Below are 72,089 nucleotides of genomic sequence, written 5' to 3'. Positions count from 1 at the left end.
GGTTTTTTTTTAAAGAATATTTCTTAAAAGCGTGGATTTTTTAATAAATATTTTTTCATAGCGTGGATTTTTTAATAAATATTTTTTCATAGCGTGGATTTTTTAATAAATATTTTTTCATAGCGTGGATTTTTTAAAAACTATTTCTTCATATTTGTCATAGCGTGAATTTTTTAAAAAAATATTTTTTTACAAGCGTGGATTGTTAAAAAATGTTTCTGCAAAGCGTGGATCTTTTAACAAATATTTTTTCACTGCGTGAATTTTTTTATTAAAATTTTTCATAGTGTTGATTTTTTAAAAAATATTTTTTGATAGCTTGGATTTGTTAATACAATTTTTTCATAGCGTGGGTTTTTTTTAAAGAATATTTCTTAAAAGCGTGGATTTTTTAATAAATATTTTTTCATAGCGTGGATTTTTTAATAAATATTTTTTCATAGCGTGGATTTTTTAATAAATATTTTTTCATAGCGTGGATTTTTTAATAAATATTTTTTCATAGCGTGGATTTTTTAATAAATATTTTTTCATAGCGTGGATTTTTTAATAAATATTTTTTCATAGCGTGGATTTTTTAATAAATATTTTTTCATAGCGTGGATTTTTTAATAAATATTTTTTCATAGCGTGGATTTTTTAATAAATATTTTTTCATAGCGTGAATTTTTTAATAAATATTTTTTCATAGCGTGGATTTTTTAATAAATATTTTTTCATAGCGTGGATTGTTTAAAAACTATTTCTTCATATTTGTCATAGCGTGAATTTTTTAAAAATTTTTTTTTTACAAGCGTGGTTTGTTAAAAAATGTTTCTGCAAAGCGTGGATCTTTTAACAAATATTTTTGCACTGCGTGAATTTTTTTATTAAAATTTTTCATAGTGTTGATTTTTTAAAAAATATTTTTTGGTAGCTTGGATTTGTTAATAAATTTTTTTTCATAGCGTGGGTTTTTTTTTTAAATATTTCTTAAAAGCGTGGATTTTTTAATAAATATTTTTTCATATTTTGCCATAGCGTGATTTTTTTAAAAAATATTTGTTCATTGCGTGGATTTTTTAAAAACTAATTATTCATAGCCTGGATTGTTTAAAACATATTTTTTCATAGCTTGAATTTGTTAAACAATATTTTTTCATGGCGTGGATTTTTTAAAAATATTTTTTCATATCGTGGATGTTTTTTAATTATATTTGTTCATAACGTAGGTTTTTAAAAAAATATTTCTTCATGGCGTGGATTTTGTAAAAATATTTTTTCATAGCGTGGATGTTTTTAAATATATTTTTTCATAGCGTGGATGTTTTTTAAATATATTTGTTTATAACGTAGGTTTTTAAAAAAAATATTTCTTCATAGCATAGCTTTTTTAACAAACATTTTTTTCATCACGTGGTCACTGTGTGTAATTTTTTGAGTCATGTTTTATTAACCATATTCTGACTCCACAATGTGATAGAACACCGAAAATGAGAAGACACGTGTCTCGCCGTTTTTCCCTATCTCATCAACTTTCGCGGTTATAGGCCTCCAAGGGTTTGAGGCTTTGATGTAAAAAGGGTCATGTAGTCAGGACTATATCTTGTAAACCGTTAGGAAATTTGAATTTATCGCGGAGGCAAAGTTGTAGCTCTTGTCTTAAAGAACAAAAATGGTGAACACATATAATCCATCAAGCTTCCTCTGCAAGGTCAAAATCGCCATGTTCAAATTTCTTTTAAAATTTTTCTCAAGTTTTGTTTTACAGCTTTCAAACCGATCAAATTTGAAGCAAACACCCAACTACAAAAATTTACCTCAGATCACAATAAACATCTAGAATATACGAACTCTGTAGAAACGGATCTTAGTGGTCAAAATAGCAAAACAATTGCGATTTTTATCCTCTTTTCTAGGATTCTGCTCCATAGATATTAAACTGTTGAATATTCAAGAAAACAATCAACCACAAGAGTGTGGCAAACGCTTCAATAAACAACTTTCTGGAATATGCGAAATGTCTATGAACGGTTCTTAACGGTAAAAATAGCAAAAATCTTTTGAAAATATTCAATTTTTATACTTTTTTCTCCGACTCTGGTCCAAAGATACGCAACCGCCCAAAAATTAAGGATACAGTCAACTACAAAAATGTACCTTAGATTTCAACGTGTATTCGCATTTTTGGTGTTCTATCACACTGCGGTGTCAGAATATGATTAATAATTTTCGTGTTGCACAGTGTAATTTTTCATAGCGTATATTTTTTAAAAAAGGTATTTTTTCATAGCGTGCTTTTTTTTAAAAAATATTTTTCATAGGCCAACAGACCTGGAGGTTGTAAAAAATATTTTTTGTTGGACCAACCTGGTCAAATGACCCTGTGCATTTGTGCAAGACGGACGACCCGCAACAACATCAACAACATGATGAGTATTTAAGTTTATGTGAACAACAATTATGTGACAGTTGATATTGTCAAAGTTAATGATAACGACGATGATGACGACAACGGCAATGACAACGATATCAGTGGTGATGTTGATGACGACAACAACAAAAATTATGTTGTTGTTGACACTGATGCTAGAAACAATGGCGTCAATGATATGTTGCTGATAATAAACAATGTTAAAGTGAAATTGTGGTGCCACTACTACTGCTCGTTGGTGGTCACATCAGTGGTAATAGTGATGATGTTGATGACCATAATGACACAAAGTAGAATAGTGACACACATGTTCAGATATGTGATCTCTTGGATGCAAGGGAATAGGTGTAGCATCTAGGGTAAATGTTCAACAAAAGGATGAGAGAAAAACAACAAAGGGGGAATAGAGCAATACAAATTTTCACTAACAAGTGTTTCTTTTTATTGGCGGTCCTTATTCAGAAGAGCACTATAAACAATTTAAAGTTGACCATAAATGTGTTGCAGTTTTCTTAAAAAAACACGTTTATTGCTATTGAAAAATAATTACTCAAAAAATCCACGTTTATTGCTATTGAAAAATAATTACTCAAAAAATCCACGTTTATTGCTATTGAAAAATAATTACTCAAAAAATCCACGTTTATTGCTATTGAAAAATAATTACTCAAAAAATCCACGTTTATTGCTATTGAAAAATAATTACTCAAAAAATCCACGTTTATTGCTATTGAAAAATAATTACTCAAAAAATCCACGTTTATTGCTATTGAAAAATAATTACTCAAAAAATCCACGTTTATTGCTATTGAAAAATAATTACTCAAAAAATCCACGTTTATTGCTATTGAAAAATAATTACTCAAAAAATCCACGTTTATTGCTATTGAAAAATAATTACTCAAAAAATCCACGTCTGTTGGTCTATGAAAAAATATTTTTTAAAAAATCCACGTCTGTTGGTCTATGAAAAAATATTTTTTAAAAAATCCACGTCTGTTGGTCTATGAAAAAATATTTTTTAAAAAATCCACGTCTGTTGGTCTATGAAAAAATATTTTTTAAAAAATCCACGTCTGTTGGTCTATGAAAAAATATTTTTTAAAAAATCCACGTCTGTTGGTCTATGAAAAAATATTTTTTAAAAAATCCACGTCTGTTGGTCTATGAAAAAATATTTTTTAAAAAATCCACGTCTGTTGGTCTATGAAAAAATATTTTTTAAAAAATCCACGTCTGTTGGTCTATGAAAAAATATTTTTTAAAAAATCCACGTCTGTTGGTCTATGAAAAAATATTTTTTAAAAAATCCACGTCTGTTGGTCTATGAAAAAATATTTTTTAAAAAATCCACGTCTGTTGGTCTATGAAAAAATATTTTTTAAAAAATCCACGTCTGTTGGTCTATGAAAAAATATTTTTTAAAAAATCCACGTCTGTTGGTCTATGAAAAAATATTTTTTAAAAAATCCACGTCTGTTGGTCTATGAAAAAATATTTTTTAAAAAATCCACGTCTGTTGGTCTATGAAAAAATATTTTTTAAAAAATCCACGTCTGTTGGTCTATGAAAAAATATTTTTTAAAAAATCCACGTCTGTTGGTCTATGAAAAAATATTTTTTAAAAAATCCACGTCTGTTGGTCTATGAAAAAATATTTTTTAAAAAATCCACGTCTGTTGGTCTATGAAAAAATATTTTTTAAAAAATCCACGTCTGTTGGTCTATGAAAAAATATTTTTTAAAAAATCCACGTCTGTTGGTCTATGAAAAAATATTTTTTAAAAAATCCACGTCTGTTGGTCTATGAAAAAATATTTTTTAAAAAATCCACGTCTGTTGGTCTATGAAAAAATATTTTTTAAAAAATCCACGTCTGTTGGTCTATGAAAAAATCCACGTCTGTTGGTCTATGAAAAAATATTTTTTAAAAAATCCACGTCTGTTGGTCTATGAAAAAATATTTTTTAAAAATCCACGTCTGTTGGTCTATGAAAAAATATTTTTTAAAAAATCCACGTCTGTTGGTCTATGAAAAAATATTTTTTAAAAAATCCACGTCTGTTGTTCTATGAAAAAATATTTTTTAAAAAATCCACGTCTGTTGGTCTATGAAAAAATATTTTTTAAAAAATCCACGTCTGTTGTTCTATGAAAAAATATTTTTTAAAAAATCCACGTCTGTTGTTCTATGAAAAAATATTTTTTAAAAAATCCACGTCTGTTGGTCTATGAAAAAATATTTTTTAAAAAATCCACGTCTGTGAAAAAATATTTTTTTTAAAAAATCCACGTTTGTGAAAAAATATTTTTTTAAAAAATCCACGTCTGTTGGTCTATGAAAAAATATTTTTTAAAAAATCCACGTCTGTGAAAAGATATTTTTTTTTAAAAATCCAAGATTGTGAAAAAATATTTTTTTAAATCCACGTCTTTTTAGAGCTTTTACGCCATTATCAAAAAATAATCAACTTGCCCCAGAAAAAGAAATTGTACCGTCGTAATAAGGGTCTTATGGACAATCGATCAAAACGATTGATCCTTTCGAGAGATATAGTGCGCACCAGATGGACGGACAATGCTTTCATGCTTCATGCTTAATATTCCTTAAAATCCAACATTCTACTCTTTTTGTCCCTAACATTTTATTTTAGTCTCTAATTTTCTCTATTCCACTAATCCTTTTCTCCTTTCTTCCTTTATTAATGTTGGTGGCACATTAATGTTTAACCGTATGAAAACTGTCACTGATATTTGCCCCAACAGCTCCGGTTTCTGTTTCTATTTGCTTTCCTTGACGACCACGTTGTCAACGTCTTTAAAATGAAAGTGCATTTAATTAAAAGTAGGTCGGGGTTTATGTTCTTCCAACAACAACAACAACAAGTGCCAAGCTAAACGAATGACAAACAAACAACCAACCACTACGAACGACACCAACATTAACTTGCCAAAGTGTAGAGAGTGGTGTTTGTAACCATTACAATGACAATTGTAATTGCAATTTTCAGTTGTAATTGTGTGGAGACAAACAAAAAGCTGCAACAAGCTCAACAAGAAAAAAACTGCAAGGCAATTCATTTATATTGCAACATAAAAAAACATGCAATATTGCCACCACGTATGTATGTATTATTGACATTTTTCCAACATTGACATTTTCATTTTAGTGGCAAATTGAGCAATTCCAGCCACTTGATACCTGTCCTCCAAATGATGTTTGAATTAAGGATGTAAAGGAAAGAGTTTGGTATAGGAATATCTCTTGGATAGTTTTATGGGAAATGAATAGATTTATGGCCAATAAGAAAAGGACATTGTTAGGGAACATTTTTGACAGCAATTCTGTGCAATGAAAATTCAGATAATAGTTTTTACAATAAACTATTGGGAGCTATTAAAAGAAAATATTGCACCTGACAGGATGTGAAATCAATTTTTTCCACAGTTTTATGAGAAATGGATAAATTAAAAACATGTGGCTATGACAATGAACATTTTTGTAAGGAACTTTTTTGTCTCCTTAGGGCTCAAAACGCCAAATTCCCATCTGCGAACTGGAACTAAGTTTGGACAGAATATGACGAAGGCCAAATTTTGTACCAAATCGGTTGATCAGTTCGAGAGTTATCGTGCTCTCCAGCCACTACATATGGTACTATATGGGGTTTTTACATCTTTCGGGCTGTTGTCTCAAGAAGTATGGACTTGCCCCTAAAAAAACTTTTACCGTCGTAATGTAGGCAACGAAACCAAATCAAAGTGATTCGAGAGCAGATCTAAAAGTGAATTTATCCAAAATTTTGTGTGGGAAGTAATTGAAGGAGTGAACAAATGTAGTCGATATTCGAACCTGATCTATATCTGGTAGATATATTAGGATGTGTAAAGCATCGACCAAATCGGTCTCTCCCTTCAAGAGTTATCGTGCGCACAATTCCGAATGTTTTTGAACTTTTGTGGGAGAGGTACCTGAAGGAGTAGGCCAATATGTCTTATGTTCTTCTAACCGAATCGGCAAATTCGTTCTAGAGTTATCTTGCGCTTCAACCACCACCACCGTGTGTTATGCTATTTTCTCAGGAAGTATGGACTTGCAATAATGAAGGTTTTACCGTCGTATGGGGGGCAGTGAATACAAGTTGTAACAACAAAAATCAAAGCCATTCGAGAGCAGGTCCTAAACTGAACTTTTCCAAAATTTAGCCATGTCCGTCCGTCTGTCGGTAAACTGTTTTCATCGATTAGACAATAAATGTGGTCTGTAGAGTGATTTTGTGAAAATTCACCTTTGGTCCCATACAAATTCGCCTTTGGCATACAAATTTTAAAGAAATCGCTCTACAGACCACATTTATTATCCAATCGATGAAAACAGTTTACCAGTTCTTTGTAGTGGCTAAACAAGTAATCATACAAACAATTTTGAAAATCGGGTCAGATTTTAATATTAGCTATATGAAGGGCCCATGGAAACTTAAGGCCCCAGTGTCACGTGTTAACATATTCCGATTGATCTCAAACTTTGGCAATCTTAATTTTTAACAAAACTAAACATTTTAGGATGGTGCCGCATAAAAAAATCCGACATCGATTTTTTAAAACCACTCTAGTGTATATACTCCCGTTAGCATAAATGCTGAGGGTATAATAAAAATCAAAAAATTAAAAATTAGGTTGTATTAGTGACTATTGCAATATCTCCGTTGTTTGGCCACCTACGCCAACCTTCGTTACGTCGTTGTAAAGGTGATATTTTCTTCTTTCCTTATCAGGTTTCGCTTTTGCTATCCCCCTTATAGAGATGAAGATATTCGTTTTGGAATAAAACGTTGACGTTTTTTTTCCAAAAAAGTTTTTTGTCCATTCTTTCACCTGAATATTATTCGAGCATCAGCTAAATCTATAGGCTTCTTCCCTTCGGGGATCCCCACAAACACCCAAAATTTGGTGGCGATTCCATCAAAATTGCGACCTGTAGCGTGATTACAAAGTTTAGATGGACGGACGGACGGGCACACATATTCAGATAAACTCAGCTCGTCGAGACATTCATTTTAGTATACGACCAATATTTCGATGTGCTACAAACCTTTGGGCCAAAACCAACTTAAAATACCCTCCCCACATACTGCACGCCTGAACTAACTTTAAATGAAGGTTGCTTACGCCTGGGAAGTTTATGCGGATTCTGAAACTACAATGTTCATAGATGAGAAAAAAAAATAAAAAAAAATGTGGAAGGAAAAAACCTTAATGGGCCCTTCGCGTTTCTGATTCCTGAGATTGAACTGAGCAAAAAAGTCCACTGGACCATATGTCTACCGCGAAAATCGAGCCTCCCGATTTTGACTTGAAGTTTTTTATTGACGTTTTTTGGATATTTTGGCATATAACAGCCAAGACATTGAGATTTGCGATCCAACACAAAAGCCAAAATTGTAGCCAACACAATAATTAAGAACTCTCTGGAACATCGCGAAATTATTGGAATGCTCCTTCAGGCAGTTTTGGCCTTGAAAAAGTGCACATTTGTCGGCAAATATCGATAAATGACATTGTGCTACAAAAGTTGACCAGAAAAATATTCAAGGGTTCTGTTACAAAATTTTATCGTGTTGGGGTCCATGGACAACGAAAATACTTTTGGTTCGGTTGGGTCACATCGTTTTATTATTTTATAACGGTAAAAGTAGTGAAAATCTGGGTTTCTAACATTTTCAAGTTTAAACGGGCATATCTTCTTTTTTCACTATTGATTTCTATTGATCCCTTTTCCTATTAAAGGGATGAATAATATCTTTCGAATACGCTATTATTTGTTTAATTCGGTTAATAAATGACTAAATTATAGTGGTTGATTCATTCAAAATTTCCTAACGAAGACTAAATACCAAATTTCAGCCATTTCGGTTTGTTATTGAGGCTAAATCCTTCAAAATGCCGAAAATCGGGAGGTATTGCCAAATGAGGTCTACATGAAGGCATGAACTTATACCTAGGAATTTCAGGTGGAAAGTTTAAAACCATTTCGGTGGGATATTGTGGCCACAACCTTCAAAATGTCGAAAATCGGGAGGTATCGTTCTACGGGCGCTATATTAAGGCGTAGACCTATAACGACAAATTTTTGGTTGAAACTTTAAGACCACCGACGAAGACTAAATACCAAATTTCAGCCCTTTCGGAAGCCAGGCAAGGATGCCAGTAAAAGTCAATCGTACAGGCCGATTTCGCTTGTAAGGCCTTACTCCTCCCCAGTATCAGAAATAGCTATCAAGTTGCCGATCATCAGCATGGATTCCGTAAGCAGCATAGCACGACAACAGCGCTGCACGCCATAACCAGTGATGGTGACGCTTGACTTATCAAAAGCCTTTGATACAGTCAGGCACTCCACGCTGTTTGAGGACATTGAGCAGAAAACCCTCCGGCCAAGCTTGAAACGTTTGGATAGTCAACTTTATGTGTAGACGCCAGTCGTACGCGGAATGCAGGAATAAGAAGTTCAAACCCCGTAGAGTGAAACAGGGAGTCCCCCAAGGTGGGGTGATATCTCCGGAACTCTTTAACCTCTATCTCTCCTGTATTCCGCCCCCTCCAGACGGCATCGATATCGTAATGTAACCGATCTTACCACCTTTTTCCATTCGAGGAATATTCAGATTTGCGCCACAAAACCTACGTGGTCGACGGTAGCACAATTCCGACCACAAACTGCCCTAAAATTTTAGGGGTCACATTCGCCACTACATTCACGTCTTGCGCACACGCCACAGCTATCTGCGACAAGCTGAAAAGTAGGAATAAGGTCCTCATTCCCTTGCCGGCAGCACTTGGGGTGCAGATAAAGAAACCTTGTTGACCACATATAACGCGGTAGGTCGGTCTGTGGTAAGCTATGCGGCTCCAGTCTGGTCCCCGAGATTATGTGATACGAATTGGAAAAAGATTCAAACTTGCCAGAATGCCGCCCTGAGAACAGCAACAGGGTGCCTCCTTAAATCTTAAGTGGACCATCTACATGAGGAGGCAAAGATTCTTCCAGTAAAGCAACACAATGAGATGCTTTCGTTGCAGTATCTGCTTAGTGTTACAAGTACCTTGGTTGTTACAAGAATGTACCGTTCTATAGGGGCTATATGCAGGCGTGGACCGATATAGCTCATTTTCAATAGCAATTATCATAGGAGTAATAGAAACTTCTATACCAAATTATATATCTTAAAAATTGCGACCTGTATCTTGATCTTGATTTCAATTATATTTTATGGGGTCTCCGAAGAATATTTCCATGTGTTACAAAGGGAATGACAAATTTATTCATCCTCGTTATGTTGCCGATCCGTAAGAGAGGGCTACCTACATAGGGTAAATACCCTTAGTCTTGATCAGAAATAGTCTTATATCAACATATGTTGAGACCAAATCCGTTTCATACAGTTTGGTGTCGATCTAATAAGTCCATTAGAATGACAACTTTCGAAGGGTGTAATCAATTTAGACCAAACATTGTTCATCGTAATTTTTTATCCAAGGTTATATGAAGTACTTCGGGTACCTCTCCCACAAAAGTACAAAAACTAATTGCAGTTTAAGGGCTGTACGAGTATAGTTTGGAAAGTTTTACCGAAGGTAGTTATTGTGGTCCTGATTATTTTTTTTTCGTAGGCAATTCCATACTTTCTGATAGACTAGCTTAAAGTAACTTAAAAAATCTGCGGTATTATTAAATAATTCTTCTTCGTCAACATTTTTATTTTTGGAGCTGCATGGCCAGGAATATCTGCCTTGGATTCTTTTGGACCTTGCAGGGATAGAAACTAATCCAGACCATGACTTTGCTCCCTTTGACACCGTGTCATCCACCCCAACATCATGAGCTATGGCATTCCATCCTAGACAATGAACTGGGTAGCATAGCGCTGGCTGAGCAGATATAAAGCTTCACATTTGACACAGTGATGAGACTATCATAGGTCACCTGACATCTCGTCATTTGATATCAGTAATAACATGACTTGGCAAACCGTTATTTATTTTGGTTTGTAATTACTCCTTATACTCACCATAAATAGACCACCCTGTTGGGAAAGCCAATTGTCAAGGATTCATCCCCCAATATCTTTGATGTTCGGAAAGTAGAGAGAAATTTCAGAGGTATGATTAGGTCCAATTCCTACTGAATTGAATTCCTTAGACAAGACCTAATTTCCCACTAGAGGCAAAAACATTGTCGAGTGAGCTTCGCCGTACGAACCCTATTTTCTCCAGAGTCAAAACAACTGACATTGGAAATCACAAGGTTCGTCGGTGAAGACAATCGGAAAAAGTGCATAGATAACACTGTGACACAAAATGGAGGTGAAAATCTGGGGCAGAGATAATTCCTTTTAGGGATGAAAGCCCTTGGTAAGTGTATTAAGAATACCAAGGACAGATGACGGATGAGTCGAAATTACGAGTTATGGCGTGATGAAGTTTCTGCAGAAGACCCTGTAAAGCATCTGAAATTAACGTTATATCTTTGTTAAGTATTGTTTTAGCTGATTTATGAGATGATATGTCTACAGTCAAATCAAATGATGATTTTTTTCGTAGAGCATTTCGACCTTCTAATTCACTTCCTTCAATGTCCTTTTCGTCCCTTATTTAAAGAACCGCTATAAAAGTACCACAAGATGACGTTTTTCAGCTACGAAATGTTCTGCAAAAATGTCGCTCAGAAAATTTTAGGTACGACTCTCATTGACAACTAATCGATTTTTTGTCACAATGACAAATATAATTATAACCTGAGCCAAAAAAGAAATAGGAACGAAATTCTTTAAAATTTTTTCTGCGCACTTTTCTGGACCAGGCTAATTTAAGGATAGACTTAACAAATATGTAAACTTTAGGAAAGCTTACACAGAAAAAAATATTTGAAGAATTTTTACATGATGTAGTTATTTCATACTGTACAGGTACCTCACATAAGATACATGTGCAGTTTCTTATATCCATCGGAAAGTCAAGATTTTTTTTTTCAAAAATATGTACGATTTTCATGAGATGTAAAATCACTTTCCTATTTTTCCCTACATTCCCATTATTTGCTCTCAAATTTCCTCTCTTGCTTGGTAAATGCTTTCAACTTTGTTCTCTTTTTCATTTGAATGGTCTCATCGTCTCACCATCACATTGACACTGTATCAACAACTTAGCAAACCAATCGCACCGACATCTTAACGAAATCGGAACAACATTCGGACGCTACGTCCGATGACGGATACGAAATCGTAACGATATCTTAACAAAAGTTGTATGAAGTTGTTGACATAATTTCGGAACGAAATGTCGGAGCGAAATCGGACCGATGCACTGTGGGCGAAATTCAAATCTAGCGGGGAAAAAGTCCGAAAACTGACCTAGAGCTAGGTAAAAATCATTAATGCAGTATTTTTCCAAACATACTGGTAGACCCAAAAAATAACAATCAGTATTGCCTTAAGTGGTTATTGGCCGTTATAACGGTACATTTACTAGGAGTTTTTTTTTTGCATGTGATAAAATCGACTTTTTTGATGACTTGTATATTGACAAGTATTATGGTCAAATAAAAATAAATATGACCATAATTTAATTTTTTCAGATAAGTTGGAAGTAGTACTTATAAAAACATAATTGTAGCATTATTTGATGTTGTAAATATTCTGAAAAAAATCTTTAAACATTTATAGGAGATTTTTTCTACTTAGAGCATTTTGAGTAAAGTGCAACTTATGGGAAACAAAAGGAAACACTACAAGACTTTTTTAATATTAAATTACTTACTCCGAGGTATCTACTCGCAAAATTTCGTCTGCCGTTTTTTGGCTTTTTTCGTGTTATCAACAATTTTATAAACCCATTTTTACATGAAAATACGTAATAGAAAGTAGGACATTTGTATGGGTGATATACCAAAACCTGAACCTAAGTGAATAATGTTTGGTGTGTAGGTGTTTTGTCTATTAAAAACCCGAAAACAAAATTTGCAGCCATTTCCGTTGGAAAATGTTGCTAAAACCTTCTTAATTCTGGATATCGGGAGATACCTGTATATGGGCACTATATCAAAACGTTGATCTAGGTCGAACATTTTTGGTATGGAGGTTTTGTGTGTACTTAGAACCCAAAATACCAAAGTACAGTCAATTTGATTGGAAAATATGAAGAGTACATTCAAAATAACGAAAATCTCAGGGATAGACCAAGACGTGGACCTAAGACCCCCATCATTGGAACTTATGTTATATACCCCCTGAGGATCCTAAATACCAAAATACAGCAAAATTAACAGTGAAATGGGGTCCACATACCCAAAATACCTTATATGCGGAGGTACCGTTACGAGGGCGATATGCTTTAACGGTGAGCTATATTCGCCATACTTAGTGTAATCATACCTACACAAATAAGTAACATCTGTACCAAATTATAACCGCTTACCTCAATTAGCTTAGGAGTTATTAATTTTTCCCCGCTAGATTTGGATTTCGCCCACAGTGCGATGGTCTGTCTGATCACATTTCCGAAACCAAAAAAGTTCATCCTGTATCTTATATGCTTCCAAATATAATTTATTTAACTCTAAACAAAGAATTTCAATTAATTTTTATGAAAATACACCTTAAATTCAAACTTCCAAATATTAAGGGTACCAGCCAACACCTTGAACATATAATCACCATTTTGCAGAGGTAAAGTTGAAAATAAGGCACTATCCAAAACCAAATTGTCAACGATAATGTCATGCTGGAAAAAGTACAAAAACATGGGCTTAAGTAATGACAAAAAAATCAAAACTGGGACTTTGGTATCTACTACCAAATACCTCTCATAAACTTTAAATACATACATTATATGGACAGGTGTGATTGATATTAGAAGTACGCAAAAAATACTGTGATAAGAACATAAATATTTGATATTTTTTACGATTTTCGAAAAATTTACACAAATCCCCCGTGACATTCAACAAAAATGGCTGATAGCCATTGGAACGCTTGAAAAGGGCAACGTTTACCTGGAAATAAACAAAGAAAAAAAATATCTTTATATTATTTTAAACATCTATTTTAGGGGTAGGGAACAATTTAGCCTTAGACTATTTTCAGCCACTCTTCTAAAATTTAAATCCAACTTACATTGACATTATTAACCGGACCCTTGTGTAGCTTACAAACAATGTTGAGCCCCACTACATTACGTTTTATCATTTTCAGAGCACACTGGTCAATGGTAGTAAATTCTGTATCCAATGAAATACATTTGATATTTGTAAAACGCGCCACTGCAACAACTAATCCAATGGAACTACAACACAATAGCAGTACAACTAATGCCGAATTCATATTAACAAATGACTGACCAAATTATATTCTGTATTATATTAATTCAACGGAGTACATCTATAAACTTTGTTTTAATTCGCAAAATTTTCATGAAAACAATTAATTGATTTTTAAACGTTTGTCGTTAATATTTTATTAAAATGTATTAAATGATCCGATGAGTTTGGGCATGGACCTTTGAATCATTGTCCACCATAAAATTGTAAATTGGACAATTAAAAATAAAGGTTAAAAATTGTTCACGAAAATGTATATACGCAGTAGGAAAATACAAATCTGCATAGATAGATATCCCAACATATTCAATTTATGCCGTAATTTGCATTCCGACTGTATCATTTTCCCAATTTATTATCCTCTCCACGTCGTACAGTAGCAATAGAATAACAAACATGCAAAGCAACATAATGAGAAAATGATGACAGGCAAGGCAACAATGAGCACATATAGCCAACAACTCTCAAACTCCTCGTCGTCTGATTGTGAGACTCCCCCGCAGTCCCCTCGACAACAACCGCACATGCAGCCTTTAACACCAGCCGTTGTTGTCCCAATCCTGGAAAATGCATCCTTTTTGTAATTTAATTGCAATGGACTCCGAGGTAAGATCGAGGAGATAGTAGATTTCATGAGTCGGAGGAATATCAAGGTCGCTGCTGTGCAAGAAACCAAGCTCAACAACAACTGTAGCTTACAACGTTGCGACAACGTGCTAAGGAAGGATCGTACCAGACGTGGAGGTGGGGGATTAGCTTTCCTATTGCACCAGTCTGTCCAATACAGACCTATCTCACTTGAGCCGGTCTCTAATGACCCGTACATGGAATGTATGGGGGTAGCAGTCAGGTGTGGAACTGCCGAGATAGAGTTGATGACCGAATACATCCCGCCGAGAAATAGCGGTATCTCAGATGACGTGCCTAACATTAGGCCGCTTTTGGTAGGTCATAATCGTCTGGTCCTGGGGGACTTTAATGCACATAATGAGATGTGGCATTCGGTCATTGGAAACTACCAGAGAAGTACAGCGCTGGCTGAGCAAATTGATAGATCTACGTTTTGCATCGTCAATGAGAATGCCCCTACCAGAATTAGAGGAAAGTGTCACAGCTCGCCAGACATAACCATCGTGCCACCTGGTCTGACAAATGACGTTACTTGGCAACCCGTCATTTCCCTTGGATCAGACCATCTCCCCACAATTGTCTCTATTAGCAGACCACCCGACTTCATCACCTCTGAACGCCGCACATTCGTCAATCATAAGAAAGCTGATTGGCGGGATTTCAGAGAGTTCACCAATCACCGCTTCAGAGAACTGCCCAATCCTTGTGATGTTCGGGTAGCGGAAAGGACGTTCCGAGACATCATCAGCAGCCATATCCCTGCTGGTCAAATACCCGAAGTAAGACCAAACTTGGCAGCCGAAGCGATGGGATTAGAAAATAAGCGTGATGAGCTTCGTCGAACCAACCCCAATGACCCCAGAGTCAGGGAGGTGACACTGGAAGTTAACAGTTCGTTGGGGAGCATAAGCGGAACAAGTGGTTAAATCATCTGAAGAGTTGCAACATTGGAGCCGGTATACGTGAATTGTGGGCAACGGTTAAGTCACTCTCGAACCCTGGAAGAAGGTAAGATTGGACCTCAGTCACGTTTGGCGACGTTACGTTGATTGACCCGCAGAGGTGCGCAAGTTATTTCAATCGACAGTTTGTCGAGCACCCCGAGAGTGACAGGGCGAAGAGAAGAGTACTACGTCGCATCAGATCTCTTCCCGCCGAGGAGGAACCACCACAGTCCACAATGGATGATGTTGCCAATGCCATCAGGGACGCTAAATCATCCATCACCAAGCGTTGGGACCTGATGGAATCTCCATGGTAATGCTGAAGCAGCTGAATGAGCCGGGAGTGGAGTATCTCACTAAAGTTCTCAACTTGTCGCTATCCACCCTCATTGTTCCCGAAGTCTGGAAAATGGGCAGGGTGGTCCCCCTACGGAAGTCCGGCAAGGATGCCAGCAAAAGTGAATCGTACAGGCCGATTTCGCTTTTGTCGCCCGTAGCAAAGACCATTGAGGCCTTAGTCCTCCCCAGTATCAGAAATGGCTATCAAGTTGCTGATCATCAGCATGGATTCCGTATGCAGCACAGCACTACAACTGCACTGCACGCCATTACCACACATATTTGCAAAGGACTCAACCAGAGACGGCCGTGCGATAGAACAGTGATGGTGACGCTTGGGGACACGCTGTTTGAGGACATTGAGCAGACAACCCTCCGGCCAAGCTTGAAACGTTGGATAGTCATTTATATGTGTGGACGCCAGTCGTACGTGGAATTCAGGAACAAGATGTCCAAACCCCGTAGAGTGAAACAGGGAGTTTCCCAAGGTGGGGTGATATCTCCGGAACTGTTTAACATCTACCTCTCCTGTATTCCGCCCCCTCCAGACGGCATCGAGATCGTAACGTATGCGGATGATTGCACGATGCTGGCGTCGGGTACCTATCCTGATGACATCTGTGAGAGACTGAACAACTATTTAACCGATCTTACCACCTTTTCCATTCGAGGAATATGCATATTTCCGCCACAAAATCTACAGCCACTCTGTTCACCACATGGACAGCGCAGTTTGGAAGAGAATTGAATGTCGTGGTCTACGGTAGCAGAATTCCGACCACAAACTGCCCAAAAATTTTAGAGGTCACATTCGACACTACTTTCACGTCGTGCGCGCACGCCACAGCTATATGCGACAAACTGAAAAGTAGGAACAAGGTCCTCGATTCCCTAGCCGGCAATACTTGGGGTGCAGATAAAGAAACCTTGTTGCCCACATATAACGCGATACATCGGTCTGTGGTAAGCTATGCGGCGCCAGTCTGGTCCCCGAGATTATGTGATACGAATTGGAAAAAAATTCAAACTTGCCAGAATGCCGCCCTGAGAACAGCAACAGGATGCCTCCTCAAATCTTCAGTGGAACATCTACATGAGGAGGCAAAGATTCTTCCAGTGAAGTAACACAATGAGATGCTTTCGTTGCAGTACCTGCTTGGATGTTACCGTGTGAGCCATCCCAATCACCATCCTGTGGGTAGGCCCGACACATTCAGGTAGATCAGGAAGGATATCCATGCTCCATGGCCCAACGATACAGGAGGGAACCCCTAGATCAACAGGTTTAAATAGTATTCACACGGATACAGTTGCCAAAGACTTAAGCAATTATAGTGTGAATAAATTCCTCGAAATACATCCGCCATCTATTGCAGCTGAGGAGCGTCATCTGCCACGACAAACTAGAGTAGTTTTGGCTCAACTACGCTCGGGATATTGCAGTCGCCTAAAGTCTTATTATCTGCATGGGCCCGCACGACACAAAACACCTTTTCAACAGCCCAACCAAACCTAATCATCTAACTCCAGTGGATCTGTGGTTACATCCCATCGAAGCAGCCACTTTCCTGGAACTGGAGATAGACCCAGAGCCAGGTTGAACAGAAGAACGAACATACAAACATATGTAATAACAAACACTGTTACAACAACAACTCTCAAAGGTTGAAGTATCACAGCAGCGCCATTAGAACCAGGGACGTACGCAGGGCCCCCTGATTTTTTGTCAAAGTAATCCCCCCACACACCGTATAACGTAGTAATAAATGACAACGATTATCCCTACCAACAGAGAGCAATCCCGCGACGGCCGAAGTTCGCTTGATATATCTATCGTGTCGCCAGGTCTGTCGAATGGCGTGACTTTTCATTTCCCTTAAGATGGAACTTCTCAATAAATCAGAGAATTCAATTATTCTAAGAGGTCACCAATCAATGTTTCAAAGAACTGACCAATTCCTCCAACGTTCGGCTATCAAACACGCAGAGAAAAATATTTGTCGATTTTGTTGGAACAAAAATATCTTTTTTTGTTCCAACAATTCATTTGTTTTGTTGAAGCATTGCAATTGCATATCCAAAAGTACCATCTTTTGCTTCAAAAATACAAAACAAAAACAAGATTGCGAAATTCCTCAATATTGTAAAAATCATTGACAATACCTATGGTAGGAACTATCATAATCTAGAATTTTTACAAAAACTATTGTCAGTCCAGAAAACATGTTACTGAAATTTTTGATTTGATTGTATATAATTCTCATATACACTTTCCACATAACTTTGGTATAAATGTCACGTATTATATTATGAGCATTGACAGACTGTCATGCATGGTCAGGTTTAACTAAAAAGACAAATTGAATGAAGAAACATAACTACTCCATTGCGCTCATCCTCAAAGCACCTACCCCAACATAAGGAATACCATAATCCACAAAAATATGAAAAGAATTACGACTAAAAATACTTCTCAGATTGTGCTATCAAAACAAAAAGAGAAGATAAAATAAAACAAGTAAAAAAGTATTAGTCGGCTTTGCCGATAGAGATATACCCTCAGCCTATATGTATGAATCGAAACGTTCATCTGCGTACAGAATTTTGGGGCTCTTTTTGGACATTTGAACTTGCCGACTAAAATGTGAATTAGGATTAAAGTTCAAAATGTTGCGGAGGAGGTACTTGAAGGAATGGACCGACAGAGTCCATTATGGAAGTTGATCTTATTTTGGGGGTCATATTTTTCGATTGATATAGCGTCCAATAGTGCCTTTAGTGGGTCATAGTATAAATTCTGAAACAGTATGCAGGAAGCATGGACTTGTCCACGGAAAACATAATCTCGCTGTAAACGGGACCACAACGAACAGCATCGGTATACATTTCCCAAGGATCTTTGAAGAGACTCTAAACTGAACTTTTGTACCCTAAGGAGAGGACCGATATGGACCATTTTAGTCAAAATATTAGGAGATCAAAAGTTTGGTCGAAATTGGTTGCCCCATTCAAGATATATCGTGCATATCATTTTAGTGACATTTTTTAAATATTGGGGAAAATACCGATATTGCCCATCTTCGAAGTGAAACTAAGTATGATCAACACGGTGCCATAGGGGTTTTTTGCACCTTTCAGGCTATTTTCTCAAAAAGTATGGACTTGCCTCTGAAAAACCTCTTGCCGACGTAAAGGAGCCAGTGTATGCAAGTTGCTTCAACAGAATTTATCGGAAATTTTGTGTGGGAGGTACCCGAAGGAGTGGACAAATATAGTTCATATTCAAACCTGATCTACATCTGGTAGACATGTTAGGGTGTGTAAAGTATGGACCAAATCGGTCACTATATTCAAGAGTTATCATACGCACAATTTTTCCGAACATTTTTGAACTTTTGTGGAGAAGTTACCTGAAGGAGTGGACCGATATAGCTTATCATTGAACTTAAGTTAAGTTTGGACAAAATATTAGGAAGGACAAATTTTGGACCGAATCGGCAGATCCGTTCGAGTGTTATCTTGCGCCCCAACCAGTACACAGGGTGTCATGGTTTTTTTTTGCAACTTTCAGGCTATTTTCTCAGCCTGCTACAGAAAAATCAAAGCGATTCGAGAGCAGGTCCTAAACTGCACTTTTCAGAAATTTTGTGGATCGATTGAGTCCATATTGAGCCTCATCTAAGTGTGGTAGAAATTTCACGATGTGCAAAGTATGGACCAAATCGGTTACTCCGTATTTTTTAAAAAATATTTTTGAGGGACATCAGCAAACGTGGATTTTTTAAAAAATATTTTTGAGGAACATCAGCAAACGTGGATTTTTTAAAAAATATTTTTGAGGGACATCAGCAAACGTTGATTTTTTAAAAAATATTTTTGAGGGACATCCGCAAGCCTGAATTTTTAAAAAAAAAAATATTTTTCAAAGACATCAGCAAAGTGTTTTTTTAGGGACATCAGCAAACGTGGATTTAAAAAAAAAATATTTTTCAAAGACATCAGCAAAGTGTTTTTTTTAGGGACATCAGCAAACGTGGATTTAAAAAAAAAAATACTTTCTGGGACATCAGCAAACGTGGATTTTTGAAAAAATATTTGTTAGGCATATCAGCAAACGTGAATTTTTTAAAAATATTTTTGAGGGACATCAGCAAATGTGGATTTAAAAAAAATATTTTTGAGGGACATCAACAAATGTGGATCTGCCACAAAGTCAACAATCCATTGTTCACTATATGGATTGTGAAGATGAAACTCGCATAGAATGTGAATGTCGAGGTGTAAATTGGTGGGGTTAAATTTTATATATTTCGTCCGCGGATGGTCTGACTAATCTTGTAGCGTTCTTCCACGCGAGGACTTGTTTACCGCATGGACTGTAGATATCAAGTTCCCACTGCGTATGCAGGTATGTTAGCTAACGAAAGGAGTGACACCCAAACTTAGATCAAGTTCCTTTCCTTCAGTGACCTTATTCAAAATAATTCAACTCGTTTTACCTCAAATCCATTTAAGGGTCAATTTGAGATAATTAATAATTGATTTCAGAGCGCAGCCAATACTTCTCGTGATATGGGTCCCAAAATGTCCAAACTAGGCAAAAACTTGCAAGCCATTAACTTGGATATTCTGCATCCAGATTCCATATATCATCTGCGGTGCGCCTTCTAAAGATCGCCCTTAAGAAGTTTATCGATGTAGCAGCACTTCGGTGGCCTCACAGATACATCAAATGGTATATCCATTGACTGAGAGCCACCCGAGTTACTTGATCAGGTAATTCGATCATGGATTTTTCTAACCAGCTCAGCTTGAAAGATACTACAGTCATCGTTAAGCTTAATTGAGTGTTTGTTGTTGTTTCCTTTCTTATCACCTAGTGATTCGACTTTTCTGAAACCCTCCAATCCCTAAATCAGAGACGCCTATATAAGTTATGTCAATTACTTCCCCTTTTTGTAACCTCCAAAATAACATGGATGGTATAATTAAATTTACCATTCCGTTTGTAACGCATCGAAATATTCTTCGGAGGCCCTATAAAGTATATATAATCTTGTTCAGGGTAAAATTCGAAGTCGATATAACCATCCCCGTCCGTCCGTCTGTGAAAGATACAGCTTACGATTTTTAAAATAGAGTTTTGCAATTTGATATTGAAGTTTCTATTACTCCTCGAATGTTTCGTATTGCAAATGGCCTACATCTGTCCACGTTCTGATATAGTCCCCCTACAACGGTATTACCGTTACGGTAACTCCCGATTTTCGGTATTTTGAAGGCTTTAGCCTCATTAACACACCAAAATGGCTGAAATTTGGTATTTAGTCTTCTTTGGGGGTATATAACATTCTACCTGAAATTTGTCGGTATAGGTCCACGCCTTCATATAGGCCCCATAGAACGTTACCTCCCGATTTTCGATATATTGAAGGTTGTGGTCTTAATATCCCACCAAAATGGCTGAAATTTGGTATTTTGTCTCTGTGGGAGGTATAAAACTTTCCACCTGAAATTTGTCGGTATCAGTAGACGCCTTCACATAGCCACCATAGAACGATACCTGCCGATTTTCGGCATTTTGAAGTTTGTGGCCTCAATATCGCACCGAAATGACTGATATTTGGCATATAGTCTTAGTTGGTGGTATAAAACTTTCCACTTGAAATTTGTCGGTATAAGTCCAGGCCTTCTTATAGCCCCCTTAGAAAGGTACCTACCGATTTTTGGTATTTTGAAGGTTGTGAACTGAATACCTCACCGAAATTACTGAAATTTGGTATTTAGTATTTGTTGGGGCATATAATTTTCCACCTAAAATTTGTCGGTATAGGTACACGCCTTTATATAGCCCCCATAAAACGTTACAATAATTCGGAAAATTGCAAATATTGGTACATGTTTTGGAAAGATCTACGATGATGCCCCATAAGACCTCTATTGAAGGGAGTATTATCAGTTGGGATATACTACTCCTGCAACAAGAGGAAGAGCTTAGTACTTTCATAAATTCAATACAGTTCGTGGTGGTCGGTATACAAAGTTCGGCCCGGTCGAACTTAACGCCGTTCATACATGTTTATTATAGAAAGTTAGGACTTTAGCCCAATTAATTATTCTTAAATTGCCTCTGCTTCCCCAGTGCCAGTGGTGAACATTCTCATCACATTCTGGAATTACCAGGCCTATGCTCCGCAGATTATCCAAAACTTTCTGGGAATTCTTATACGGCACGATAATCGAGGACAAAATTAATGCCCTGTTGCATTCTCTATCCTTAGCAGCGGATTTTTCTAACCTCACTATGAGTGTTGATGGATTCCACAATCAAGTTTTCCATTGTGTGTTCTTTATCAATAGCACCTGTTGTACTATTATTCCTCAGTGTATACTTAGCGAAAAAAATGTTTAAAAAAATAAATAAAAGTAGTGATATATTTGCGATTAATTGCAATTCCCCCAATTAATTTCATAGTTCGCACTGATTAATGCACAACAAATTCCATCCAAACTACAAAATAATTTCCACCCCCACATATTTTCAATGCTTATCGTATACCTTAACTTATGGGAAAAGAAATCCAGTAACAAATGATTAAGAAAACGAACAAATTTCCCTTCATTATTTTAAAATGCACACAAAATAAATATCACCAAATATTATCACCCTGTCCAGCATCTTTATAGCCACTACCAGCTCCCGAGAATTCCCTTCAATGTGTAAGCGGAAACATTTGGGAGGGGTGTGGGAAATAAAATAAAATAGAACATCAAAATCACTTCATTACTTAAAATCATTGCGATGAGGATGACGACGACCTCCAATGAGCAAAGCCATGATGATGAGCATTTTATCACACTGGCTGTGACTAAACAAATCCGTGTGCAAGCTATACCAACAACCAAGTTGGGGAAAGAAATTGATTTACAAGCAAAACAACAAAAACGTTTAAAATTTTTTCAATTTTTATTTTACTCCCATTGGTATTCTAGCGCATTTTTGTAAAACAAAATTAAGCTGAAAGATTATTTTGTTTTGCTGCTGCAGTTTTTGTACCATTGAATGGAGCTGCATAATGGCTGGCTGCTGCACACCATCGTCGTCGCCGTATCGAAAACAATCCCCTTCGTAAACAAAATCTATTCACACATTTTATCTAAACTCTATGGATTTGAAACGTTTTAAACACTTTTTTTTCTACCAATTTTCTACCCGTTCGATTCTACATCTGGGTATGGGAATGTTCAATAATGGAGTTGTGAAGATACGCAAAAAAACTGCATGCATAGCTTGCCTAGAACAATCAAAGTTTCTCCCTATGGCAATATGCGGATATGATCTCCCTCATCGTATTAATACGGACTGGAAGCAGCCAGCAACAGCGCATCAGTAGTAGTACTTTATACTTTTTACACGCTGTTATGCAAATTCCAATAGATTATTGGTTCCATGAATGTGTCTCTGGTTCTAAATCGATAGCAGCCATGGCGGTGACTTGAAGTTGTGGTATAAATAATAAGGGCCTTGAAGAGAAGTTATTTAAAAATATTTTTAAGGATATGAACAAAAAAAATATTTTTGCAGGACATGAACAAACCTGGATTTATTTTAAAATATTTTTAAGGACATAAACAAACGTGGATTTATTTAAAAATACTAACAAACGTGAATTATTAAAAAAAAATTAAAGGACATGAACAAACGTGAATTAAAAAAAACATTTTCAGGACGTGTACAAACGTGGCTTTTTTTAAATATTTTTCAGCGACATGAACAAACGTGGATTTAAAAAAAATATTTTTCAATGACATTAACAAAAGTGGCTTTTTTAAAAAATATTTTTAATGAACAAACGTGGATTTTTTAAAAAAAATGTTTTTTAAGGGCATGCACAAACGTGGAGTTATTAAAAAATATTTTCTAAGGGCATGAACAAACATGGAGTTATTTAAAAATATTTTTAAGGACATGAATAACGTGGATTTATTTTAAACATTTTTTAAGGAAATCAAAATAAGTGGATTTATTTTAAAAAATTTTTAAGGAAATAAAAAAAGTGGATTTATTTTAAACATTTTTTAAGGAAATCAAAAAAATGTGGATTTATTTTAAACATTTTTTAAGGAAATCAAAAAAAAATTGGATTTATTTTAAACATTTTTTAAGGAAATCAAAAAAAAAACGTGGATTTTTTTAAAAAATATTTTTGAGGGAAAAATGTTTTTGAGGGAAATCAACAAACGTGGATTTTTTAAAAAAAAATTTAAGGACATGAACAAATGTGGATTTAAAAAAAAAACATTTTTTAAGGACATCAACAAATGTGGATTTTTTAAAAAAATATTTTTGAGGGACATCAGCAAAGTGGATTTTTTAACAAAATAATTTTGAGGGACATCAACAAACGTGGATTTATCAAAAAAATATGTTTGAGTGACATAAACACATTTGGATTTTTTAAAAATTATTTTTGAGGAATCAGCGAACGTGGATTTTTTAAAAAATATTTTTGAGGGACATCAACAAATTTGGATTTTTTAAAAAATATTTTTGGGGGACATCAGCGTGGATTTTTTAAAGAAAAAAAATTGAGGGACATCGCCAAGCGTGAATTTAAAAAAAGAAATATTTTTGAGGGACATCAGCAAACGTGGATTTTTTAAAAAATATTTTTGAGGGGTGTCAGCAAACGTGGATTTTTTAAAAAATATTTTTGAGGGGTGTCAGCAAACGTGGATTTTTTAAAAAATATTTTTTAAGGGTTGTCAGCAAACGTGGATTTTTTAAAAAATATTTTTGAGGGGTGTCAGCAAACGTGGATTTTTTAAAAAATATTTTTGAAGGGTGTAAAAAATAAAAAATATTTTTGAGGGGTGTCAGCAAACGTGGATTTTTTAAAAAAATATTTTTGAGGGTTGTCAGCAAACGTGGATTTTTTAAAAAAATATTTTTGAGGGGTGTCAGCAAACGTGGATTTTTTAAAAAAATATTTTTGAGGGACATCAGCAAAGTGGATTTTTTAACAAAATATTTTTGAGGGACATCAACAAACGTGGATTTATCAAAAAAATATGTTTGAGTGACATAAACAAATTTGGATTTTTTAAAAATTATTTTTGAGGGACATCAACAAACGTGGATTTATCAAAAAAATATGTTTGCGTGACATAAACAAATTTGGATTTTTTAAAAATTATTTTTGAGGAATCAGCGAACGTGGATTTTTTAAAAAATATTTTTGAGGGACATCAACAAATTTGGATTTTTTAAAAAATATTTTTGGGGGACATCAGCGTGGATTTTTAAAAGAAAAAAAATTGAGGGACATCGCCAAGCGTGAATTTAAAAAAAGAAATATTTTTGAGGGACATCAGCAAACGTGGATTTTTTAAAAAATATTTTTGAGGGGTGTCAGCAAACGTGGATTTTTTAAAAAATATTTTTGAGGGGTGTCAGCAAACGTGGATTTTTTAAAAAATATTTTTGAAGGGTGTAAAAAATAAAAAATATTTTTGAGGGGTGTCAGCAAACGTGGATTTTTTAAAAAATATTTTTGAGGGTTGTCAGCAAACGTGGATTTTTTAAAAAAATATTTTTGAGGGGTGTCAGCAAACGTGGATTTTTTAAAAAATATTTTTGAGGGTTGTCAGCAAACGTGGATTTTTTAAAAAAATATTTTTGAGGGGTGTCAGCAAACGTGGATTTTAAAAAAAAAAATATTTTTGAGGGGTGTCAGCAAACGTGGATTTTTTAAAAAAATATGTTTGAGGGACATCAGCTAATGTGGATTTGTTTAAAAAATATTTTTGAGGGACATCAGCTAATGTGGATTTTTTAAAAAATATTTTTGAGGGACATCAGCAATCTTGGATTTTTTAAAAAATATTTTTGAGGGACATCAGCAATCTTGGATTTTTTATACCCTACACCACTATTTGGGGAGGGTATTATAAGTTGGTTTTGGCCAACAAGTTTGTAACGCATCGAAATAATGGTCGTAGACCCATACTTATATATACCAAAATGAATGTCTCGACGAGCTGAGTCGATCTGGCTATGTGTGTCCGTCCGTCAGTCCGTCCGTCCGTCTGTCCGTCTGTCCATCTAAACTTTGTAATCACGCTACAGGTCGCAATTTTGATCGGATCGTCGCCAAATTTTGGGTGTTGATTAGGGTCCTGGAGGGGAAGAAGCCTATTGATTTTGGTGATGGTCGGATAATATTTAGGTGTCGGAAAGGGCAAAAAACTTAGGTGGATAAAAAGACAACGTTTTTTTCAAAGCGAATATCTCAGCTTCTGTATGGGGTATACCAAAAGCAAACCTGACAATGAAAGTAGAAAATATCACCTTTCTAATGATGTAAAGTAGGTTCTCGTAGGTGATCAAACAACGAAGATATCACAATAGTGGCAAATAAAACCCAAATCTTCATTTTTGCGATTTTAATTAAAATAACGAATATCACTGCTTTGGTTGAAAATTTTCCAAAAGCAAAGCCTGACTATAAAAGTAGAAGATCCCGTCTTTGCAATGATGCAAACTAGGTCGGCGTATGTAACCAAATAACGGAGATATCGTAATAGTCGGCAGTACATCCCATTTTTCTATTTTTTTGGAAATCACGCTACAGGTCGCAATTTTGATCGGATCGTCACGAAAATTTGAGGGTTAATGGGGGTCTCACAGATGACGAAGCCTCTTGATTTTGGTGATGGTCGGATAATATTTAGGGGTCGGAATGGGCAAATACTTATGTGTAGAAAAGTCAACATTTTATTTCGAAGTGAATATCTCTGTTTCTTTAAGAGGTATTCTAAAGCAAAACCTGGCAAGGAAAGTAGAAAATATCACCTTTGCAACGATGTAAAGTAGGTTGTCGTAGGTGGTCAAATAGCAGATATATGGCAATAGTCGATAATGCATCCCATTTTCCGATTTTTTTGTAATCACGCCACAGGTCGCAATTTTGATCGGATCGTCACGAAATTTTAGGGGTTAATGGGGGTCTTACGGAGGAAGAAGTCTACTGAGTTTAATGATGGTCGGATAATATTCAGGGGTCGGAATGGACAAAAGCTTATTTGGAGAAAACGTCTACGTTTCATTTCAAAGCCAATATCTCCGTTTCTTTAAGAGGTATATCTAAAGCAAAACCTGGCAAGGAAAGTAGAAAATATTACCTTTACAACGATGTAAAGTAGGTTGTCGTAGCTGCTCAAACAACAGAGATATCGCAATAGTCTGTAATGCATCCCATTTTCCGATTTGTTTGTAATCACGCTACAGGTCGCAATTTTGATCGGATCGTCACGAATTTTTTGGGAGTTGATGCGGGTCCCACAGAGGAAGAAGCCTATTTATTTTGGTGATGGTCGGATAATATTCTGGAGTCGGAATAAGCGAAAAGCTTATGTGCAGAAAAGTCAACGTTTTTTTCTTATGCGAATATCTCCGCTTCTGGTTGGAGTATTCCAAAAGGAATACCCGTCAATGGAAGAAGAAAAGATCTCGTTTATATTGATGCAAAGTATGTTGGCGTAAGTGAGCAAACCGAGATATTGCAAAATTCAGTAACATACCCAATTTTTCCATTTTTTGTAATCACGCTACAAGTTGGAATTTTGACCGGATAGTGACAAAATTTTGGGGATATATGGGGGCCCCATAGAGGAAGAAGCCTCTTGATTTTGGTGATAGTCGAATAATATTTAGGGGTCGGAATGGGGAAAAACTCACTTGGCGACAAATTCAAAGTTTTATTCTTTGTGAATATATCGGCTTCTAGTAGGGGTATTCCAACGGCAAAGCCTGTCAATGGAAGAAGAAAATATTACCTTTACATTGGTGTAAAGCAGGTTGGCGAAGGTGGTCAAACAAGGGAGATACCACAAAAGTCGGTATTGCATCCAATTCTTAAATTTTTTTGCAATCAAGCTACAGGTCGTAATTTTGATCGGATGGTCACGAAATTTTGGTTGCTTATGGGGGTCCCAGAGAGAAAGAGGCATATTATTTTTGGTGGTAGTCGGATTATATTCCCTAAAAGAAATGTTTACCAGTGAAAAGCTTATGCACAGGGGTAGCGGTGTAGGGTATCACATGGCAGGCCCCGTCCCGACTATAGCCTTTGCTCACTTGTTAAAACATATTTTTGAGGGGCATCAGCAAACGTGGATTTTTTAAAAAAATATTTTTGCGGGACATCTCAAACGTGGATTTTTAAAAAAAAATATTTTTGCGGGACATCTCAAAAGTGGATTTTTTAAAAAAATATTTTTGCGGGACATCTCAAACGCGGAATTTTTAAAAAATATTTTTGAGGGACATCAACAAACGTGGATTTTTTAAAAAATATATTTTTGAGGACAGTAACAAACGTGGTTTTTCTAAAAAAATATCCAAAGTTGATTTTTTAAAAAATATATTTTTGAGGACAGTAACAAACGTGGTTTTTCTAAAAAAATATCCAAAGTTGATTTTTTAAAAAATATACACCGTGGTTTTTTAAAAAATATCCAACGTGGAATTTTTAATAAATATTTTTTAGGGAAATCAGCAAACCTGAATATATATTTGTGTATTTTGCAAAGAATATTTCTGAAGGCCTCCATCACTACCCCTGTATTGTAATTTTCCACCCCATTAAAAATTCAATGTGTAGTTTGTTAGTGTGTCATGATCCCTGTTGCTGATGCTCTGGCATGTTTTGCATTTATGGAATTGGAGCATTTGCTCCAATTTTCCTTTGTTCAATTTTTTCTTTGATTTGCTTTCCCCATGTAACACGCTTATTTGTAGTATGACATTAATGCTTTTTCTATCACAGTAGATTGCGCTTAGCACAGATATATGTATGTATGTACGTTTTTTTTTTCATTTTCTCCCATTGAGAAAGGTGGACGTGGTTGCGGCCACAAAATGGCGGTTGTCTATGTGATAGCATGTTATTGTGTCATCTAAACCAGTATTTGTGGGTGACGTAGGGGATGGAAGATACCAAGGAACGGTCCTGACCGGTTTTAACATGGCAAAGCCCAGGATTTATCTTGGTCCCTCTTTCATCCCAAGTGGACACTGACCTCCCCGTGGTGTCACCTGGGGAACTGCCTTTAACACCCGTTAAAGGTAGTGAGCTAACATGTGCCGCGCGTTCACCCATAAGAACGTTAAAAACTTGGGTTTGGGCGTCGGGTTAGTAACCCTCCCCTAGAAAAAACAGCCTACTATGAAAAAACGAAAGAAAAGAAATACAAACCCCTCTAAAGTTGACGAACCCCGCAAACGTTTTAAGGACCATGATCTGCGAATCTGCACCTGGAATGTTCGCACTCTTTATAGAGAAGGTGCAGTCTTCGCATTGGCAGACGTACTTGAAAAGTACAAGACCGATATTACTGCCATACAGGAAATACGATGGATTGGGAAAGGCGTCACAACAACACCTAAAGGTGACGCACTGTATTATAGCTGCCATGACGTAAAGCATGAGTTTGGTTGTGGATTCGTAGTTAGTCGGAGACTAAAACATCTTGTATCCAGCTTCACTCCAGTGAATGAAAGACTTGCTGCTATTCGAATAAAAGCTAAATTCTTCAACATCAGCTTTATTTGCGCTCATGCTCCCACTGAAGAAAAGGACGAACAGACCAAAGATATATTTTACGAGCGCTTAGATGAAACATATGACCGTTGCCCTGCCCATGACATTAAAATCATTCTAGGCGATTTTAATGCCAAAATTGGAAAGGAGAATATCTTTGGCCCAACAGTCGGGAAATTCAGTCTCCACAGTGAAACATCTGACAATGGTATGAGACTGATAGACTTTGCAGCTGCAAAAAACATGGTAGTTAGCAGTACCAGATTTAATCATCTCGATATTCATAAGGGCACCTGGCTGTCTCCAGATCAGAAAACAAGAAACCAAATTGATCATGTTGTGATAGATGGAAGACATTCATCGAGCGTGTTGGATGTACGATCGTTCCGAGGCGCAAACATTGATTCGGACCACTACCTTGTTGCAGCAAAGGTACGCACCCGCTTAAACGTAGCAAACAAAGTACGAACAGACACAACACGAAAGTTAGACATCGGTAAGCTGCAATCACAACAGATAGCCACAGCATATTCCACTCAACTAGCCCAATTGCTTAATCAAAGCCCTCCTCATCCCGATAACATATCAGCGCAATGGCAAAGCATTGCCCACTCCATGCAAACAGCCGCAAAATCCATACTTGGATACCAGAGACCTCCACCAAGGAATCCATGGTATGATGAGGAGTGTCGTGCTGCCACCGAAGAGAAAAATGCGGCATATAAGGCTACTTTACAATCCGTAGCAACGCGTAGCGCACGAGAGAGATACAGGGAGAAAAGGAGAGAGGAGAAACGTCTTTTCCGCAGGAAAAAGAGAGAGATGGAAAAGCGGGAGTGTGAAAAAATCGAGATGTACAGGAGCCAGAATGAAGTCCGAAAATTCTACCAAAGAGTCAAGCATCAAACTGATGGCTTTGGTACAGGCACATCCTCCTGTAGAGACCAGCAAGGTAATTTGGTAACTGATACAGATAGTGTACTCAGGATATGGAAAGAACATTTTTCAAATCTGTTGGTATCCAATAGCAGCGAAGACGACGAAGATACCACAGTCCCAATCCCAGAAGATGGTATTGAATGTATACCGCCCAGCCAAGATGAGGTAAACACAGCAATAAATCGGCTGAAGAATAATAAGGCAGCAGGGGCCGATGGCTTACCAGCCGAGCTATTCAAAACCGGAGGCGACACGCTGATAAGGTGTATTCATCAGCTAGTTAGCACCATCTGGCAGGAAGAACGAGTACCCGACGATTGGAACCTGAGTATCCTGTGCCCCGTCCACAAGAAGGGAGATAAGACTGTATGCTCTAACTATAGGGGCATAAGTCTACTCCCTATTGCCTACAAGATCGTGTCAGGGATATTGTGCGAACGACTAAAGCCAATGGTCAACGAGATTATTGGACCATACCAATGCGGCTTTAGACCTGGCAAGTCCACCATTGACCAGATATTTACCCTGCGGCAAATCCTGGAGAAGACCCAAGAGATGCAGATCGACACCTACCACCTTTTTGTCGATTATAAAGCAGCCTTCGACAGTCCGCTGCGCTCAAAGGTATTCCAAGCCATGTCTGAATTTGGTATTCCCGCAAAGCTCATCCGACTTTGCAAAATGACTTTAACTGACACGAGGTCCTCAGTTAAAATAGGAAAGAACCTCTCCGAAGAGTTTGGTACCAAAAGAGGTTTCAGACAAGGAGACAGCCTTTCGTGTGACCTCTTCAACATCCTGCTAGAAAAGGTTATACGAGAGGCAAACGTCAAAAGAAGTGGCACAATCTACACCAATAGTCACATGTTACTTGCTTATGCTGATGATATAGACATCATAGGCCGATCAGTAAAAGAAGTAACTGATACCTTTATGAAGGTCGAAGGAGAATCTGCTAAAGTGGGTCTGGCGGTAAACGGTGAGAAGACCAAGTTAATGGTGTCGACGCGCAATGCGTCCATTGAGCTCGGACCGACTGTGGAAGTTGGTTCCTATAATATTGAGGTAGTAAAAGACTTCGTCTACCTCGGCACCTCCGTCAACACAACAAACGACATCAGTTGTGAAATAAAAAGAAGAATTGTATTGGCCAACAGATGCTACTTTGGATTAAGTAAGCAGTTTAAAAACAAAGCCACATCTCGTCAAACAAAAATAACGCTCTACAAAACACTGATACTACCCGTGCTGATGTATGGCTCCGAAGCCTGGGTACTTGCGCAAGCAGACATGGCAGTGCTTGGTGTGTTTGAGAGAAAAATTCTTCGAAAGATCTACGGACCAATCTGCGTTGACGGTGAATATCGACGTCGCATGAACCACGAGCTGTATCTGCTATACAACGACATGAATATTGTTAAACGTATCGAGAAGCAGCGATTGCGTTGGCTAGGCCATATCAAAAGAATGAGCGATGATGAACCCGCTAAAAAGGCGTATGAATACATGCCACATGGCGGTGCACGCAGAATTGGCAGGCCAAGGAATAGATGGCGCAAACAAGTGGATGATGAGATGAAAAGGCGCGGTATTCCAGAGTGCAAAGCAACAAATAGAGAGGAATGGAGATCTCTTCTTAGTTCGGCCTATAGAACAAATGTTCTGTAATGGGCCAGCTAAGTAAGTAAGTAAGTAAACCAGTATTTGTACTAACTGTGACGTTAAAACAAAGCAATCAGTTGATAACATTTGGACATTAATATGCTCTACGGGGTGTGTTGTAGGGAATATGTATGTTCATGAAGATATCTTATCACGGATTATGGATAGATAATTAGTCCTTCGAAATTTTTCATTAATAATTTTTGGTGTCGTGTTCCTCAGAGAATATTGTTTTAAATCTACGCTAACAAGTCGATGCTTATTGGTCTAATACTTACCTGGGTTAAGAATGAATCCGATTTCTTAGGTGCTAGTTTCTGTTTTGGTATTCACCACTTGGCAGACCTAACTCGGCGAAACCTTAAACAAAATTCTGAATACATAATTCTTCAATCAGAATAAAATCTATCGTTTGTTTTTCTTTATCTTGTCTAAGTTTGATTCAATTCAGTCATTGCATGTCACGAACATGTAAAGATTATGGATTTTGCATAAATTTGCATTAAAAACGGTTTAAATCCTTTTAGCTCTGTTCATGTTTAAGTTGTAGCTATGAAAACGTATCTCTTATTATCCTTATACACGACATATTTAAATCAACTCCCGTGGTATCGTTTGGATAAAAGAACAGACTGGGTAAAGTAAGCAAAATAAACTCTTTAACCCTAACTCAGAACTCAGTGGAAACGGTAGTAACATCCTAAACATCATATGTGGTTTGAGTGTTTCGGCTCACCCATGCCTCAAATTTAACCTTAAGGTTCATTTGATGAATGGCTAGCTCATGCTTACGTCTCTTCACCTGTATACTCAAGTATGGCCGCTCTGTAATAAGTTTATATATGAAGATAAAGGAGTGGACCATTAACTCTGCGAAGCACCCCTTCCTCAGGTTACACATCGATTCAACTGTATTCCATATTCCACTCTGTTGCATAATTGTGTCAATGATTTTGTAATGGAACTTTTGTTTAATTCTATTGAAGAATACATATTAGTATAAAAGTAAGGAACTCTATGGGTATGGGTTACAAACTGGTAAAGTGAGTAAATTAATTTAATTGAATTAACTAACCAATGAGTGAGAAGGGCAGAAGTTTGCTTCATGCAAATAGTTTCACAAATTGTTGTTTTGTGCTCCCCTCAATTAGATTGCCAACACAAATTGACACAAATTGCTATGCAAATTCGTTTACATTCAGAATGTATTGTTCGAATGTAAGGGGGAGAAAGTGGACAACTGGAAGTGTTAACGGATTGTTATTAGCAATGGAATATGATTAAAGGGGAACAGAATATAGCGCAGAGTGATTCGGTTACATATACGAGATTGAATTTGATTATAATGATAATTGAAGATCATTAAAAAAAAACCCAAAAAAAATTGTCTTAAACTTTTTTAAAGCTTCTACTAAGTAACATTTATCGGTAAACAACTTTCATGAGAAATTAAAAAAATTAGATTTTTTTTTAAATTTTCAAGTGGCTATAACTCCTTGAGAGGTAAAGGAAGGAGAACTATTACGGTATGTAAATTATGCCAAGAATTATCTTTCGCACAAGCCATCAGCCATCAGAGTAATTATTTCAGAAAGTATGGACCAAAATAAAACAAACAAAAAAATTAAGTTCGGCCGGGCCGAACTTTTTATGCCCCCACCATAAAATATTCTGAATTAAAATGGAATAATTAGTTTCCTGTTTGGTGCAAAAATTGTTCGACAACGGATACCCCAAATGTCTAAATTAGGCCAAAAAAATATCCAAAAACGTTCTTCAATCCGTTCCCAGCAAAAATTTGGTAAGCACATGTCATTACTTCTTGCATTACCGGGTAATGAGTGCTCATTACACTCCGCATTATCAGGCAGTATATATATATAACAGTTTACACATAACTAGTTACTTCTTTACTTACTTACTAAGTAATGAGTATGGTGGCACAGAGCTAGTGTCCGACTACAAATTCTAGAGTTGTGTGTTCAAAGCTCAGCGTCGGCATGGGTGTTTTTTGTTTACAAAATTACAAAAACATGTTGATGTACATGGATGAGTTAAACCAACCCTTGTTGTTCGTGCGAGTGGCCTAGTGTGTTTGGCTACAAATCAGAAGTTCGTGTGTTCAAAACTAGCAGCTATCGAATGAAAAAGAAAAAATAAAAAAAATGTGTAGTGTTGAATTTGAATCATTACTTAGTAATGACTTTTTTTGCTGCGTTGGTACTTTTATATGGGAAATATACCATAACATGGACCTATGTGGACGATTTTTGTGGAGTAGTTTCGGGGCCTATGAGAACTTCAAATGTCAAATTTCAACTAGTTCGGTAAAAAATCTAGCTGAAATCCTCAATAGGGGATGAAAGATACAAAGGAACGGTCCTGACCGGATTTAACATGGCAAAGTCCAGGATTTATCTTGGCCCTTCTCTCATCTCAAGTGGACACTGACCTCCCCGTGGTTTCACCTGGGGTAGCTGCCTTTAACACCCGTTAAAGGTAGTGAGCTAAAATGTGCCGCGCGTTTGTAGTTGGTCGGAGGTTAAAACATCTGGTCTCCAGCTTCACCCCAGTGAATAAAAGACTCGCTGCAATTCGATTAAAAGCTAAATTCTTCAACATCAGCTTTATTTGCGCTCATGCTCCCACTGAATAAAAGGACGAACAGACCAAAGATATATTTTACGAGAGCTTAGAAGAAACTTATTACCGTTGCCCTGCCCATGGCATTAAAATTATACTAGGCAATTTCAATGCCAAAATTGGAAAGGAGAATATCTTTGGCCCAACAGTCGGGAAATTCAGTCTCCACAGTGAAACATCTGACAATGGTATGAGGCTGATAGACTTTGCAGCTGCAAGAAACATGGTGGTTAGCAGTATCAGATTTAAGCATCTCGATATTCATAAGGGCACCTGGCTGTCGCCAGATCAAAGAAGAAGAAATCAAATTGATCACGTTGTGATAGATGGAAGACATTCATCGAAGGTGTTGAATGTACGATAGTTCCGAGGCGCAAACATTGATTCGGACCACTACCTTGTTGCAGCAAAGGTACGTACCCGTCTAAACGTTGCAAATAAAGCACGAATAGACACAACGCAGAAGTTGGACATCGCTAGGCTGCAAACAAAACAAATAGCCACAGCATATTCCACTCAACTAGTCAAATTGCTTAATGAGAGCACTCCTTGTCCCGGTAACATAACAACACAATGGCAAAATATTGCCCACTCCATGCAAACAGCCGCAAAATCCATACTTGGATACCAGAGGCCTCCAGAAAAGAATTCATGGATGACCAGGAGTGCCGTGCTGCTACCGAAGAACAAAATGCGGCATATAGAGCTAATTTACAATCAGTAGCAACGCGTGGCACACGAGATAGGTATCGGGAGAAAAAGAGAGAGGAGAAACGTCTTTTCCGCAGGAAAAAGAGAGAGAGTTGGAAAAGCGGGAGTGTGACAAATCGAGATGTACAGGAGCCAGAATGAAGTCCGAAAATTCTACCAAAGAGTGAAACATCAAACAGATGGCTTTGGTACATGCACATCCTCCTGTAGAGACCAGCAAGGTAATTTGGTAACTGATAGAGATAGCGTGCTCAGGATATGGAAAGAACAATTTTCCAATCTGCTGGTATACAATAGTAGCGAAGAGGATTATGCCACAGATCCATTGATGGTATTGAATGTATACCACCCGGCCAAGATGAGGTAAAGACAGCAATAAACCGACTGAAGAATAATAAAGCTGCAGGAGCCGATGGCTTACCAGCCGAGCTGTTTAAAACCGGAGGCGACGCGCTGATAAGGTGTATGCATCAGCTAGTTAGCGCCATCTGGCAGGAAGAACGCGTACCCGACGATTGGAACCTGAGCATCCTGTGTCCCGTCCATAAGAAATGAGATAAGACTTTATGCTCCAACTATAGGGGCATAAGTCTTTTCCCTATTGCCTATAAGATAGTGTAAGGGATATTGTGCGAACGACTAAAGCCAATGGTGAACGAAATAATTGTACCATACCAATGTGGCTTTAGACCTGGCAAGTCCACCATTGACCAGATATTTTCTTTCTTCTTTTCTTTATTTCCAATTAACTCCTTGGGGAGCGTAGGGCCTTTACAAAGTTTTTCCAAGCTATTCTATCATTCCAAGCTATTCTGTCCAGATATTTACCCTGCGGCAAATCCTGGAGAAGACCCAAGAGATGCAGATAGACACAAATCACCTTTTTGTCGATTATAAAGCAGCATTCGACAGTTCCCTCCAATCAAAGGTATTCCATGCAATGTCTGAATTTGGTATCCCCGCAAAGCTCATCCGGCTTTGTAAGATGATTTAACTGATACTAGGTCCTCAGTTAAAATTGGAAAGAACCTCTCCGAACAGTTCAGTGCCAAAAGAGGTTTCAGACAAGGAGACAGCCTTTCGTGTGACCTATTCAACATTTTGCTGGAAAAGGTAATACGAGATGCAAATGTCAAAAGAAATGGCACAATTTACACCAATAGCCACATGTTACTTGCTTATGCTGATGATATAGACATCATGGGACGATCAGTAAAACAAGTAACTGAGCTCCATCAACTCCGCTCTCTCCCAAAAGCTGTGAAAGTTTCGTATGAAACGTGTGGTTTTAGAGGTACTAATGAGGCTAAACTTGGTGTGTTGAGAGAAAATAATAGATTTATGGACCAATATGCATTGACGGTGTATACCGACGTCGTATGAATCACCACCTAAACTAGCTGACCGACATCGATATAGTAAAACGTATCGAGCTACAACGATTGCGTTGGCTGAGCCATGTCAGCAGGATGGGTAACATTATTCAAAAAACTGAAGGTAGGTACGAGGGGAACTAGAAAATTTTGTGGCCTAGGCAACACGCAGTGCCGCCAAGTTTGACAGTTTTTAGCCTAAGCGTACTCAGGACAATTTGACATACGACTATGTGTTGTGTTTTTACTGTGGCTTGATTGAGACACCTCAATTTTTGTTCCAACAATTCATTTATTTTGCTCAAGCATTGCAATTGCAAATCCAAAAATACCATTGTTTGCTCCAAACACACAAAACAAAAACAATTTACGAAACTCCTCAATATTGTAAAAATCATTGACAAAACCTATGGTAGGAACTATCATAATTTAGAATTTTTACAAAAACTATTGTCAGCCCAGAAAACCTGTTATTGAAATTTTTGATTTCATCGTATATAATTCTCTTATACATTTTCCACATAACTTTGGTATAAATGTCAGGTATAATATTATGAACATTGACAATCACTACACATGGCCAGGTTTTGCCAGGTCTAACTAAACAGACAACAAATTGCGCTCATCCTCCAAGCACCAACCCCAACGGAATTACCATAAAACCACAACAAATGTAAATAAAAAACACAAATTACGACCAAAAACACTTCTCAGATTGTGGTGTAACTCAACTATCAAAACTCAAAGAAGAATGAGAAAGATGAAACAAATAAAAACAAGAATCTCATGGTGTACATACACAAAAAACAAAAAAGATAAAATATAAAAAAAAACAAAGATAAGGGGAACTCATACAAACAAAACTCACCAAAATTGTTTTCTTCATCACGCCATCGAATACCGGGAGAAGAGAATAAAATTGTCGAAGAAAAGAGAATAATATTGTCCAACAGACAAAAAATATTGTTGGATATGACAAAAACAATTGTTGTAATTAACAAAAACTATGGTTGGACTCACAATACTACATGAGGAATTTAACAATATCTTTACAATACAAGCCAAACCAAACAGCAAAGAGGTTTTACCTCCCAGCAAAAATGATAAGGGAGTCGATGCTGTAATCACCGATTCTCGAGAAGCCCGTTTCTTGGAGGACCAATGATTGAGGTCATCCAGACAAACCTCCATCGGAGCCAGACGGCAACCATGGCCCTGATGGAGCAAATTAATACAGGTAAAATTCATATTTGCTTGATCCAGGAACCTTGCACTATTCAGAACAATGTCTCTGCACTAAACCATATAAACTACCAACTGTTTTATGCAAATACAGGGTCTCGACCGAGAACCTGTATAATACATATGTCACAAAAACTTATGTTTTCTTTTCTCTCCAGAGTTGTCAAGATCGGACGCAACTGTGCTGAAGCTGGGGAATGGCAACATATACCTTGCGTCAGTATATTTACCTTTCGACTCGCCGACACTACCACCTACGTCGGAGCTGCAGCGGTTGGTGAGGAAAGCAAAACAAACAGGTAACGAAGTACTAGTAGGTAGCGATGCTAACTCACACCACATTGCGTGGGTAGTACTAATACTAACAAAAGGGGCCAAGCCCTTTTAGATTTCTTGAATACTAACGACCTAATAACCCTTAACATAGGAAATAAAGCCACCTTTGTTAACAAGATTAGGGAAGAGGTATATTAGATATAACAATATGTTCCGAAAATCTTATAAACGATGTGCAGAATTGGAGGGTCTCGGAAGAGCACTCCTTCTCAGATCATCCGTATATAAGATTTGAACTAACACGGCCACCGCCGAGACCTATAAGTTTCCGAAATAAATCCAAAACAAACTGGATAAAATTTGGAAAACTAATAAAAGAAAGGCTAGGACAATATAGCTATGAATGCCTAAGCACGGGAGATATAGACAGAAATGTCAACATTATAACGGAGGTCTTAGTAAAGTCATTCGAAGAAAGTTGTCCCATTCGAGAGAGGTTATTTGCCTACGAAAAACTCTGGATGACAGGTGAAATTCGTAACAAAGGCGAAGAGGTCCGAAGGCTTTACAACAGAGCTCGACGTAAAAAATTAGCTGTATTCTGGGACAACTATCACACAAAACTTAAAGAATACAACAAAATGACTAGAACAGCAAAGCGCAATTCCTGGAAACTCTTCTGTGAACAGGTTGACAGCGTAAAAAATGTATCAAAAATAAAAAAGTTTCTATCGAAAACCCATACACAAACCGAGATCATGGTGAATGATATGGGAAATAAGATGGAAACAATCGAGGACACGCTGGGGCTTTTGATGAATACACATTTCCCGCCGAACACTGCGACGCACGCAGCGGTGCCGGTAGTGAGGGAATGTGTTACAGAGGAAGCACCAACAATTGATGAAGCGATGGTAAAGGATGCCATCAAGAGTTTCAAACCTTTCAAAGCAGAGATGGACTACATTGCGTCCAAACTATCTGGAATTTTTAACGCATGCTTAAAATTTGTGTATACCCCTAAAGCCTGGCAAGAAGCGAGGGTAGTATTTATCCCCAAACCTGGGAAGGTAAGTTACGCAATTCCTAAGTCGTATCGTCCGATAAGCCTAACATCCTTCCTGCTTAAAACCATGGAACGAATAGTCGATACCATGATTAAGAGCAAGATTCCAAACGATATGCTTAAATACAAACAACATGCATACGTTAAAGGTAGATCAGTGGAAACCGCATTACATGAGGTTGTACACCACATCGAGAGCACCTTCGACAGGAAGATGTATACACTAGCGGTATGCATTGATATCGAGTGTGCTTTCAATAAAGTCAGCACCGAAACCCTTATCCAATCCTTAGATAAAATTCAGGTGAACCGGGTGAACCGGGCCCTAAGGAATAGATGGATAAGCTGCGGGCTGCTTGACGTAAAAATAAAGGACAAATTTGGTCAGGGTACGCCGCAGGGGGTGATGTTATCCCCACTCCTATGGGTCACTACCATAAAAAGCCTATTAAGGACTTTAACCGATGAGGGATTTGACCCAGTATGCTATGCAGACGACGTTATAATACTTCTGAGGGGTAAGAATCCAAACTTGCTATGCAGTAGAGCTGAATTAGCCCTAAAACTAGCGTACAACTGGGCTTGACCAAGAGTTCTTAACGTAAACCCGAAAAAAAACGGAAATATGTCTGTTCACTAGGAAAACAAAACTGGGACATTTTGAAGAACCAGTTTTCCTAAACAAGACAATAAATATTTTCAACAAAATTAAATATCTGGGAGTAATCCTGGGACACTTTGAAGAACCAGTTTTCCTAAACAAGACAATAAATATTTCCAACAAAGTTAAATATCTGGGGGTAATCCTGGATAGGAAACTTAAATGGAAAGACCATATTCAAGAGAGAGCTGACAAAGCTTATAGATTTTGGTCAACCTGTAGAAGGGCTATAGGCTCCAAGTGGGGTCTTAATCCTAGGATGACACACTGGCTATACAAAAGCGTAGTTAGACCTATTCTAACATACGCTTCAGTAGTCTGGTGGACAGCTATGGATAAAAAATGTAATACTAAAATACTACAGAAAGTCCAACGAATATGCTGTTTAAGTGTAAGCGGCGCAATGAGGACAACACCAACGATGGCATTAGAAACTATTCTATATATACACCCAATAGAAATCTAGATAAGGTATGAAGCGGCTGTCGCAGCTATCCGACTTATAGCGATGGACAAGTGGATCAGTAAGGACCACGTAACATACCATCGAAACATTCTACGGGTAACAACGGGACAGTCAATAGATCACATTGTATCGGGCCGTATACCTGAAACAAGTGTAGCTGCCTCATGCGAGGCATTAATTCCAGACAGAGACTCGTGGATCGGCGGAACTCTAGCACAAATGCCGACTGGAAACTGTTGTTATACAGACGGCTCCATGCTAGGTGGGAGAACGGGACTGGGTCTTTTTATTGAAGAACCATAGACAAAAATATCTCCTCGTTTGCCGGATCACAATACGGTCCATCAAGCAGAGATCCGAGCGATTACAGAGTGTCTGAACTGGCTTAATGCCAACACGAGACCAACTACTGTAAACGTCTTTACGGACAGTAAAACTGCAAGACAGTAAAATTGTATAAATTCGATCAACAGCTATTCTCAACATGGCTCGGTGCGTATAATATGAGTACCTAGACATGTGGGGAATAGAGGTAATGGGATAGCAAATTCTCTGGCAAAAAAATGAAAGGGAATTAGCAACAGTAAACTTAGAGAACGCAAAGCCACTAAACGCGTCTCGGCTAGAGTTAGGTTAGGTTAGGGGATGTGCAGTCACTAATTGTGACTGCGTCACTCGGAGACCTTCCGGTCCATTGTGATCATCCAGTAGAAAAGAGCTACAGGAAAAAGGAGGTGAAAAAAGGGAGGATAGGGGAAAAAATAAAAAGAGAAAGTAGTTAGCGCAGTGAAAGAACAAGTAGATTACAAGAATGTTTAAGAGTGGAGTGATAGTTTTAGAGTAGGAGAAAAATGTATTTTTAATGGTAGGCAGAATAGTTGAATTTATTTACGCGTTCAGGTTGCGCTGTCCCAGCCACTTCAGATTTTTTATGATGTTGTAGATCACAGCAGGCTCCACAGTTAAGTAGAAAGTTAGACACGGTGGGAAGTGAGCACCTACTAACCTATGCCGTCTACCAGCCATTGCTGGACAACGACACAAGATGTGCTCGATCGTCTCTAACTCCTCCTCGTGATGAGATAATTCCGGCCTTACTCCAGAAAGAGATGGACTACACTGCGTCCAAACTATCTGGAATTTTTAACGCATGCTTAAAATTTGCGTATACCCCTAAAGCCTGGCAGGAGGCGATGGTAGTATTTATCCCCAAACCTGCGAAGGCAAATTACGCAATTCCTAAGTCTTATCGTCCGATAAGCCTAACATCCTTCCTGCTTAAAACCATGGAACGAATAGTCGATACCATTATTAAGCGCAAGATTCCAAACGATATGCTTAAATACAAACAACATGCATACGTTAAAGGTAGATCAGTGGAAACCGCATTACATGAGGTTGTACACCACATCGAGAGCACCTTCGACAGGAAGATGTATACACTAGCGGTATGCATTGATATCGAGTGTGCTTTCAATAACGTCAGCACCGAAACCCTTATCCAATCCTTAGATAAAATTCAGGTGAACCGGGCACTTAGGGACTGGATAAGCCACATGCTAAGGAATAGATGGATAAGCTTCGGGCTGCTTGACGTAAAATTAAAGGACAAAGTTGGTCAGGGTACGCCGCAGGGGGTGATGTTATCCCCACTCCTATGGGTCACTACCATAAAAAGCCTATTAAGGACTTTAACCGATGAGGGATTTGACCCAGTCTTCTATGCAGACGACTTTATAATACTTCTGAGGGGTAAGAATCCAAACTTGCTATGCAGAAGAGCTGAATCAGCCCTAAAACTAGCGTACAACTGGGCTTGACCAAGAGATCTTAACGGAAACCCGAAAAAAAAAACCGAAATATGTCTGTTCACTAGGAAAACAAAACTGGGACATTTTGAAGAACCAGTTTTCCTAAACAAGACAATAAATATTTCCAACAAAGTTAAATATCTGGGAGTAATCCTGGGATACTTTGAAGAACCAGTTTTCCTAAACAAGACAATAAATATTTCCAACAAAGTTAAATATCTGGGGGTAATCCTGGATAGGAAACTTAAATGGAAAGACCCTATTCAAGAGAGAGCTGACAAAGCTTATAGATTTTGGTCAACCTGTAGAAGGGCTATAGGCTCCAAGTGGGGTCTTAATCCTAGGATGACACACTGGCTATACAAAAGCGTAGTTAGACCTATTCTAACATACGCTTCAGTAGTCTGGTGGACAGCTATGGATAAAAAATGTAATACTAAAATACTACAGAAAGTCCAACGAATTTGCTGTTTAAGTGTAAGCGGCGCAATGAGGACAACACCAACGATGGCATTAGAAACTATTCTATATATACACCCAATAGAAATCTAGATAAGGTATGAAGCGGCTGTCGCAGCTATCCGACTTATAGCGATGGACAAGTGGATCAGTAAGGACCACGTAACATACCATCGAAACATTCTACGGGTAACAATGGGACAGTCAATAGATCACATTCTATCGGACCGTATACCTGAAACAAGTGTAGCTGCCTTATGCGAGGCATTAATTCCAGACAGAGACTCGTGGATCGGCGGAACTCTAGCACAAATGCCGACTGGAAACTGTTGTTATACAGACGGCTCCATGCTAGGTGGGAGAACGGGACTGGGTCTTTTTATTGAAGAACCAGAGACAAAAATATCTCCTCGTTTGCCGGATCACAATACGGTCCATCAAGCAGAGATCCGAGCGATTACAGAGTGTCTGAACTGGCTTAATGCCAACACGAGACCAACTACTGTAAACGTCTTTACGGACAGTAAAACTGCAAGACAGTAAAATTGTATAAATTCCATCAACAGCTATTCTCAACATGGCTCGGTGCGTATAATATGAGTACCTAGACATGTGGGGAATAGAGGTAATGGGATAGCAAATTCTCTGGCAAAAAAATGAAAGGGAATTAGCAACAGTAAACTTAGAGAACGCAAAGCCACTAAACGCGTCTCGGCTAGAGTTAGGTTAGGTTAAGGGATGTGCAGTCACTAATTGTGACTGCGTCACTCGGAGACCTTCCGGTCCATTGTGATCATCCAGTAGAAAAGAGCTACAGGAAAAAGGAGGTGAAAAAAGGGAGGATAGGAGAAAAAATAAAAAGAGAAAGTTGTTAGCGCAGTGAAAGAACAAGTAGATTACAAGAATGTTTAAGAGGGGAGTGATAGTTTTAGAGTAGGAGAAAAATGTATTTTTAATGGTAGGCAGAATAGTTGAATTTATTTACGCGTTCAGGTTGCGCTGTCCGAGCCACTTCAGATTTTTTATGATGTTGTAGATCACAGCAGGCTCCACAGTTGAGTAGAAAGTTAGACACGGTGGGAAGTGAGCACCTACTAACCTATGCCGTCTACCAGCCATTGCTGGACAACGACACAAGATGTGCTCGATCGTCTCTAACTCCTCCTCGTCCTCACAGAGTCTGCAGTAGTCAGTAACATCCTCATCCCATTTGTTGGTATGGCCCTGATGTAGCAGTGTCCAGTAATGACTCCCGTCGTTACTCTAACTTCAGCTTTACTCAGGTTCAGCAGAGAGTTCGTTCTTTTGACTGACAGAGACGGCCATATGGATCTTGCCACAATGCACCCAGGTTCATTATGCCACAATTCACGCTCTTTCGTCAGAGAACGTTTTAAAATTTTGAAAGAAATGACAAATGGGTGGTTTGATAGAGTCAGCGATAGCTAGGTCTGTGGACTGCGATCCTCGCCTAGCTAATTCGTCTGCTCTTACATTACCCAGATAGTCGCGGTGTCCTGGTACCCAGCATAGCCGGAAGCCGTTAGTTATCGCTCCCAAGGCTGATCTACACTTAAGGACGACATCGGATTTGATGTTGCAGGATTTGATGGCTTTAAGAGCCGCTTGGCTATCCAAAAAGATAGTCACCGGTTCAAAGATTTCTGCATCCAAACTTTTTATCAATTCCGCTGCCTTCCAAATCGCGAAGATTTCAGCCTGGAAGACACTACAGTTGCTGTCTAGCCTGTAGGTGTACTCAAGAGATAGCCTTTCACAGTAGACGCCAGCCCCGGTACCTTCCACCATCTTGGAGCCATCTGTATAGAAAGCCAGACCGTCCAGAGGGGGGTTACTGCGGTTCCAGTCATCTCTACTAGGTATAACGACGTCTATATCGTCAAATCTCAGGACTGGTGATATATAGTCGCTCAGTTTTCCGCGTTGGTTCACATTTATGCCTGATTCATTCAGGATACAACCATGCCCATAGGCACAACTGCGCCAGAGATCCTGTTCATGCAGCCGTAGGGCACTGCGAGTTGCCTGACACTTAATGCTGAGACTCAGCGGTTTTAAGTTCAGCATTGCGTTCAGAGCAGCCTGTGGTGTGCTCCTTGTGGCTCCAGTTATGAGGATCGAGGTTGCTCTTTGTACCTTGTCGAGCCTACCCGATGTCGATTTTTGGCGCAGTGAGTGCCACCACACAAGAGAACCATAGGATAAAATGGGTCTAACCACGGTGTTATACAACCAGTGTATAATCGATGGGCTTAGGCCCCAACTTTTCCCAATGGAATTCTTGCATGAATAAAGTGCAGTCAATCCTTTCTTCGCCCTTTCCTCAGCATTCCTGTTCCATCGCAATTGACAGTCCAGGATAGTGCCGAGGTACTTTGCCTCGGGCGAGAGCTGAAGTTGCACTCCATCCAATGTTGGTGGTACAAATACGCCGAGCTTACGCTTTCTCGTCTTGGTTGGGTTTACTCCAAGGCCATTGGCCTTAGCCCAGCGCGACAGCGTCGATAATGCTCCTTGCATAAGCTCCGAAATGGTTGACGGAAACTTACCGGAGATCAGTAGTACAACGTCGTCCGCATAGGCGACAACTTTAATACCTTGATTGTCCAGGTCCGTCAAAATATTGTTTATAACAAATAGCCACAGTAGCGGTGAGAGCACCCCTCCTTGGGGGGTGCCTCTAGTTACTGTTTACCTAATTTTTGTCTCCCCAATGCTGGAGTTTATAATTCTGCTTTCTAGCATATTATTTATCCAGCAAGTTAGGGGTTCAGGTGTGTTAACTTTCTTAAGTGAGAGTTTTATGGACTCAAGTTCTACGTTGGCTAGAGTTAAAAACTTGGGCAAAAAATGCCCACTTATCCCTATGGAATAGAGAGGAATTAGAGAAAACCGCAAAAATCCTATGGGGGGACCCAAATGAGGAAAAACCAAAAACCTATTACTGCTAGGTAAGGCAGAGTTGAGTAGACTTACAGGTGTCCTTACAGGTCACCTGGGTTTACAAGCTCATCTACACAAAATTAAGGGAACAGAGTTCCTTAAATAAAATACAGTAGAGTCCCTTTTTTCAAAAACCTAGTCTAGAGCGCACAACAAGCCTACTTCATGGCTTATGTGTATGTCCACCAGGGCATGTGGCGATTACTCGCCCCTCTTTTCAACCTAACCTAACCTATCTATGATTTCATAGATATCTCCCGTGTAAGCAAAATTTTATAATTTCAACTCAAAGGTAAAGTTACCGGGTCAAACAACGGCTACAAGAACAAATGGTATATCGTTAGAACTCAATTTAAAGTTTTAAATGAACTTTTTTTTTCAAAATAGTCAGACTTAATCCCATAGTCGTTGTTTTAATATTTTATTAAAACAACTTTAATTTATTAGTGTTTTATTCTGTAACTTTTAACAACTTTCGATATTGTTTAAATTTCTTTTGTTTTTTGTAAAAACAATAAAACCAAACAAATGAAATTGTTGTAAAATAAACAATGAGTAAAGTTGTTAAAAAGTTACAGAATAGGCCTAATGAATTACAAAAGTTGTAACGTGAATTTCTCTCTGAGAAATTATCAAGTCACTTTTTTAATGCGATTTTAAATGATGACTAGTGCAATTTGTTTCCTTAACTACCCATCATAAGTGCCATCACATCCTTGGGTTCATTTGATAAATGCCTTTCAAGGGAAATGTTACTCATTTAAAAATAAAATTTTGTTAAAATAAGATAACATTGTGTTGAAATGTGCCCGAAAAAGTAAATGAAAAATAAGCTGTCATTTATGAGCAACGAAAAAGGCAACAAAATCAAAAGTCAGGCATTTAAGGAATGAATGCCAAGTCATGTATCCTTGTGGCACGATACCAGTGAAACATGAGCTGGCAAATTATGACATTGTTGCATGAATACATAGATTTTCTTTCTTTATCGAGAACAAAGAAACTAAACAAGGATGTTTTTAAAGTTTTTTTTTATCAACAAGATATTGATAAAATACATATTTGTCCTTTATTCGATTCATTCGCTTTTACCTTATCTGTTTGGTTTAAGTTTTGTTTTGAAGAGTTTTCAAAAGAAAAGTTGTTGTGTACTCATCGCACAATGAAATGAGGAGGTCAATAAGTTTGTCAAGTCGTTTGTAACACTTCTTTCCCGATTGGAAAAGTTTTCTACAATTGTAAGGTTACATAATATTTGATGCGGTTCCAATCGAAAAGAATTAGATTTAGGTAAGATTTCTATTCGTCATTTGATTATAAATGCCTGATATCCCTTAAGGATTATTATCACTTCCGAGCTTTATTAATTAATATTTGGAATATTAATTATTATTATAAATCATCATATATTTCTCATATAAAGCATGTCCTCTTCATTGTATAGCATTCACAATATTCGATAAAGTCTTGACTATCTTTACTTTATTTTTCATGTCCACACTTTCTTTGTTGCCAAAATTCGTGAAAAATATTTTGAATTCATTTTAAATAAATTATAAGAAAGATAAAACAAACTCTCAACAAATTTTTCCTCTGTCATAAACTGCAGCAACTTTGTTGAGTTGCAAGTTATTTCCTTTTTGTTTCCGTCGCCCTTTGCTCAATTTCATAGCATTTATTGGTCATTGTGGTAACGAAAAAAAAAGAAAACTATTAATAGAAATCAAAGCAAATGTTCACTGCAACAGAAGAACACCAAATAAGTGAATAAATCCTCAAGTAGCGATGTTTTGTTTGTACTTTTTCTTTATGGGTACAGTAAATTCAGGATACTCTCTTTTGATTTTTTAAACAAAAATCCACGTTTTGAACACATTCCTTAAAAGAATCCACGTTTTGAAAAAATTCTTTAAAAGAATCCACGTTTTGAAAAAATTCTTTAAAAGAATCCACGTTTTGAAAAAATTCTTTAAAAAATCCACGTTTTGAAAAAATTCTTTAAAAAATCCACGTTTTGAAAAAATGCTTTAAAAAATCCACGTTTTGAAAAAATTCTTTAAAAAATCCACGTTTTTAAAAAATTCTTTAAAAAATTCACGTTTTGAAAAAATTCTTTAAAAAATCCACCGTTTAAAAAAATTCTTTAAAAAATCCACGTTTTGAAAAAATTCTTTAAAAAATCCACGTTTTGAAAAAATTCTTTAAAAAATCCACATTTTGAAAAAATTCTTTAAAAAATCCACATTTTGAAAAAATTCTTTAAAAAATCCACGTTTTGAAAAAATTCTTTAAAAAATCCACGTTTTGAAAAAATTCTTTAAAAAATCAACGTTTTGAAAAAATTCTTTAAAAAATCAAAGTTTTGAAAAAATTCTTTAAAAAAATCCACGTTTTGAAAAAATTCTTTAAAAAATCCACGTTTTGAAAAAATTCTTTAAAAAATCCACGTTTTGAAAAAATTCTTTAAAAAATCCACGTTTTGAAAAAATTCTTTAAAAAATCAACGTTTTGAAAAAATTCTTTAAAAAATCAAAGTTTTGAAAAAATTCTTTAAAAAATCAACGTTTTGAAAAAATTCTTTAAAAATCCAAGTTTTGAAAAAATTCTTTAAAAATCCAAGTTTTGGAAAAAATCTTTAAAAAATTCTTTAAAAATCCAAGTTTTGAAAAAATTCTTTAAAAAATCCATGTTTTGAAAAAATTCTTTAAAAAATCCACGTTTTGAAACAATTCTTTAAAAAATCAACGTTTTGAAAAAAATCTTTAAATAATCCACGTTTTGAAAAAAATCTTTAAATAATCCACGTTTTGAAAAAATTCTTTAAAAAATCCATGTTTTGAAAAAAATCTTTAAAAAATCCACGTTTTGGAAAAATTCTTTAAAAATCCACGTTTTGAAAAATTTTTTTAAAAAATCCATGTTTTGAAAAAATTCTTTAAAAATCCACGTTTTGAAAATATTTTTTAAAAAATCCATGTTTTGAAAAAATTCTTTAAAAAATCCACGTTTTGAAAAAATTCTTTAAAAAATCCACGTTTTGAAAAAATTCTTTAAAAAATCCACGTTTTGAAAAAATTCTTAAAAAAAATCCACGTTTTGAAAAAAATTCTTTAAAAAATCCACGTTTTGAAAAAAATTCTTTAAAAAATCTACGTTTTGAAAAAATCTTTAAAAAAATGCACGTTTTGAAAAAATTCTTTAAAAAATCCAAGTTTTGAAAAAATTCTTTAAAAAATCTACGTTTTGAAAAAATTCTTTAAAAAATCCACGTTTTGAAAAAATACTTTAAAAAATCCACGTTTTGAAAAAATTCTTTAAAAAATCCACGTTTTGATAATTGATTCCCTGATTCCTTAAAAAATCCACGTTTTGAAAAAATACTTTAAAAAATCCACGTTTTAAAAAAATTCTTTAAAAAATCCACGTTTTGATAATTGATTCCCTGAATCCACGTTTTGAAAAAATTCTTTAAAAAATCCACGTTTTGATAATTGATTCCCTGATTCCTTAAAAAATCCACGTTTTGAAAAAATACTTTAAAATTCTACGTTTTGAAAAACTTCTATAAAAAATCCACGTTTTGAAAAACAGCTTTAAAATATCCACGTTTTGAAAAACTTCTTCAAAAAATCTACATTTTGAAAAAGTTCTGTAAAAATCCACGTTTTGAAAAACTGCTTTAAAAAATCCACGTTTTGAAAAAATTCTTTAAAAAATCCACATTTTGAAAAAATTCTTTAAAAAATCCACGTTTTGAAAAAATTTAAAAAAAATCCACGTTTTGAAAAATTCTGTAAAAATCCACGTTTTGAAATAAATCTTTAAAAAATCCACGTTTTGAAAAATTCTGTAAAAATTTACGTTTTGAAATAAATCTTTAAAAAATCCACGTTTTGAAAAATTCTTTAAAAATCCACGTTTTGAAATAAATCTTTAAAAAATCCACGTTTTGAAAAATTCTTTAAAAAATCCACGTTTTGAAAAAATTCATTGAAAAATCCACGTTTTGAAAAAATTCATTGAAAAATCCACGTTTTGAAAAAAATCTTTACAAAGTCCACGTTTTGAAAAAATTCTTTAAAAAATCCACGTTTTGAAAAAATTCTTTAAAAAATCCACGTTTTGAAAAAATTCTTTAAAAAATCCACGTTTTGAAAAAATTCTTTAAAAAATCCACGTTTTGAAAAAATTCTTTAAAAAATCCACGTTTTGAAAAAATTCTTTAAAAAATCCACGTTTTGAAAAAATTCTTTAAAAAATCCACGTTTTGAAAAAATTCTTTAAAAAATCCACGTTTTGAAAAAATTCTTTAAAAAATCCACGTTTTGAAAAAATTCTTTAAAAAATCCACGTTTTGAAAAAATTCTTTAAAAAATCCACGTTTTGAAAAAATTCTTTAAAAAATCCACGTTTTGAAAAAATTCTTTAAAAAATCCACGTTTTGAAAAAATTCTTTAAAAAATCCACGTTTTGAAAAAATTCTTTAAAAAATCCACGTTTTGAAAAAATTCTTTAAAAAATCCACGTTTTGAAAAAATTCTTTAAAAAATCCACGTTTTGAAAAAATTCTTTAAAAAATCCACGTTTTGAAAAAATTCTTTAAAAAATCCACGTTTTGAAAAAATTCTTTAAAAAATCCACGTTTTGAAAAAATTCTTTAAAAAATCCACGTTTTGAAAAAATTCTTTAAAAAATCCACGTTTTGAAAAAATTCTTTAAAAAATCCACGTTTTGAAAAAATTCTTTAAAAAATCCACGTTTTGAAAAAATTCTTTAAAAAATCCACGTTTTGAAAAAATTCTTTAAAAAATCCACGTTTTGAAAAAATTCTTTAAAAAATCCACGTTTTGAAAAAATTCTTTAAAAAATCCACGTTTTAAAAAAATTCTTTAAAAAATCCACGTTTTGAAAAAATTCTTTAAAAAATCCACGTTTTGAAAAAATTCTTTAAAAAATCCACGTTTTGAAAAAATTCTTTAAAAAATCCACGTTTTGAAAAAATTCTTTAAAAAATCCACATTTTGAAAAATTCTTTAAAAAATCCAAGTTTTAAAAAAATTCTTTAAAAAATCCACGTTTTGAAAAAATTCTTTAAAAAATCCACGTTTTGAAAAAATTTTTTAAAAAATACATGTTTTGATAGAATTCTTTAACAAAATCCATGTTTTGAAAAAAGTCTTTAAAAATCCATGTTTTGAGAAAAATCGTTAAGTAAATTCAGGATACTCTCTTTTGAATTTTCAAAAAAATTTTGAAAAATTCTTTAAAATCCATGTTTTGAAAAAATTCTTTAAAAAAATCTATGTTTTGAAAACATTCTTAAAAAATCCACGTTTTGAAAAAATTCTTTAAAAAATCCACGTTTTAAAAAAATTCTTTAAAAAATCCACGTTTTGAAAAAATTCTTTAAAAAATCCACGTTTTGAAAAAATTCTTTAAAAAATCCACGTTTTGAAAAAATTCTTTAAAAAATCCACGTTTTGAAAAAATTCTTTAAAAAATCCACGTTTTGAAAAAATTCTTTAAAAAAACCACGTTTTGAAAAAATTCTTTAAAAAATCCACGTTTTGAAAAAATTCTTTAAAAAATCCACGTTTTGAAAAAATTCTTTAAAAAATCCACGTTTTGAAAAAATTCTTTAAAAAAAAATCCACGTTTTGAAAAAATTCTTTAAAAAATCCACGTTTTGAAAAAAATCTTTAAAAAATCCACGCTTTGAAAAAATTCTTTAAAAAAACCACGTTTTGAAAAAATTCTTTAAAAAAACCACGTTTTGAAAAAATTCTTTAAAAAATCCACGTTTTGAAAAAATTCTTTAAAAATCCACGTTTTGAAAAAATTCTTTAAAAAATCCACGTTTTGCAAAAATTCTTTAAAAAATCCACGTTTTGAAAAAATTCTTTAAAAAATCCACGTTTTGAAAAAATTCTTTAAAAAATCCACGTGTTGAAAAAATTCTTTAAAAAATCCACGTTTTGAAAAAATTCTTTAAAAAATCCACGCTTTGAAAAAATTCTTTAAAAAATCCACGTTTTGAAAAAATTCTTTAAAAAAATCCACGTTTTGAAAAATTCTTTAAAAAAATCCACGTTTTGAAAAAATTCTTTAAAAAAATCCACGTTTTGAAAAAATTCTTTAAAAAACCCACGTTTTGAAAAAATTCTTTAAAAACCCACGTTTTGAAAAAATTCTTTAAAAAACCCACGTTTTGAAAATATTCTTTAAAAACCCACGTTTTGAAAAAATTCTTTAAAAAATCCACGTTTTGAAAAAATTCTTTAAAAAATCCACGTTTTGAAAAAATTCTTTAAAAAATCCACGTTTTGAAAAAATTCTTTAAAAAATCCACGTTTTGAAAAAATTCTTTAAAAAATGCACGTTTTGAAAAAATTCTTTAAAAAATGCACGTTTTGAAAAAATTCTTTAAAAAATCCACGTTTTGAAAAAATTCTTTAAAAAATCCACGTTTTGAAAAAATTCTTTAAAAAATGCACGTTTTGAAAAAATTCTTTAAAAAATCCACGTTTTAAAAAAATTCTTTAAAAAATCCACGTTTTAAAAAAATTCTTTAAAAAATCCACGTTTTGAAAAAATGCTTTAAAAAATCCACGTTTTGAAAAATATCTTAAAAAAATCCAAGTTTTGAAAAAATTCTTTAAAAAATCCACGTTTTGAAAAAATTCTTTAAAAAATCCAAGTTTTGAAAAAATTCTTTAAAAAATCCACGTTTTGAAAAAATTCTTTAAAAAATCCACGTTTTGAAAAATTTCTTTAAAAAATCCACGTTTTGAAAAAATTCTTCAAAAAATCCACGTTTTGAAAAAAATTATTTAAAAAATCCACGTTTTGAAAAACTTCTTTAAAAAATCCACGTTTTGAAAAAATTCTTTAAAAAATCCACGTTTTGAATAAAATTCTTTAAAAAATCCACGTTTTGAATAAAATTCTTTAAAAATCCACGTTTTGAAAAAATCTTTAAAATTCTACGCTTTCAAAAATTTCTTTAAAAAATCCACGTTTTGAAAAAATTCTTTAAAAAATCCACGTTTTGAAAAAATTCTTTAAAAAATCCACGTTTTGAAAAAATTCTTTAAAAAATCCACGTATTGAAAAAATTCTTTAAAAAATCCACGTTTTGAAAAATTCTTTAAAAAATCCACGTTTTGAAAAACTTCTTTAAAAAATCCACGTTTTGAAAAAATTCTTTAAAAAATCCACTTTTTGAAAAAATTCGTTAAAAAATCCACTTTTTGAAAAAATTCCTTAAAAAATCCACTTTTTGAAAAAATTCCTTAAAAAATCGACGTTTTGAAAAAATTCTTTAAAAAATCCACGTTTTGAAAAAATTCTTTAAAAAATCCACGTTTTGAAAAAATTCTTTAAAAAATCCACGTTTTGAAAAAATTCTTTAAAAAATCCACGTTTTGAAAAAATTCTTTAAAAAATCCACGTTTTGAAAAAATTCTTTAAAAAATCCACGTTTTGAAAAAATTCGTTAAAAAATCCACGTTTTGAAAAAAATCTTTAAAAAATCCACGTTTTAAAAAATTCTTTAAAAAATCCACGTTTTGAAAAAATTCTTTAAAAAATCCACGTTTTGAAAAAATTCGTTAAAAAATCCACGTTTTGAAAAAAATCTTTAAAAAATCCACGTTTTGAAAAAATTCTTTAAAAAATCCACGTTTTGAAAAAAACTGTTTAAAAAATCCACTTTTTAAACAAATTCTTTAAAAAAATTATTTAAAAATCCACCTTTTTAAAAAAATTCTTTAAAAAATCCACGTTATGAAAAAATCCTTTAAAAATTCATGTTTTGAAAAAAAATCATTAAAAAATCCATGTTCCGAAAAATTCTTTAAAAATTCACGTTTTGAAAATTTTTGAGAAAATTCTTTAAAAATCCACGCTTTGAAATAAACTCTAACAATCTACGTTGTGAAAAAACTCTTTAAAAATCCATGTTTTCCAAAAAAAAAAAAATTTTAAATCCATGTTTTGAAAAAATTCTTTAAAAAATGTTCTGAAAAAAAATCCTGAAAAATCCTGTAAAAAATCCATGTTCTGAAAAAATTCTTTAAAAAATCCATGTTTTGAAAAAATTCTTTAAGAAATCCACATTTTAAAAAAAATTCTTTAAAAAATCCAGAGAAGAGAATAATATAAATCATACATATTATTATGTATGTAGTTTTTTGCCAATGTTCAGATTCATGAATATTATGAACATTGTTCATAAAACTATGGTTTCTTCTGAGAAAGGTTAAAGAAAAATTTTAGTGGGTTTTATACGGTAACTTAACAGACAATTTTATCCAGACTCCACTGTATATATGAAAAATCTTTTTTATCTTTGGTCTGCAAAGAAACTTATTAGTTTCATATTTGCTTGAACTTTTTTATGACATTTGTCATTTATCAATAGCAATTCGTAGATTATTGTTTCTTTGAATCGTTGTACGTTTTTGTAGTTTTCTTGGAGTATTTTGTTTGGTTTCCTCTATTTTATATGAACCAAAATCATTCGCTACAAAAACTCCTTGCCGACATAAACAGTAAAATTTATGAAAATTGCAAAGCGTTAAGTCACAAAAAAAAAGTTCACTGACTTTGAACTATTTATTACGAATTTTCATGAGCAATGTGTGGAAATAAAATCTGAGGAACTGTTATTGGTATGACTTTTTCAGGATTTGTTTTTGTATTGGGGAAGTTCAAGGAAATAAGGATAACAACATGGGATGACATATGAAAAAATACGCACTTTAGCGCTTAAGCCGTAGCTCTTTACTCTTTAGTACGCAGTTATAAGATCGAATACCGGCTACACACCCAAGATTCTTTTCCCCAAAAATGATTTATTGAGGGGGGTTTAGAATTTTGTGGCCCTTTTGGGCGTATGAACTTGCCGACAATAATATGGATATGCAAGGCAGTATCATGTTCGACAGTTTTCGTGCGCACCACCCACTACGCATGGTGGCAGTAGCTTTTTACAGCTTTCGGGCCGTTTTCTAAGGAAGTATACACCATGAAAAAAGCCTCTGCCCCCAGTAGAGCTGGCAAACTATCGATAGTCCGACTATAATTTTGATCGCTGTCGCACAGCTATCTTCATATCGGACTCCATTCGTCACATTGTTCGTAACTTGACAAAATTTGGCAATTTTTTGTTCCAAACGCCATCATTTTTTGTGAGGAACAATTCGTTTTTGTCTTTTTTCCATACGCCAACGGTATGGATATGGAACAAAAAAGCAGATTTTTTGCGTTCAAAGTGGATATGGAACATATTGACTTTTCTATATCTCGAAAACTATAAAAGATAGAGGAAACCCGCCTAGAAATTCAGAAAGAGCAGGGTTGAAAACTTTGAAAGGCAACTGTAACTCAAAATGTCAAAAATGGAATGTGGAACACTTAAGCATGACACCGACGATATTACCAGGCCCAAATTTGGACATAATCGGTTGATTCCTTTGATCCCTGTCTAGTTAGAGGGCATTATAATTAAATCGGCTCCAAATCTCGTCCAAAAATACCTGGGACCTAAAAACATTAGTTCGATGAGGTACATTTTTAATCGTATGCAAGTGTATGTGAGGAATTCTGAGTGAAATCGGACACTTTGGAGAAACGTAGTCTGTGATTTCCTTTATCTTTTGCAAAACATTTCAGTACAATTTCAGATTTTTTGCCTAATGGTTACAGACATATCGATCTTTAAAAAAAGTGGAATTATAAAAAAAAACTATATTAAACAAGTAAAAAAGTATCAGTCGGCTTTTTCGATATATCCTCAGCATAAGTGAATTGGAACTTTCATCTACGGACAGATCGAATGTATTTAGGGTCTTTTCAGAATTTTGTGGCACTTTTTGGACATTTGAACTTGCCGACAAAAATGTGGATTAGGATTAAAGTTCAAAAGTTTTGCGGAAGAGGGAATGGACCAACATAGTGCATTACCGAAGTGGATCTTATTTTGAGAGTCATAACTTTTCGATAGATATCGCGCTCACTAGTCATTTCAGAGGGTTATCGTACACCTGTTCGACCAGTATGCCAGGAAGCATGGACTTGTCCTCGGAAAACATATATGGCTGCAAACCGGACCACAAAAAACATCATCGGTATAAATTTGCAAAGGATCTCCTAACAGACCCAAATGTTGAACTTTTGTGGGGGAGGTATCCTAAGGAGAAGACCGATATGGGCCGTTTTAGAAGTTAAACTAAGTTTGGACAAAATATGACGAAGGCCAGATTTTGAATTAAATCGGTTTATCAGTTCAAGAGTATTGTGCACTACAGCTACTACATATGGTGCCATAAGGGTTTTTTACAACTTTCGGGATGTTTTTCCAAGAAGTATGGACTTGCCACTGACAAAATGTTTACCGTTGTAATGGAAACAGCGCACAGTGCAAAATATGGACACTTTAGTGGAACTTTACTCATAACTGTTAATGTGAAGAACGTAGGTTACTAAAACTTTCCAAAAATGTTTCTCATAGTTGAGGGTCGTATGTGGATAAATATGGGTCACATAGACCTGCGGTTTCCTATAGCCCCCACATATCGGTGATGACCGTTTTTACGTATTAGGTTAATTTTTCAACCGATTTTACTGCAAATTGGTATATTGGGGTTTCAGTGGATGGAGAACATATGTACAAAATATTGTCAATATCTGTTCGCGTATAGGTATAGCCCCCATTGAGCGGTACCGGCCAATATAACATATTTTAAAGATTCCAAGCACATTTCTTTGCATTTTGGTACTTTATGTTCTCCGTAGGTAGAAAACCGTTTTGCGAAATATTAGCAACGTATTTTCTCGTTTTGCTATAGCCCCAATATGAGGGGGCACCCCATTTGGGATATTTAAATGGTGTTAGGTAATTATTGCCAACCTAGTTTGGTTTACTTTAAAATTTGTCTTCATTGAATAGAAAATATTGTAAAAAATAATTCAGAGCATAGATCCTTGCTTTTGCCTCTCCGCCAAAGCATCCACATACATACGTCAGTAAATGAAAAAAAAAATTGATATTTTTTATTTTTAGTATAGTGTCATTGATATAACATAAATTTTACAAATTGTACATTTCGACTCAGGATATGCTTATCTTATTACACGGTTCTACAAATGAGTATATCGCCTAAAAGCATCTGGGGCAACTATGCTTTGTTTTAGGTACTTAACGATGTCCTGAGAAAACTGCTCAAATTTGACTATTTTTTCTATAAAATGTGAATGAAATTCGCAAGAATAGTCATAAAACTATTAAAAGCAACATTTCTTAGTATTGGTGAACCCATTTTGGGATAAACGAAATCAACATTGACGTCTAATGCCGGTTCTTCTATCAAATTTTCAAAAATATAGATATATGTATGAATGACTTTCTGAAAAAGTCGCATATCTCGCAAACCTGCGCGAACCTGCAGCTAATTTTTGATTTGTCTATAGAAAAATATCCTACATCTCAGAAAATGTGCGATTTAATCTGCAATTCACCACAATACATTAAAAAACCTCCAAAACTTATAAAAATATAATTTAGTAGACTTTTAAAAAATCAAATTTTTGGGGAACGAATAGCAACCAAACTTAATTAGATATTACAAATCTATAAACGACAAATAATCAAAAAATTGTCGAGAATTATAAAAGCAACAAAAACTATAGTCAACTAATGTACAATTTCTTTATATCACTATATTACTTAAGCAAAGCTAGAAGCAATTTTTTAAGAAAATAAATATTGTAAAGCAAAAGTGAAACTTTTAGGTGCATTTCTAGTTGTTTCGCGGGGTAAATCGCAAAACTGAATATGAGGCATTAGTCATGGGATACTTAGCAATAGAATGCAACAAGAATCTCATTAGTTTTATGTGCTTTAATTTTTGAGTAAAGTTCCACTAAAGTTCCCATATTTCGCACTGTGCAGCGATTGCAATTTGCTTCAACAGAAATCAAAGTTAGTCAAGAGCAGGTCTTAAAGTGAACTTATCCGAAATTTTGTGTGGGAGGTATTTGAAGGAATGGGCAAATATAGTCCAGATTCAAACCTGATCTATACCTGGTAGATATATTAGCATACGTAAAATATGTACGGGTGACGTAGGGGATGGAAGATACCAAGCAACGGTCCTGACCGGTTTTAACATGGCAAAGCCCAAAATTTATCTTGGTCCCTCTTTCATCTCAAGTGGACACTGACCTCCCCGTGGTGTCACCTGGGGAACTGCCTTTAACACCCGTTAAAGGTAGTGAGCTAACATGTGCCGCGCGTTCTCCCATAAGAACGTTAAAAAGTTGGTTTTGGACGTCGGGTTAGTAACCCTCCCCTAGAAAAAACAGCATACTATGAAAAAACGAAAGAAAAGAAAAACAACCCCCTCTGAAGTTGACGAACCCCGCAAACGTTTTAAGGACCATGATCTGCGAATCTGCACCTTGAATGTTCGCACTCTTTATAGAGAAGGTGCAGTCTTCGCATTGGCAGACGTACTTGAAAAGTACAAGGCCGATATTACTGCCATACAGGAAATACGATGGATTGGGAAAGGCGTCACAACAACACCTAAAGTTGACGCACTGTATTATAGCTGCCATGACGTAAAGCATGAGTTTGGTTGCGGATTTGTAGTTAGTCGGAGACTAAAACATCTGGTATCCAGCTTCACTCCAGTGAATGAAAGACTTGCTGCAATTCGAATAAAAGCTAAATTCTTCAACATCAGCTTTATTTGCGCTCATGCTCCCACTGAAGAAAAGGACGAACAGAGAAAGATATATTTTACGAGCGCTTAGAAGAAACATATGACCGTTGCCCTGCCCATGACATTAAAATCATTCTAGGCGATTTTAATGCCAAAATTGGTAAGGAGAATATCTTTGGCCCAACAGTCGGGAAATTCAGCCTCCACAGTGAAACATCTGACAATGGTATGAGGCTGATAGACTTTGCAGCTGAAAAAAAACATGGTAGTTAGTAGTACCAGATTTAATCATCTCGATATTCATAAGGGCACCTGGCTGTCTCCAGATCAGAAAACAAGAAATCAAATTGATCGTGTTGTGATAGATGGAAAACATTCATCGAGCGTGTTGGATGTACGATCGTTCCGAGGCGCAAACATTGATTCGGACCACTACCTTGTTGCAGCAAAGGTACGCACCCGCTTAAACGTAGCAAACAAAGTACGAACAGACACAACACGAAAGTTAGACATCGATAAGCTGCAATCACAACAGATAGCCACAGCATATTCCACTCAACTAGCCCAATTGCTTATCAAAGCACTCCTCATCCCGATAACATATCAGCGCAATGGCAAAGCATTGCCCACTCCATGCAAACAGCCGCAAAATCAACACTTGGATACCAGAGGCCTCCACCAAGGAATCCATGGTATGATCAGGAGTGTCGTGCTGCCACCGAAGAGAAAAATGCGGCATATAGGGCTACTTTACAATCCGTAGCAACGCGTAGCGCACGAGAGAGATACAGGGAGAAAAGGAGAGAGGAGAAACGTCTTTTCCGCAGGAAAAAGAGAGAGATGGAAAAGCGGGAATGTGAAAAAATCGAGATGTACAGGAGCCAGAATGAAGTCCGAAAATTCTACCAAAGAGTCAAGCATCAAACTGATGGCTTTGGTACAGGCGCATCCTTCTGTAGAGACCAGCAAGGTAATTTGGTAACTGATACAGATAGTGTACTCAGGATATGGAAAGAACATTTTTCAAAACTGTTAGTATCCAATAGCAGCGAAGACGACGAAGATACCACAGTCCCAATCCCAGAAGATGGTATTGAATGTATACCGCCCAGCCAAGATGAGGTAAAGACAGCAAAAAAACGGCTGAAGAATAATAAGGCAGCAGGAGCCGATGGCTTACCAGCCGAGCTGTTCAAAACCGGAGGCGACACGCTGATAAGGTGTATTCATCAGCTAGTTAGCACCATCTGGCAGAAAGAACGAGTACCCGACGATTGGAACCTGAGTATCCTGTGCCCCGTCCACAAGAAGGGAGATAAGACTGTATGCTCTAACTATAGGGGCATAAGTCTACTCCCTATTGTCTACAAGATCGTGTCAGGGATATTGTACGAACGACTAAAGCCTATGGTCAACAAGATAATTGGACCATACCAATGCGGCTTTAGACCTGGCAAGTCCACCATTGACCAGATATTTACCCTGCGGCAAATACTGGAGAAGACCCAAGAGGTGCAGATCGACACCTACCACCTTTTTGTCGATTATAAAGCAGCATTCGACAGCCCGCTGCTTTGTAAGAAGACTTTAACAGATACTAGGTTAAAATTCGAAAGAACCTCTCCGAAGAATTTTGTACCGTCTGTCCATCTAAACCTTGTAATCACGCTACAGGTCGCAATTTTGATCGGATCGGATGATGGGTGTTGATGAGGGTCCCGGAGGGGAAGAAGCCTATTGATTTTGGGGATGGTCGGATAATATTCAGGGGTCGGAATCGGCAAAAAACTTATGTGGATAAAAAGACAACGGTTTTTTCCAAAGCGAATATCTCAGCTTCTATATGGGGTATACCAAAAGCAAGCTGACAATAAAAGTAGAAAACATCACCTTTCTAATGATGTAAAGTAAGTTCTCGTAGGTGATCAAACAACGAAGATATTACAATAATCGCAAATAAAACCCAAATTCTTGCGATTTTAATTATAATGTCGAATATCAAAGCTTTGGTTGGGGACTTTTAAATGCAAACCCTGACTATGAATGTAGAAGATCCCATCTTTACAATGATGCAACCAAGTCGGCGTAGGTGACCAACTAACGGAGATATAGCAATAGTCGGTAATACATCCCATTTTTCTATTTTTTTTTGGAAATCACGCTACAGGTCGCAATTTTGATCGGATCGTCACGAAATTTTGGGTGTTGATGGGGTCCCGGAGGGGAAGAAGCCTATTGATTTTGGTGATGATCGGATAATAATTAGGGGTCGGAATGAGCAAAAAAGTTATTTGGAGAAAAAGTCTACATTTTGTTCCAAAGCAAATATCTTAGCGTCTATAAGGGGTATATAAAAAGCAAAACTTGACAATGAAAGTAGAAAATATTACCTTTGAAACGATGTAACATAGGTTGTCGCAGGTGGTCACACAACGATGATATCGCAATAGTCGCTAATAGAACCCAACTTTTCATTTTTGCGATTTTAACAATAATGACAGATATCACACCTTTGGTTGGGGACCTTCTAAATGCAAAGCCTGACTAAGAAAGTAGAAAATCCCATCTTTAAAATTATGCAAATTAGGTTGGCGTAGGTGGTCAAATAATAGAGATATCGCAATACTCGGTAATGCATCCTTTTTCCACTTTTTCTGCAATCACACTACAAGTCGGGATTTTGATCGGATCATGACGAAATTTTCTCACAGAAATAGAAGCCTATTGATGTTGGTGATGTCGAGAGTAGTCAAATATAAAACTAAATATTAATTATTTTGGTTCAGTTCGCCTTAAGTCATTTGGTATAAAAGCCAGATAGGTGAAAACTTTCGTATCTCCGCAAAAGAAATGTTTTCGAGTGAAAAGATTATGCACAGGGGTAGTGGTGTAGGGTATCACATAGTCGGCCCCGTACCGACTATAGCCTTTTCTCACTTGTTTAACAATAAGTAATGTTTTTTGACATGTAATTACATAAGAAACACATTTTTTTCATAAATTTATGGGATAGGCTTTATGTATTCTAGGGAGCAGTAAATGTGTTGAAATCTTTTTTTGGGATGCCTGTACTCTTCCCGGAAATGTCTATACACAAAATGTGTGCGGTAAATTATCATCTGACGGGCTTTCTAAAACTTATTGCCTTTATAGAATCCCGAACTTTTAATGCTATCGCCCGTTATAACGTCAATAGATCAGTAGTACTCGCTCTGATACGCTCCTCTGTCTGATGTCAGACTACCTTAGTGTTAGATCAGACTCCTTTGCCTGATGTCGGACTATCTTAGTTTGATATCAGACTCATTTGTCTTATAACAGACTACCTTATTTTGAAGTGGGAATCCCCTGTCTTATGTCAGACAATCTTAGTTTGAGATCAGACTTCTTTGTATTATGTCCGACTACCTTAGTTTGAGATTAGATTCATTTGTCTGATGTCAGACTATCATAGTTTGAGGTCGGACTCCTTTGTCTTATATCAGACTACCCTAGTTTGAGCTCCGACTCATTTGTCTGATGTCAGACTACCTTAGTTTGAAATTAGATTCTTTTGTCTTATGTCAGACTACCTTAGTTTGAAATTAGATTCTTTTGTCTTATGTCCGAATACCTTTTTTGAGATTAGACTTCTTTGTGTTATGTCAGGCTACCTTAATTTGAGATCAGATTCCTTTGTCTGATGGCGGAATATCTTAGTTTGAGGCCATGCTCCTTTGTTTTAAATCAGACTACTCAAGTTTGAGGTTAGACTGCTTTTTCTTATTTCAGGCTACCTTAGTTTTAGGCGAGAATCCTCTGTTTTATGTCAGACTACCTTAGTTTCAGATCAGTTAGTTGTCAGACTCCTTTGTCTTATATCAGAATACCATAGTTTGAGGTGAGAATCCCCTGTCTTATGTAAAACAACCTTAGTTTCAGATCAGACTTTTTGCATTATTTCAGGTTACCTTAGTTTCAAATCAGATTCCTTTGTCTGATGTCAGACTATCTTAGTTTGAGGTCAGTCTCCTTTGCCTTATATCAGACTACACTAGTTTGAGGTCAGACTACCTTAGTTTGAGCTCAGACTCATTTGTCTGATGTCAGACTACCTTATTTTGAGATCAAACTCCTCTGTCTTGTGTCAGACTATCTTAGTTTGAAATTAGATTCTTTTGTCTTATGTCAGAATACCTTATTTGAGATTAGACTTCTTTGTGTTATGTCAGGCTACCTTAATTTGAGATCAGATTCGTTTGTCTGATGTCGGAATATCTTAGTTTGAGGTCAGACTCATTTGTCTTATATCAAACTACCCTAGTTTGAGGTTAGACTGCTTTTTCTTATGTCAGACTACCTTAGTTTGAGGTGTGAATCCTCTGCCTTATATCAGACTACCTTAGTTTGAAATCAGCCTTTTTGTATTATTTCTGGTTACCCTAGTTCCAGATAAGATTCCTTTGTCTGATGTCAGACTATCTTAGTTTGACTACCCTAGTTTGAGGTCAGACTACCTTAGTTTTAGTACAGACTCATTTGTCTGATGTCAAAGAGATCAAACTCCTTTGTATTGTGTCAGACTATCTTAGTTTGAAATTAGATCCATTTGTCTTATGTCAGAATACCTTATTTGAGATTAGACTTCTTTGTGTTATGTCAGACTACCTTAATTTGAGATCAGATTCCTTTGTCTGATGTCGGAATATCTTAGTTTGAGGCCAAACTCCTTTGTCTTATATCAGACTACCCTAGTTTGAGGTTAGACTGCTTTTTCTTATGTCAGACTACCTTAGTTTGAGGTGAGAATCCTCTGTCTTGTATCAGACTACCTTAGTTTTAGATCAGACTCCTTTGTCTGATGTCATAATATCTTAGTTTGATGTCAGACTCATTATCTTATATCAGACTACCTTAGTTTGAGGTAAGAATCCCCAGTCTTATGTAAAACAACCTTAGTTTGAGATCAGACTTTTTTGTATTATTTCAGGTTACCTTAGTTTCAGATCAGGTTCCTTTGTCTGATGACAGACTATTTTAGTTTGAGGTCAGACTCCTTTGCCTTATATCAGACTACCCTAGTTTGAGGTTAGACAGCTTTTTCTTATGTCAGACTAACCTAGTTTGAGATCAAACTCCTCTGTCTTATGTCAGACTACGTTAGCTTGAGGTTAGATTAGTTTGTCTAAGACTTCTTTGTATTATGTCAGACTACTTTAGTTTGAGATCAGATTCCTGTTCATTCAGTCTGATGTCGGAATATCTTATGGGTACTTTACACGATATGTTTTTTACATATGGGTTGTCACTTTGCATATACATTTTGTATTTAAAAAGTGACAACCCATATGTTAAAAACATATCGTGTAAAGTACCCATTAGTTTGAGGTCAGACTCCTTTGTCTTATGTCAGACTACCTTAGGTAATTTTTCACACAAAAGACATGAAGAATTTTACAAAAATGTATTCTGAGCAAACTAAGGAACGTATAATAACCCTACCTCTTTTTCCATATTTTATTAAAATTGGAGTAGCTTGGATATCGCTATGATTTCACATGTATTTCTGATGTGGAATGATTAAACTGATCTTGTTACATATTGATCTACGTTAGTGTTAGTTTACAAAATGTCAGAATTTTTCCTTGACACATAATATTGTCACCGACTGCTGAGTTACACTCTATGCTACCTACGTTAGTTTCTTCAGTACCAATATCATTAATATCAATAGCATTAAATTTTTCTAAACTAATCTGAATGTCTAGGCCAGGCGTCATATGAATAAATCGAGAGTTGTCGCAAACCATATAAAAGCGAAGTTTTTTAAAATCAGCTTTGACAAAACAAATGCCAAAATATTATAGTCTTATATCATCAAGATCCCTAGGCTTGTATGTTTTCCGACACCCAGACTTCTGATTGTTGCTAAAAAACGACATAACTACACTCTGTACTCTGATTTTTATTAAATCAAAAACTTGAATGTCAAGAAATTTGCATTATTCCCGAAGTATCCGAATCTAACACCCATCTTCATGCTCCTCCCCATAGACCCGCGACTCCCCCTATGAAGTACGTATGACTGATATCAGTGTTAAAATTTTACTCACTTTTAAACTTCCAGAAACAAAAAAACAAATAGTTTGAATCATATTAAAAATTATATTGAAGATTTTTGCATGCGATTTGGTTAAGTTGCATATTTTTTGACCATTAAATTTTAATGCGTTTTATATATTTTAAATTTTTTTGCTTAATTCCGGTTGGATATCGTGTTAAAATTGTATTGAGCTATAAATAATTGCAAAACAATACCTAATTTTTCTTTAAAAACATTTGTTTACAGAAAATTTTCTAAAACTTGTAATTTTGTTGCAAATGTATTGGTCACCACTGAACATGTATAATTAAAAGGGTCTCCAAGGAATATTTCAATGTGTTACGAATGGAATGACAAATATAATAATAATTATTATAAAAATAGTAAAACTTGAAGATTCTTTCACAAAAAGAAACAGAATTATTTGCTCTGTTCCAGAACCTGCAAGAAGCTACTAATTTTTACTACGATAACATTTTTTCCTTTATGTTATCGAAGAAAATAGTAAAAATTAGTAGATCCTTGCAGTACTGGAACAGACCAATTATTTCTTTTTTTTCTTCTGAAAGCTCAATTTAAGTTATGTTGTATTTATAAGTTGACGCATTTCTTTAAATTCTGTTTTATCGCAGTCGGCCGGGATTAATTAAATACATAAAGCACAAAATTCAATTTCATGCCAACTTCTGCAGTATAATCAGGCTTATTTTTATTAGATTTTAAATCTGATCTACTAAAATATCCTTTCAAATGAAAAACAGAACACATAAATCACAGTGTCATGGAATTAAAATGGTAATATGTTCCATTTCCAATAACAATATGTAGTATTGTTTTCCACACCTCTTACAAGAAAGCATCTGAAATGTAAATCTAGGCAATACTCTTAAGAGATTATTTCTGCCCATCTTCTCCAAAAAAAAGGTTAAAATCATTCAAGCATTCACGTGTTATTTCCTGTGCGAAAAAAAACAGGAAATATTTGTTATTTTCTTTGTGTTATTTTATGTCCTATAGACAGGCGAACATGGTTAATATGAACAGGCGTAAACTGATATCCAAAAAAATACATCCTGAATACAAAATAATGTGTTTATAACGTTAGATGCCCATTTGGCCATTAGTAAAGCCTTCACATAAATTACTATCAAAACAATTTTTTATAACCGCTCCGCACTGTAGTTTTCCTTCACATTCTTTCATTCGAATTAAAGGATATTAATCCCATTGTCATGTTTGTCCTTGTGTTTGTATTTTCCTAATTTGCTCTATCTGTAGTGTGTTTGAATTGGTTTGCATGACAATGATGATGACACAACCAAATAAATAAACCTCAAACAGAATCTACAAAACATTAATTTAATTGCTTTTCTGTGTGGAATTTGATTTATATCTAAGGCCTTAGTGATTTATTTCGGGTAATTTTGGTGTATCTTTTCAAGAATCTCTTCTGTCCTTGTTTGACTTTTCTTTGATTAATCACAAAATGTGGTTTTGGTTAACTTTTACAAATATTCAATATAACTAGATATCCTTTTTGTGTTGGTTGGTATTAATTGATTTGACCACACGTTTTGAATACGATTGAAAAGCAGAATTTGTATAAGAGGCCATTGCGTGACTACTAACTTTGTGAATGAATTGATGGGCTGACTTAGTTATTGATTTACCTGACATGATTAAAGTTAAAATGTGCGGAGAAAAATGTTAACATAGAAAATATGGAGATTCGAAATGTGTGGGTGGGTTTCAGACGTAGAACAGTGATTAATCGTTATTTACAGTAACTTAAAAATGGAAATTGAGGGATACTAAGTAACAGGTTACATATTAAACCTTTCTTCAAATAACATTCTCCAAAATCGGCAGAGTGGTTGCCAAGAAAGTTGAGGTCATCTTTATTTGTTATACCCTCAGCATTTATGCTAACGAGGGCATATACACTTTTATACGGGCAAAATGTTTCTCATCGAAATAATGGTTTTAGACCCCAAGTATGTTTAAACGAAATCCGTTTCAGACAATTTGGAGTCGATTTAGCAATGTCCGTCCATCTGTCTGGCTGCCTGGTGCGCACGATAACTCTCGAACGGATAAACCGATTTGGTCCAAAATTTTCTTCTTCTTCTTTATTTGCCTATTCGTTTTTCGAATTTTGGCGATCAATGCAATTATATACATACATATTACATCTGTTACATTATAAATTTCATTTTGGTTTTTATAAATTTCTTATTATCTCAGCAAATGACTCTCTGTTTCGGCTTTCGCTCAGAAGATTCCCAACATCTTGGATACCAGTCCACTCCTGTATGTTATTAATCCATATCATTTCCTTTCTTCCTCTAGTGGGTCTTCCTTCAATTTTTGTTCGGATTATATTTTGGAGTAGCTTATATTTGTTGTTTCGCATTATATGACCAAGATAAGCTGTTTTTCGTTTTTTTATTATATGGATTATTTCCTTTTCCTGGTGTAGCCTTTGCAGTACCTCACTGTTTGAAACAAACTGCGTCCATGGAATTTTCAATATTCTTCTGTATGTCCACATTTCAAAAGCTTCTAGTTTTTTAATATCTGTTGCCTTTAAGGTCCAAACTTCGACAGCGTATAACAGAACTGACCATACATATGTTTTCATGTATCGCAGCTTGGTTTTTATGTTTATATCATGGCTGGTAAAGATTTTCTTGTACTTGATAAATGCTTCCCTCGCCATTTCAATTCGGCATCTTATTTCGGATGAGTTATCCAGCTTGTCATTTATCACTGCACCGAGATATTTAAAGCTGTATACTCTCTCTACTGGTGTATCTTTTATTGTTAATGTGAAAGGGGGACAGCGGTTTTCTTTGCTCACAATCATATATTTTGTTTTCTTAATATTGATTTTTAACCCATACAACTCGCTTTGTGCTACCAGCCTATTTAAGAGATATTGAAGACCTGACATGCTGTCAGCTAAGATTGTTGTGTCGTCTGCATATCTTATATTGTTGATGAAAGCGCCATTTACAAATATTCCTTTCTGAACATCTTTAAATGATTCCTGAAATATTTTTTCGGAGTATACATTGAATAGTAAAGGCGACAATATACATCCTTGCCTAACACCTTTAGATATTATTATATCTTCAGTCATCTCTCCTTCAACATCAACCTGTGCTGTCTGTTGCCAATATAAACTTTTTATGCAGCGAATTTCCTTTTCTTCGATACCAATAGATGCAAGGATTTCTACAAGTTTATCGTGTTTGACTGTATCAAATGCTTTTTCATAGTCTATAAAGCAAATATAAACGTCTTTTTGAGCATTTTTACATTTTTGAAGAAGAACTTCAATTGAAAAAAGCGCTTCACGTGTTCCCATTCCTTCTTTAAAGCCGAATTGAGAGAATCCCATAACATTTTCACATCTTTTATATATCCTGCCATGAATTATCTTGAGAAAAATTTTAAGGGCATGGCTCATAAGACTAATTAGTCTATAATCGTTGCATGCTTTTGGATGTCCTTTTTTAGGAATAGCTATGAACGTAGATTTTAGCCAGTCCTGTGGATATTTACCGGTTTCATATATGCAATTAAAAAGCCTTACAAGTATGTTGATATTATCGCCTTCAATCAGTTTAAGAATTTCGGATGGGATTTCATCTGGACCACATGCTTTCTTCATTTTTAAAGATTTAATAGCAGCTTCAGTTTCTTGTTTAGTTATCGGAGTTCCTACTTGTGGCTCGGGTTCCATTATGTCGTAGTTTGATCTGTTTTCATCTGTATAAAGAGAGGTTATGTAATTCTGCCATATAGCCTTTTTCTCCGTAATATCAAAAACAGCTTCATTGTTGCTGTTGTATAGAACTTTTGGCAGTGATTTACGATATATTCCCGCTGCTTCCTTAATTTTTTTGTGGAGATTAAAATCGTCATGAAGTTCTTGTAATCTTTCGATCTCCTGGCATTGTTTGTTAAGATTGTCATTTTTCGCTGCTCTGATTGCAGATTGTACTTCTTTATTTAATTCATGATATAATTCGTAGTTGGAATTCTTATATTTTCGACGTTCTTCCATTAGGCCCAGTATTTCTGCAGTCATCCATTCATTCTTCCGTTTTCTTGGATTGCTTCCTAAATTATTATCTGCTATTGATTTTAGCGATTGTTTTACCGACTTCCATATGCTTTCACTGTCCATTCCTTCAATTTTACTAAATTCTTGCCCTATGAGGGCTTTTATTTCTGTTTTTGTCGATGGCTCATCAAGTTTCTCAACGTTAATTCTCTTACGTATTTTTTTCTTCATATTTGTCCTTAGCTTTGTTTGTAGCTTTGTCATCAGTAATACATGATCGGATGGGACGTCCGCTCCTGGATACGTAGAGGTTTTTGTTACAAAAGAAGAATAGCGTTTGTTAATTAATATATAATCGATTTGATTCCTCACTATGTTTGTTGGTTTATCCTGGGGTGACTTCCAGGTATACAGTCTTCTAGGGGGAAGGGAGAACATTGTGTTTGTAATTTTCATGTTATGTTCCTGGCAGTATTGGATCATTCTGCTGCCTCTTTCATTCCTCTCTCCTAGGCCATGTTTTCCCGTAATCCCGGGCACTATATCTTGGCCCACTTTAGCATTAAAGTCGCCTTGAACTATTGTTATTTCATGGTGTTTAGTCATGTTCATTAAGTATTTAATATCTTCGTAAAACTCTTCGACTTCTTCTTTGCTTTTATCAGCGGTAGGTGCATATACTTGTATAATATTAATTTTTAGTGGTCTTGCTTCCAATTGTATAAGCATTGTTCTATCAGATTTGGGAATAAAGCCTGATACACATTTTGCTATATGTTTTTTAACAATAACTCCAACGCCGTTCCTGTGATTTTTATTCATATTTCCTGAATAATACATTTTAACATTTTCAGAGACAAAGTCTCCACTGTCAGGCCACCAGGTTTCGCAGACTCCTAAAATATCGATTTTCAATTTATTCATTTCATTCACGGTATTAGCAAACTTTCCAGATTCATAAAGACTTCGCACGTTCCATGTACCAATATTCAGAGTGTGTTTTGTTTTACCTCCGGGGATTCTTAGCACCCTCGTATGACCGGAGATTGAGGGCCGTTGTTCATGTGTGTCCATAGTTGCATGATTTTCATGGGATATTACTTCAATGGTTTCCCGTTGCCTTCTGAAGGGTTTACAGTTTTCCTTCTCGGTATTCAGCCGCTCCACTGGAGTACAGACGCTGTTTGCAGTCGCCCAATATGGGAACAGACACTGCTTTTTCCTTTTTTCTTTTGGTTCGCCCCACATATTTTATTTTTGCGGTACCCATCATATATTGAGCGTTCCCCTATCCACCACCTGGGGAGGCGTCCGATGGGAGACAAAAAAGAGAAAAAAAAAAACAACTCCGCACGGATCCAAAATTTTGGGTTAGTAATATTTTGTCCAAACATAGTTTAAGTTTGAAATTGAGCCATATCGGTCCACTCCTTCAGGTACCTCCCCCACAAAAATTCGAAAATGTTCCGAAAATTTGTGCGCAAGATAACTCTTGAAGGGAGTGACCGACCCTTCCGACCGTACTTTGCACATCGTGAAGTTTCTACCAGACTTAGATGTGGTTCCAATGTGGATTATACCGGTCCACTCCTTCAGGTACCTCCCACACAATATCTCGGATAAGTTCAGTTTAGGACTGCTCGCGAATCGCATTGATTTTTGTTGTATCAACGTGCCGTATGTGCCGCGGCCTTTAGACCTGCTCTCGAATCACTTTGATTACTCTTGAAGCAGCTTGCTGCCTCAATTACGACGGTAGAAGTTTTTTTCAGGGGCAAGTCCATACTACTTGAGAAAACAGCTCGAAATTCGTAAAAAATCCATATGGTATAATATGTAGTGGCTGGATAGCACGATAACTCTCGAACTGATCAACCGATTAGTTCCAAAATTTGGCCTCCGTCATATTTTGTCCAAACTTAGCTTCAGTTCGAAGATGGGCAACACCGGTCCACAACTTCCGGTACTTCCCCCCCAATTGAACGAGGCACCCACTTCCAAACTTTGGATCTCCTAATATTTTGTCCAAATTCATTATAACTTCTAAAATAGCCCATATCTTTACTCTCCTTAGCGTACTTACTTACTTAGCTGGCCCATTACAGAACATTTGTTCTATAGGCCGAACTAAGAAAAGATCTCCAATTCTCTCTGTTTGGTGCTTCGCTTTTTGGGATACCGCACCTTGTCATCTCTTCATCCACTTGTTTGCGCCATCTACACGCAGAGAAAAAATATTTTTCGCTTTTGTTGAAACAAAAATATCTGTTTTGGTTCCAAAAATGTATTTGTTTTGTTCAAACATTGTAATCCAAATCCAAAAATACCATCTTTTGTTCCAAACACAGAAAACAAAAACAACTTTCGAATTTCCGCAATATTGTAAAAATCGTTAACAATACCGATTGTAGGAACTATCATAATCTAATTTTGTTTACAAAAAGTATTGTCAACCCAGAAAACCAGCCCAGACATTTTTGATTTGAGTGTATATACTTCTCATATACACTTTTCACATAACTTGAATATAAATGTCGCGTATAATATTGCAAGCATTGATGAACACAATACATGGTTTGCTGCATTTGCTGACAACAAAGACAAACAAAAAGCCACAAGCACCCACCACAACATAAGGAATAATTAAACACCATAACACACTCCGGTATAACACCAAACCTCAAAGCACAATGAAGATAGAAGAATGAAACAAAACAGAAACAAATAAAAACAAGAGTCTCATTGTTGGTATACATACACACAAAAACAAAGATAAAGGCATCATGTCATACAAACAAAACTCACCATAATTGTTTTTTTCAACACGGCATCGAATAGCGAGAGAAGAGAAAAAATTGTCGAAGAAAAGAGAGAACTATCGTCCAGTTGACAAAATCTATTTTTGGATTTAACAAAACCCAATTGTTGGAATCACAATACTACATTTGGAATTTAACAATACCTTTACAATACATATTTTGCTCTTCGAATATTGTTGGATCAATCATATTTTTTTCTCTGCGTGTATTCTTTGGCCAGCCAATTCTGCGTACACCGCCAAGCGGCTCATATTTATACGCCTTTTTAGCGGGTTCATCATCACTCATTTTTATTATTTGGCCTAGCCAATGCAATCGTTGCATCTCAATAAGTTTAACTATATATTGATGTCGTTGTATAGCAGATACAGCTCGTGGTTCATGCGACGTCGATATTCACCGTCAACGCAGATTGGTCCGTAGATCTTTCGAAGAATTTTTCTCTCAAATACACCAAGCACTGCCTTATCTGCTTGCGCAAGTACCCAGGCTTCGGAACCATACATCAGCACGGGTAGTAGCAGTGTTTTGTAAAGCGTTATTTTTGTGTGACGAGATGTGGCTTTGTTTTTAAACTGACTACTTATGCCAAAGTAGCATCTGTTAGCCAATACAATTCTTCTTTTTATTTAACAACTGATGTCGTTTGTTGTGTTTACGACAGTGCCGAGGTATACGAAGTCTTTTATTACCTCAAAATTATAGGAACCAACGTCAACAGTTGGCCCGATCTCTATAGACGCACTGCGTCCCGCCGTTTACCGCCAGACCCACTTTAGCAGATTCTCCTTCGACCTTCATAAAGGTATCT

At 35.8% G+C, this 72,089-nt stretch overlaps 1 protein-coding gene across 1 annotated transcript; it reads right to left on the bottom strand.

Moving 5' to 3' along the window:
• Positions 1-13,045: 13,045 nt before the first annotated feature.
• On the bottom strand, positions 13,046-69,188 carry LOC141392204 (uncharacterized). The gene is made up of 4 exons (XM_073965158.1): positions 67,955-69,188; positions 13,585-13,739; positions 13,296-13,463; positions 13,046-13,192 (listed from the first exon to the last, which is right to left on the bottom strand). The coding sequence occupies exons 1-4, from the start codon at positions 69,186-69,188 to the stop codon at positions 13,046-13,048; spliced, it is 1,704 nt and encodes a 567-aa protein (XP_073821259.1).
• Between the last annotated feature and the right edge of the window lie 2,901 nt (positions 69,189-72,089).

The sequence above is a fragment of the Musca autumnalis genome, unplaced genomic scaffold (assembly GCF_047663935.1).
Source record: "Musca autumnalis isolate F117 unplaced genomic scaffold, ASM4766393v1 scaffold_2, whole genome shotgun sequence".
NCBI classification, from domain to species: Eukaryota; Metazoa; Arthropoda; class Insecta; order Diptera; family Muscidae; genus Musca; species Musca autumnalis.
The sequence above is the reverse complement of the archived record's forward strand: the minus strand, read 5'-3'. Positions and strand labels throughout refer to the sequence as shown.

What these genes read in the sequence shown, in the direction of transcription:
- LOC141392204 (XM_073965158.1), bottom strand. Translation starts at nt 69,188, where the DNA reads ATGCTTATACAATTGGAAGCAAGACCACTAAAAATTAATATTATACAA. An exon ending in TAATTGCATATATGAAACCG is followed by an intron (nt 13,740 to 67,954) that starts GTAAATATCCAC and finishes CCATTGGATTAG; the next exon opens with TTGTTGCAGTGGCGCGTTTT. An exon ending in ATCACACCTGTCCATATAAT is followed by an intron (nt 13,193 to 13,295) that starts GTATGTATTTAA and finishes TACTTTTTCCAG; the next exon opens with CATGACATTATCGTTGACAA.